The sequence below is a fragment of the Schistocerca gregaria genome, unplaced genomic scaffold (genome assembly GCF_023897955.1).
Source record: "Schistocerca gregaria isolate iqSchGreg1 unplaced genomic scaffold, iqSchGreg1.2 ptg000491l, whole genome shotgun sequence".
In the NCBI taxonomy this organism is placed as follows: Eukaryota; Metazoa; Arthropoda; class Insecta; order Orthoptera; family Acrididae; genus Schistocerca; species Schistocerca gregaria.
Window position 1 is genome coordinate 1,373,108 of NW_026061898.1, and position 72,089 is coordinate 1,445,196.

Consider the following 72,089-nt stretch of genomic DNA (forward strand, 5'->3'; position numbering starts at 1 on the left):
GTGAACGAAAATAAAAACGTGTTTCTTTTCACAGCATTCCATAGGCAGAATACAAAGAGATAGTAGATTTTATCTTGTGCATTCACAAGTGGATACAAGCTGCAGCTCTTTTAAATTTTCATTCAAAAAGTGATAAATTCTGAACATAACGTGAAGTGTATTTAAAAGTGGTTAATACTTCAGGAGAGCTTAGAAATATAAAAAAGAATTCATAAAGTAAAGATAGTCTTATGCTTCAAAGCTAGTCGGGCTATATCCAGTAAACAAAAATCCAGTGCAACGTGAAAATCTTTGCTAAGTTCGATGGAAAATTATATTTTCATTCTTGTACAAACAGCTGTAGTTCTTGAATAAAAATAAAACTTGAATCATTATTTTGGGAACATTCAAAGAAATTCGTTTTTATTAATCTGCAATAGAATATTTCATATGTAAAGTAATAATCATAGATGAAAAATTTATTGCAACCTTTGAAACCTCCCTTTAGAAAAATTTATGAATGATTGTGCTGATAATCTCCTTTACGTTATTTGATTTTCAAACAGCTGAGCAAAACTCAACGTACTCAGACATTTCTCTTTACTTACTCTGATCATCACTAAACGGACTCACAATATTTTAGCGCAACGCAATCTGACTTATATAATCCCCACAAAAGAATGGCCCCGACTAACAATAACCTATACCTTTCACGAATCACTAACCTCATAAAAATCTTCCTTACTCGAACTACTGCAATATAGCGAGCGCCAGTACTGCCAGCTACATAAAAGATTCTCACTATTGAAGGCACTAAGTAGAAATCCAGTCCTACAAATTTACTCTGATGGACACACGTCCAGATCATCCGCTCTCAAAACTCTGTCATCTCTCTCCCCACATCCAACACTGCTGGCGGCTCACCTCCAACTGCGCTACGCTAAGCGCTGTTCACATCCAACTGCCCAACACTACAATAGCGAATATTTCAACAATGCCAACCAGCCACAGACTGCACATAGCACAATCAGTGATTTTCATACAGAGCGCTATGTGGCGTTACCAACATAAAAACCTAAACAGCCTACTTACACCTTTCATTTCTCATGTCCATCCACGTATATGTTAAGTTTAATCTCAACGGTTACCCAACCAAATTAAACTCAGAAAACAAAGTTTAAAACCAAACGGTCAGCTCCCGAATAATTAAATAGACAGAAAGGCATTAAAGTGGTTTCTGATCCCACTGCTTCCAGGGTTTTGTGATTGCGTTCGCGTGTCTCTTCATTCCTGTACTGATTTGCCCTATCTTTTTCTATTCCCCAATTGTTCCCAAATCACCGCCACCCGTTATTGCTATCACCACTCAGCTGATTCCAGCCCCGTAATCGAACTCACTACGACCGCCCGTTGTTGTCGCTACTACATCTACATTTATACTGATCAAGCCACCCAACGGTGTGTGGCGGAGGGCACTTTACGTGCCACTCTCATTACCTCCCTTTTCTGTTCCAGTCACGTATGGTTCGCAGGAAGAACGACTGCCGGAAAGCCTCCGTGCGCGCTCGAATCTCTCTAATTTTACATTCGTGATCTCCTCGGGAGGTATAGGCGGGGGGAAGCAATATATTCGATACCTCATCCAGAAACGCACCCTCTCAAAACCTGGACAGCAAGCTACACCGTGATGCACAGCGCCTCTCTTGCAGAGTCTGCCACTTGAGTTTGCTAAACATCTCCGTAACGCTATCACGCTTAATAACCCTGTGACGAAACGCGCTGCTCTTCTTCGGATCTTCTCTATCTCCTCCGTCAACCCAATCTGGTACGGATCCCACACTGATGAGCAATACTCAAGTATAGGTCGAACGAGTGTTTTGTAAGCCACCTCCTTTGTTGATGGACTACATTTTCTAAGGACTCTCCCAATGAATCTCAACCTGGTGACCGCCTTACCAAAAATTAATTTTATATGATCATTCCACTTCAAATCGTTCCGCACGCACACTCCGATATTTTACAGACAGAAATGCATAAAAATGGTTTTTGATCCCACTGCTTCCAGGGTTCTCGTGACCGCGTACGTGTGCCCCTTCATTCGTGTACTGATTTACCCTACGTTTTTCTATTCCCCAGTTGTTCCCAAAGGAACTAGGGTGGCCGCGTACAGTCAGTCACTCTGGTCTAGGTTTTCGACTGCGCCCGCAACTGGAATCGTGCGTTTGCTCACCGCGTGACTAGATCGTATACTTAGACAGATACTCCCCCAAATCGTACTCGAACTCTTATTGCACCGCTTTAAATGCTTCCACATCATCCTTTCATTTTGCAAAACGATGAGGTATCAGTCCCCTATAACTTAGAACTACTTAAACCTAACTAACCAAATGACATCACACTGAAGCGCCTAGAACCTCATGGCCACACCGGCCGGCTGCATTTGGCAGCTGGGATGATGTGACACATGTGGGTTGGCATTATAGTCAGGCAAATACTGATCAGCTCTGCTGCTCCGAACGTATAAAATAAAAATTGATTAGCCTGTACCATGTGTTCGAGCAAACGGGCGGCGCTCGTAAATCCAGAATATTTAAGGAAGAGTATTACGATAGTGTTGTGTGGGCTTGTGCAGCCTCCGACTAGTAGGCTGAAAGGAATGTGTGTGAGTGAATTCCTAAAGTACCAAACTGCTGAGATCATCACTTACACTAACCCCAACTAAGAACAACACACAACCCATGCAAGAGGCAGGACTCGAACCTCCGGCAGGAAGGGCTCTCAATCCGTGACATGGCGCCTCAAACCTCGTGGCTACTCCGCCCGGCGCTGAAAGGAAAGCCTGCCGAAATTCCCTTACTGTCTCACAACGCCGCGATCTGATCCTCATTGGCATGGCAGGTTCCCTTGCTAAGAAACAACGCACGAATTCAGTTGTGTGTGCTGGGCCACACTGGTTAAAGCACAAATTCGAACAGTTCCGACCAGGCATAGGGTGAATTCAGTTAACCGAGTTCAGGAACAACTCAAACTCACGTAGTGAAAGGAAATGCTTAAAACAGAAGCTTTGCTTTTCTCTCGCGAAGGTCTGTCCTCCGCCGCGAGAACCTCCCGCAACATTGCTTTCCCTGTAATCGCACTTATCCTCGCTTTCCGAGACCCTCTTTGCACTTTATTCCCTGAGGCTCCAACTCGATCAGCCCCTATACATCTACATTTACATGGATACTCTGCAAATTATATTTAAGTGGCTGGCAGAGGGTTCATCGAACACCGCGCGACCGTTACGGTTGCAGGTTCGAATCCTGCCTCGGGCATGGATGTGTGCGATGTCCTTAGGTTAGTTAGGTTTAAGTAGTTCTAAGTTCTAGGGGACTGATGACCTCAGATGTTGAGTCCCATAGTGCTCAGAGCCGTTTGAGCCATTTCATCGGACAACCTTCACAATTCCCTATTATTCCAATCTTGTATACAGCGCAGAAGAAACGAACATATATATCTTTCAATGCTAGGTCTGGTTTCCCTTATTTTATTATGCTGGTCGTTTCTTCCTATGTTGGTCTCCGTCAGCAGAATGTTTTAGCATTCGGAGGAGAAAGTTGGTGATTGAAATTTCGTAGGAAGCTTCCTCTGCAACGAAAAACGCCTTTGTTTTAATGATCTCCATCCCAAAGCCTCCAACATTTCAGTGACACTTTCTCCCCTATATCGTGACAATACACTTTTTCGATGCACCCCGTCAGTCCTATGTGGTAAGGATCCCACACCGAACAGCAGTATTCTAAAAGATAACGGACAAGCATAGTGTAGGCAGTCTCCTTAGCAAATGTATTACACTTCCTAAGTCTCCTGCCAGTAAAATGCAGTCTTGGGTTAGCCTTCCCCAGAACATACTCTGTGTGTTACTTACAATTTAAGTTGTTCGTAATAATAATTCCTAGGTATTTACGGCCTTTAGATTTTTCTGATTTATCGTGTAACTGAAGTTTAACGGATTACGTTTAGCACTCATGTGGATTACCTCACACTTTCCGTTATTTAGGGTCGATTGCCAATTTTCGCACCATCCAGATACCTTTTCTAAATGGCTTTGCAATTTGTTTTGATCTTCTGATGACTTTATTAGCCGATAAACGACAGGGTCATCTGCAAACAATCAAAGACGGATGCTCAGATTGTCTCCAAAATCGTTTATAGAGATGAGGAACAGCAAAGGAACCCTGGAGAACGCCAGGAATCACTTCTGTTTTACTCGATGACTTGCACCACCAAACTCTGATAGGAACCTAATTGGTATACACTCTGGGCCAGAAGACTTGCCTTTATTAAGTAATTCATGTTGCTTCACTACTCCAAGGATATCTACTTCGACGTTACTCATGTTGGCACCTGATCTTGTTTCGAATTCTTGAATATTTACTTCGTGTTCCTTTGTGAAGGCATTTCGGATAACTGTGTTTAGTAGCTCTGTTTTGGCAGCACTGTCTTCGATAGTATCTCCATTGCTATCGCGCAGAGAAGGCATTGATTGTGTCTTGCTGCTAGCATACTTCACATACGAACAGAATCTGTCTGAATTTTCTGCCAGGTTTGGAGATAAAGTTTCGTTGTGAAAACTATTATAAGCATGTCGCATTGAAATCAGCGCTAAATTTCGAGTCTCTTTAAAAGATCGCCAATGTTGGAGATTTTGTTTCCGTTTAAATTTGGCATGTTTGTTTCGTAGTTTCTGCAACAGTGTTTTGACGCGTTTGGCGTACCAATGAGGATGAACTGCGTCGTTTGTTAATTTATTTGGTGTAAATCTCTGAATTGCCGCCGATACTATTTCTTTGCATTCAAGTTACATCTGGTCTGCAGTGACATTATTAATGTGGAAGGAGTGGAGGAAGATGTTATGTGAATTTTTATGTGCTTTTTTGAACAGGTATATATTTCGTTTATTTGTGGAGGACTTGGGGGTCTGGGTACGTTCAATAATACCAGTATACGTTTTAATCCTCGTTACTAGTTCAGGATTATTCCGAGTTAACAGGTAAAGCGCGGTTTTCACAACCTTTTACTATTCATGAAGTAACTGCTCGAAATAGTTGTCGGAGAAAGCGTTTAGCAAAATTTCGGATGATGTTTTATGCGTACCTCCGGAATTAAACATGTATTTTCACTAACATATCGAGGATAGATTAAAGGCACCACGAACTATATCTGTATGAGTCGGGTACGCGTTTGAAATTAAACTCAACTCGTCTTTGAACCTTTCAGCTACTGTATCATCTGAATTGGGAGGTCGGTAAAAGGATCCAGTTATTATTTGATTCCGGTTGCCAAGAATGTCCTCTGTGCATACTAATTCGCAGGAACTGTCTACTTCAATTTCGGGACAACCTGCTTTGAGGTGAGCCACACGTTTCTTCAAGTCACGAGCTACGTATCGTCCCCTCTGGACCAAACCTGGGTGTTGCTCACAATAGCCGGCAGTCTGTTGCTTTATCGCCACCGCCTGCGGCCGAACTGGTGCTCGCTGTCTCTGCGACGTTAACTCCCGGCTCTCGGCAGCTCTTTGGAACAGGAACTCGGGCGCAGCAAAAGACGGAGTACGTATCGCGCTGATTCTCTGCTCTGCCTGACCCTTCGTGGCTTCCAAACGCCCGGCAGCCGCTCTCTCAGCTCGGGACAGTAGCTCTACGCGTTCACTTTGGGACAGCCACGAACGTCGCCATAACCCTGCTCTCCTGTTCTTCGAGCACTCTGTTTAGCGGCAACTGCTCGCTTTCAGCTTCACAGACGCTTCTCGACGACCCTCGACGTTTTCGCTAACTCGATCGCTATTTCATCCCGTAGCATCTTCTAAAGTCATTCGCTTTACTTTCCACGTTCCGTTCGAGCTTAAGATTCGCAGCTTCTAAGTCATCAAATAGCTTTTCATTCACTTTCCTCGGCTCATTAAATTTCTCTTCAGTCCCTTCGTGAGTTCACCAACCGGCACAGAGGTTGTTTGAGCATAGTGGAAAAAAAATTTGCATGCAGTTAATGGAATACTAAATCTAACCATAGTACATAACATCGTTAAATGAACCTGTATAATTAATCAATGGATTGTGAATTTGGCACATTAGTTCTACTCATTCCTCTCTATGGGTACTTCGTTATCACTGTCTTTTTGTGCAGCATATAAAAATCAGGCTAATATTTCAAAGAAAGAAGCCGTTAAGAGCATCGAGTTGCAAGTCTGGCAGCTATTTGGTGCGTTCTGAAGTAGTTAGAGGACACACGATTTGAGTTTTCATGAAACACATTTATTCAAACATAGCCACAAAGAATTATGGGTGGACAATCTGTAGATATACTTAAGTTGTGCCTGAACACGAAATAAACTAATCTGATCTGGCAAGAAGAAATTACATAGCGCAATTTAACTATGCATACGTGAGGGAAAAGAGAGGAAAGGGAACAGAAACATATGACTTCAGTTATCCAATCAAGCTTCACACGAAAACGACGAAATTCAGAGGAACATTACCTGCATTGCCTGCATGCACTAACATCAAAGGGGTTTACACCGATTGAAGCATCTTGTTACAGCAAATACACCACCTGAGAATTCACGCAAGCATCATGGAAAGAAGTCACCTGAGTTGCACATCCAACTGTTTCAAACAGATGTGAGTGAAAATCGCTAAATGTATAAATCAATGAGAGTACACCACTGTATGAACGAATAGATCATGAATCACACCGAATTCATAATAAAACCATCAAGGCGGAAGGCCCCAATGATTCGAGAAACATATAGCCATCATTAAACAAAGGCAGCTGCTACACGTTCCCACAAAACACGGAAATGCAGTAACGCAAATCTTCACCCATCACTTATCAGTTAAAATAACACGGACCAACTATTGAGATTCAGTAATAGAGCGCAACGCTCACAGAATAAAGACAACTCGAGATCACAGCAGAAAATAGAACATGTGATAAACTACAATACATAAAAAGAAATATCGCACATACAGGAAAACACAAGTTCTGTCATATTCACAAAGCTTTAAAGCACATTAACTCAGGCTAACCATATCCCGTAGAGCGCATTGACACCACAATAGTAGAAAGGAACAAAGCAAACTCCGGACACTGACAAAATCATAGACTCAAGCATTGCCTATCAAGAGCAATATAAAGCAAGAAGTAATAGAAACACTTCATTCAGGCCAAGAGCTTTTCCGAACGGCTCCACGCATGAAGACCGCGTTTGAAGCTACGACCTATCTCATCACTGGCAGGAGAGGGCTCACTTAAGAGCACAGCTACATCCACCGAGTTCAGTACGGAACCGCGCGACTGTTACGGTTGCAGGTTCGAATCCTGCCTCGGACATGGATGTGTGTGATGTCCTTAGGTTAGTTAGGTTTAAGTAGTTCTAAGTTCTTGGGGACTGATGACCTCAGATGTTACGTCCCATAGCGCTCAGAGCCATACATCCACCGACAGCCACCGCTCGGCTCGGAGCGCATGGAAAGCCCACACGGGAAACGGACAATACCAACTTGACAACCACGAAGCTGTCGAACAGCACCGATAGACCTCTTTGCCCACGTAAGAGGTACAAAATTGGTTATCCTGTGCTTCTAGCAGACGAAAAGCAGCTCAAGTACCAAACTCAAGACAAACCTGAAAAGACACATAAAAAGACCTGGTCACACAAGGGAGGCTAATGGACGAATACACATGGAATATTAATGGATCACTTAAAGTACTGACATACTGATGCGCAGAACGAGTGGCTTGCACTTAACGTCAGATTATCACTGAAACTTCTCAGTCCTTCTGGGAGAGTTAGTAGAACCAACTGCAGACAAACAGAATCAAACAGGGCAACAGTCTTATGAAGCGACTCTACACAGACATTTCAACATATCATAAACACACTAATTATAATCCTTCATGCAGTGATTTTTGCGTTTTCTCCTGTTGAGTTACGGGGTACTTTTATTGATATGAGCGTCCACTGTCTACATCTATATCTACATGGGTAGACTGCAAATCACACTTAAGTGCCTGGCAGAGGGTTTATCGAACCACCTTCACAATAATTCTCTATTATTCCAATCTCGAACAGCGTGGTGGAATAACTAACACGTATATCTGTCAGTGCGTGCTCTTATTTCCCTTATTTTATTATGATGATCGTTTCTCCCTATGTAGGTCAGCGTTAACAAAATATTTTCACGTTCGGAGAAGAAAGTTAATGACTGAAATTCCGTGAGAAGATTCCGCCGCAACGAAAAACGCCTTCGTTTTGATGACGTCCTCCGCTAACTGTGTATCATGCAGTGACACTCTCTCCCCTATTCCATATTAATACAAAACAAGCAGCGCTTCTTTGAAGTTTCTCGATGTACTCCGTTAATTCCATCTGGTAACAATCCCACACCGCGCAGCAGTACTTCGATAGGAGACGGACAAGCACAGTGTAGCTAGACTCATCAGTAGATCTGTTACATATTCTAACTGTTCCGCCAAAAAAACGCAGTCTTTGGTTTGTCTTCCCCGCATCATTTTCTCTCTCTTCTTTCCACTTAAGTAGTTCGTAACTGTAATTCTTAGGTATTAATTTAAAATTACGGCTTTTAGATTTGATTTATCGTGTAGCCGATATTTAACGGATTCCTAGTAGCACTCTTGCGGATAACCCCACACTTTTCTTAACTTTGCGCTAATTGCCAACTGCCAACTTTCGAACCATACAGATATCTTTACTAAATCGTTTTGCAACCGATTTCGATCTTCTAATGACTTTACTAGACATTACCTATAAACAGTGATCGTAGATGGCAACTACTCATGATCGCAACAGAGTTTCACTGGACACGGGGATAAGAACATTTTTCCATAACACATCCGTCAGTAGTTCTCTTTGATGAACAGGATGTGCTTCACTTCAGCAACTGCTTCATTTCTGCACTACAATAGGGTGTCTCACGGAGACCTAGGAGCTATAAAGAGCTTGGAAAATCTCTGTCGGCTAGTCTCATAGTCTTTAAACCGGAGATGCTTATTTTGCTGTAATTGGTTTTGTGGAACCGAGAATTCATTAAGATCTTCTCTTGCAATGCTGCGTGGTGATTGCCCTTTAATCGCCTTAATGAGCTCCGGTCTTATTGCCAAAGGTAATTCAAACTGAGTTCGTGGATGTTATAAATGCATAAGATCCAAAGATAATGAGATGTAGATTGTTTACATAGGAAAGTATCACTTTGCTTATGTCACCGAGAAATACTGGCAATGAGTGTTGTGTATAGAGTGACTAACTTATACTTCTCCACAGTACTGCTTGTGAGTCAGGTAGATCTGTGGTACATCTACATCTACATCTACATGACTACTCTGCAATTCACATTTAAGTGCTTGGCAGAGGGTTCATCGAACCACAATCATACTATCTCTCTACTATTCCACTCGCGAACAGCGAGCGGGAAAAACAAACACCTAAACCTTTCTGTTCGAGCTCTGATTTCTCTTATTTTATTTTGATGATCATTCCTACCTATGTAGGTTGGGCTCGACAAAATATTTTCGCATTCGGAAGAGAAAGTTGTTGACTGAAATTTCGTAAAAAGGTCTCGCCGCGACGAAAAACGTCTGTGCTGTAATGACTTCCATCCCAACTCGTGTATCATATCTGCCACACTCTCTCCCCTATAACGTGATAATACAAAACGAGCTGCCCTTTTTTGCACCCTTTCGATGTCCTCCGTCAATCCCACCTGGTAAGGATCCCACACCGCGCAGCCATATTCTAACAGATGACGAACGAGTGTAGTGTAAGCTGTCTCTTTAGTGGACTTGTTGCATCTTCTAAGTGTCCTGCCAATGAAACGCAACCTTTGGCTCGCCTTCCCGACAATATTATCTATGTGGTCCTTCCAACTGAAGTTGTTCGTAATTTTAACACCCAGGTACCTAGTAGAATTGACAGCCTTGAGAATTGTACTATTAATCGAGTAATCGAATTCCAACGGATTTCTTTTGGAACTCATGTGGATCATCTCACACTTTTCGTTATTTAGCGTCAACTGCCACCTGACACACCATACAGCAATCTTTTCTAAATCGCTTTGCAACTGATACTGGTCTTCGGATGACCTTACTAGACGGTAAATTACAGCATCATCTGCGAACAGTCTAAGAGGACTGCTCAGATTGTCACCCAGGTCATTTATATAGATCAGGAACAGTAGAGGTCCCAGGACGCTTCCCTGGGGAACACCTGATATCACTTCAGTTTTACTCGATGATTTGCCGTCTATTACTACGAACTGCGACCTTCCTGACAGGAAATCACGAATCCAGTCGCAAAACTGAGACGATACCCCATAGCTCCGCCGCTTGATTAGAAGTCGCTTTTGAGGAACGGTGTCAAAAGCTTTCCGGAAATCTAGAAATACGGAATCAACTTGAGATCCCCTGTCGATAGCGGCCATTACTTCGTGCGAATAAAGAGCTAGCTGCGTTGCACAAGAGCGATGTTTTCTGAAGCCATGCTGATTACGTGTCAATAGATCGTTCCCTTCGAGGTGATTCATAATGTTTGAATACAGTATATGCTCCAAAACTCTACTGCAAACCGACGTCAATGATATAGGTCTGTAGTTAAATGGATTACTCCTACTACCCTTCTTGAACACTGGTGCGACCTGCGCAATTTTCCAATCTGTAGGTACAGATCTATCGGTGAGCGAGCGGTTGTATATGAGTGCTAAGTAGGGAGCTATAGTATCAGCGTAATCTGAAAGGAACCTAATCGGTATACAATCTGGACCTGAAGACTTGCCCGTATCAAGCGATTTGAGTTGCTTCGCAACCCCTAAGGTATCTACTTCTAAGAGACTCATGCTAGCAGATGTTCGTGTTTCAAATTCTGGAATATCCCATTCGTCTTCCTTGGTGAAGGAATTTCGGAAAACTGCGTTCAATAACTCCGCTTTAGCGGCACAGTCGTCGATAACAGTACCATCGGCACTGCGCAGCGAAGGTATTGACTGCGCCTTCGGCTTGTGTACTTTACATCGACCAGAATTTCTTCGGATTTTCTACCAAATTTCGAGACAAAGTTTCGTTGTGGAACCTATTAAAGGCATCTCGCATCGAAGTACGTGCCAAATTTCGCGCGTCTGTAAATATTAGCCCATCTTCAGGATTTCGCGTTCTTCTGAACTTCGCATGCTTTTTCCGTTGCCTCTGCAACAGCGTTCGGACCTTTTTTGTGTACCACGGGGGATCCGTTCCATCTCTTACCAATTTATGAGGTATAAATATCTCAATTGCTGTTGCTACTATATCTTTGAATTTGAGCCACATCTCGTCTACATTCGCATAGTCAGTTCGGAAGGAATGGAAATAGTCTGTTAGGAAGGCTTCTAGTGGCACTTTATCCGCTTTTTTAAATAAAATTATTTTACGTTTGTTTCTGATGGATTTGGAAGAAATGGTATTGAGCCTAGCTACAATGACCTTGTGATCACTAATCCCTGTATCAGTCATGATGTTCTCTATCAGCTCTGGATTGTTTGTGGCTAAGAGGTCAAGTGTGTTTTCGCAACCATTTACAATTCGCGTGGGTTCGTGGACTAACTCCTCGAAATAATTTTCGGAGAAAGCATTTAGGACAATCTCGGCAGACGTTTTCTGCCTACCACCGGTTTTGAACAAGTATTTTAGCCAACATACCGTGGGCAGGTTGAAATCCCCATCAACTATAACCGTATGAGTGGGGTATTTATTTGTTACGAGACTCAAACTTTCTCTTAACTGTTCCGCAACTGTATCATCGGAGTCTGTGGGTCGGTAGAAGGAGCCAGTTATTAACTTAATTCGGCTGTTAAGTGTAACCTCCACAGACACCAATTCGCACGGAGTATCTACTTCGACTTCACTACAAGATAAACCACTACTGACAGACACAAACACTCCACCACCAATTCTGCCTGATCTGTCTTTCCTGAACACCGTCTGAGACTTCGTAAAAGTTTCTGCGGAACTTATTTCAGGCTTTAGCCATCTTTCTGTACCTATAACGATATCAGCTTCTCTGCTTTCTATTAGCGCTTGAAGCTCAGGGACTTTTACAGCGCAACTACAACAATTTACAACTATAATTCCGACTGTTCCTTGATCCAAGCACGTCCTGTATTTGCCAAGCACCCTTTGACATTGCAGCCCATCCCGCACTTTCCCGAGGCCATCTAACCTAAAAAACCGCCCAGTCCACGCCACACAGCCTCTGCTACCCATGTAGCCGCCAGATGAGTGTGGTGAACTCCTGACCTATTCAGCGGAACCCGAAACCCCACCAACCTATGGCCCAAGTCAAGGAATCTGCAGCCAATACGGTCGCCAAACCGTCTGAGCCTTTAATTCAGACCCTCCACCCGGCTCTGCACCAAAGGTTCGCAGTCGGTTCTGTCAACGATGCTGCAGATGGTGAGCTCTGCCTTCATCTCGTAAGCAAGACCGGCAGCCTTCACCAAATCAGATAGCCGCTGGAATCCAGAGAGAATTTCCTCAGATCCAAAGCGACACACGTCATTAGTGCCGACATGTGCCACCACCTGCAGCTGGCTGCACCCTGTACTCTTCATGGCATCCGGAAGGACCCTTTCCACATCAGGAATGACTCCTCCCGGAATGCACACGGAGTGCACACTGGATTTCTTCCCCTCCTTAGCCGCCGTATCCCTAAGGGGCCCCATTACGCGCCTAACATTGGAGCTCCCAACTACCAGTAAGCCCACCCTCTGCGATTGCCCGGACCTTGAAGGCTGACAATGATCCTCTGAAATAGGGCAGGCAGCTGCATCTGGCTCAGCCAGAGACAGTGCCTGAAACCGGTTTGTCAGACACACCGGGGAGGCTTTCTGATCAGCCTCCGGGGACGCCTTTCGCTGCCTGCCAGGCCTTGGAACGACCTCCCAATCAACCACAGGCGAGGGCTCAGCCCCACTGCGGGCGGCAACCGGGGCAACCACAGCGGCAGACCAATAACTTAGGTTATCTGAACATGAGAGAAACTACAGATTAAGAAAGAAAGGTTAAACCTTTGCTAATTATCTGATAACAGAAAACTAATCGCTCAAATTATGTTGATTGTAAGATTTTACATTCTGTAAAGAATATCAAAAGGATGATCCACCTGGAAATACTTGAAATGAAGAAACATATGACTCAGAATGCCATGTTAGTATTAAATGACAAAACTCAGTTTCCTTGGGTCTCTGAGTGGAGGACCATCCTGCAGGTGATGTGCTGTTCATTAGGTAGGTTTGTTGCAGATACTGCTCACCTCTCCAGAGGCATATTTTGTAGTGCTGTTGTACAAACACAGTAGCTTTGATTGGAAGCATCAAAATATCGCTATGACATCACACAATCTGACGATGTATTTGGTATTTATGTATCACAGTGTGGTATTTGTTATACATAGAATATCTTTGGTTAGAAATTCTTTATTATGTATTAGACGAGACGTCACTATTTCTACCAATTTCTTCATTTCTAACACTATGACGTAACACACACACTAGTAATGGAGTGGTGGCTTAGCAGTGATCCGTAAATCAGAACCACGCTGGACTGTGATTGGCAGATAGAGTCACAATGGCGACGTGACGCCGGGAAAAGTGTGGTGGAAAATACGTAAAATTGTGGAAAATCTGGTAGCAATAAGAAAAAGAAAGAAAAATACGTAAAACTGAGGAATACACAAAAAAATATGAAAATGGGTGAAAACTACAAAAAATATGGAATAATGAGAGTACTTCCTGGATGCGGCATCCGCTGGTGCCTCTAATTATATAATACTGGTATTAACAAATATAACTCAAGTGACATGACTTAACGTAATTCGTTACAAACAAATAGCCATTGGCTGATCCCCCCCCCCCAGTGCTTTACAGCTCTGGAGTAACCCCTCGCACTCAAGTTTCCCAGTTATAAAAGAGGGGAGGAGGTAATGCTTGATCCTCATTGCTTAGAGGGGAGAGTAAGTGAGCCGGTTGTCGTCACCTTTGTCACATGACAAAGTTGCCTCGATGACTACTCTGGGGACTTTAATCAATTCTCACTGGTTCTCGGGGAATAGGGAGGGGGGGGGGGTGTTTACCAAGCATTCCCAAGTTGGTGACCTGACACCTAATGTAAGATATTTGCAGATTCAACACACCTATCCTGCAGTCCTCCATTGCGTCAATAGACATCTCTGCTGGCCAACGTCCCGTACTGAACAGAAAGACTTGCTATGTGGGTCCCATTAAATAATGTAGACGGCATTAGCACATCGGCATCTTAGCAGGATGACCAACTGAAAATAGAATGTTTGCAGTGGTGCACATGTACATTTAGATTGGAGATCTGCATCTCAAGATTGCACATAGACCGAGTATTGGGGACTGAAGACGCCAAATAAACTGTTTCAGCGCAGTGGCTCCGGGGTAAACTGACCTTATGGCATCTTCCTCAACCGAATCTATTTATTTATTTATTTATTTATTTATTTATTTATTTATTTATTTATTTAACCTGGCAAGATTAGGGCCATCAGGCCCTCTCTTACATCTAACCAGGCATTCTACTTATTTTACAGTCATATGTTTCAGTAGGCATGTTAAACTACATCTAATACAAAAAGTGAGATAAACAATTAGAAAGGTACACCTCGAAAAATACATTATTGAAGAGAAAGATTTAAGATAGGAGTGCTGGCAGCAGGGAGTATGAGGGGGACTCATGGTGAAGCGAGGAGAAGAATAGAGAGACATGATGAAACATAATTAAGGAAAATATAAAGGAAAAGGAGACTGCGTGTCTAATAGAGATAGATGAAGAGGAAGGCATCTCAGGAGCAAGATAGGAGACACTAGCTTTGCTATTTGACAGATGAGAGGATTTGCCTTGCACATTAATTTTGTGGAGAATTTTATGCGGATGATAGTAGGAAATGTTTCAACTTCTTCTTAAAAGCAACAGGAGATTGAATTTTCCTCAAGGTAAGGGGCAGTTTGTTCCAGAGGCGGACAGCGGCAACTGAGAAGGAGTTTGCAAAAGTTTTTGTTTTGTGAGTGGGCACAGTTAGGATACCAGATAAGAGTGACCTCGTGTTTCGATTATGATGGTATGACAGGATTTTAATCTCTGAAGCTAGGTACTGGGGTGCTTGCGCGATGAGGAGTCGGTGAAGTAGACATAGAGTGTGGTAGTCACGCAGTTTGTCCGGCCGCAGCCACCCTAGCTCGGAGTATGAAGCACTAACATGATCATATCGGCGAATGTTGCAGGTGTAACGCACACAGGCATTCATGGTTAGCTCTAGCCGTCTTTTGTTTTCACTACTCATGCCTTGTTGAATCACATCACAATAGTGGAGGTTCGGTAGAACGAGTGCTTGCACGAGCTGGCGTTTCAAGTCCTGTGGGAATATGTTCCGAAACTTTTTGAGAGCATAGAGACAAGCAGACGTTTTTCGGCACACTGCGACTGTATTCTCCGCCCAGTTGAGATGCTCGTCCAAAGTTACACCCAAGTTCTTCACTGTTTTCTGATATGGTATTGGAGTACCTTCGAGCAGAATAGGAGGTAGCCATTCGCGGAAATCTGAACTTATTAATTTCTGATGGGCTATTAAGATTACTTGCGTCTTTTTTGCATTTAATTTAAGCCCCAGGTTTTTCGCCCATGTCACTACTGAAGACAGATCATCATTCATCAGAGCGATTGCAGTGTTTACGTCTTCAGGTCTGACGCTGAGATAGAGCTGGAGATCGTCGGCATAGAAATGATGTTTACAGGAGGACAAAACCGACGAAATATCGTTGACATATAAAGAAAACAAAAGTGGTCCTAAGACTGATCCTTGTGGCACTCCCGAAGAAACATGTTTCCAGGAAGATTTTTCATTTGCGCAGACAACACATTGCTGTCTGTCTTTTAAGTAGCTTTCAAACCATCTCATTGCACTATCAGAGAAATTAAGCTGTTGCATTTTTCTGAGTAATATGTCAAAGTTAACAGTGTCAAAAGCTTTGCTGAAGTCCAGTAGCGTCAATATTGTTGCCTTTCGATTGTCGATGGCATATTTCAGGTCATCAGTTACTTTAATTAGAGCAGTGTTTGTGCTGTGATGTTTACGGAAACCGGATTGAAATTTGTCATATAGACTGAATTCATGCAAGTGTTCAGTGATTTGGTCATGAACAATATATTCCAGTGCTTTGGAAACAGCAGGCAGTATGCTAATTGGTCGGTAATCACTAGGCAGTTGCGGGTTTTCGACCTTAGGGATGGGTCGAATTTTGCTTCTTTTCCATGCAGTGGGGTATATTCCGTTCACGAGGGAAAAATTAAATATGTCAGTTAAGACAGGTACTAAGATATCGGCAACATTCTTAATCATGGTTATACCGATACTGTCGTTACCTATTGCATCAGAAGAGATTCTCATTATTGCTTTTCTTGCCGTATTTGTTGTTACATGTTTTAGATGAAAGGTATCGTTGTTAGTTATCCTGTTTGGGGATTCTTGTGGACGGAAATCATCAGCCGTGCTGGTATTCAGAGGTGCAGAGAAGAATTCATTTAATTCGTTAGCTGACACATGAAAAGTAGTTTCCGATTTAGTGCATGGCAGCTAGGAGAGAAGGAGCGCAACGTCAAACTGATAAATGGGCTCATACTGTCAAGTTCTTTGTAACTTGACATGATTATGTAATCACTGAAATAGCGTCACACATGCAGTAACCACTCACAGACAGCAAGTGCAGCTCTAGCAGTGGAGGGTGTACGCATAGCGTGTCAGGGGACGCGGAAAACGGTGCAGTCGTTGATAGGAAAAGGAGAAACTGAATTGGCGACCAAAAGGGCACGACAATTGTTTTTCGAGCCAGGGATAGAAAGGGCTAAGTTTAAAAATTGTTCGCTGTCACCGTGGCTGAAGCATGAAGTCAACGGTAAGACGGCGCTAACCAAACATGGCGCCAGTGGAAGTGTAGTGCAGCGCGCCCCACAGATGACAGGAGTGAATGATGGCTGTGGAGACGTGTACGGCCGAAGAGACGAGCAGCTGTTGAGCAGCTGGCCGCCCATCTTAGCCGAGGGGCTGCCGACTGCGTCTCCTCAGCGGCCGTTCACCACACGTTGCTGAGTCTGAACCTCTACAGCAGGCGCCCGCTTCAGGTCAGCATGCTGACCGCTGTTCGTCGTCGACAGAGGCTGGAATTCGCAGCCCAGTACCGTAATTGGACGTCCACCCAGTGGCAACAGATGGCCTCATCACGTGGTTCCCGTTTTTATGGTCCACTAGACTGACGGCTGCTGGCGTTTATGGCTAGAAACATCTAAAAGAAAACACCCGGCAACAGTTGTCAGAAGAGTCCAGGCCAGAGGCGGGAGCGTTGTGGTATTGGGAACGTTTTCATGGCAAACCCTGAACAGTTTTGTGAACGAAACGGCATTCGTCATCTAACAAGTGCTCCGTTTCACCCGCAGACCATCGGACAAGCAGATCGCTTCATACGGACTTGCAAACAACAGTGGCCAGGCTTCTCACCACCTACACATTTACTATAATACAGAATAAAATCTGATTAATAGTTTAAATTAAAAACCTCGGAATGGTGTTTTATTGTAAAATTATTAAGATTCTAATTCGGAACAGGCGCTGCAACTCTTTTCCGCCTCCTATCGCTCACACCCACGAGACGGACCATCACAGCCGGAACTTCTGCACGGCCGCAGCCATAGGTCAGTGCTTCACTTGCTACACCCACCACAGCACCCGGTGCCGCGAATGGGCCTTAGGTACCGCTTCGTGCCGCGTAATCTTGTTTTTTTTTTTGTACTGTTTATGGCAACAGTGAGCGCTGGTGCAAGAGGCGTGGTTCAGGAACGCATTGGCTCTTTACATATTTGATTGCAGCTCCGAATGGTTTGCACCGCCGCCATCAGAACCAAATTCGTGCGTGTCATCTCTCCACGATTCTGCTGCTTTTCTTCCCCCATGTTCACTGCCTCACAGGGGCGCATGGCCTTCGCAGATGCCCGCTGGTGCCACCAAGAAACAGATGGACGATACGCCCTCGCCCTACCGTACCCGCTCGCCGACCCAATGGAGGTGGACATGGCATCAGCATCGCCGTCCCCTCGTCGCCCCAGGACACGCCCTTAGGCCTGGATGTGCGGCCTGGCAGCAGTTTTCTGGAGTGCGTTGCTGTTGCCTCACAAGCCAGAAGGCAGGGTACAGCCAGAAGCACGCCATTCTCCACAGCCACGGCTCCTCGCTCATCTCTACGTCCAGCATCCTGCCTCCCTCCCCATTGTCATTAACTGCCTCACTACACGGCAACGGTGCGCCATTTCGGGGGGAGGGGGGGGGGGGGAGGTAATGTGCTGGCATAAGCTCTCGCCAGCACACCAGGTGACACAGAGGTTGTGAGAAGATTGATTGTAGTCACCGGAGCAAGCGAGCCTATTGGGAGAGAGGCCAAAGATGCACTCGCAAACAATGCGCCTCCAGCGCCCTCTCGACCTCCAGTATTTAGATCGCCGCCGCAGATTTGGGGTGGAGAGGGGGGTAGTCAGCAGGCGTCCAGTGAGTCTACGAACTGAGTCATCAGTCACAGCCTAATGGGAGTCGAAATCGCAGTTAGCTCAGCCTCTAGCTCACAGTCAGTACCTAGCCATCAGAATAGTGTTCATAGTCCAGGTCTTGTGTGAAGTAAAAGTCGGCCATCTTAAGTAACTTCTTGTTCTTATAAGTAAAGAACCCTGTTAATACACCCATGCACTTTTTGTTATAGAAGAGGATACTGGCCACCAAACAACATGCTCTCCTTGCTTCCCACAGTACAAGTCTACAGTGACAACAAGACGACACAAAATTCCTTGAATGATCTTGTCATTCTGGAAGCCACAGTGGATCAACACAAATATGCGTCGATGTCAATCTCTACATGCAGTTTGTTTTTCCTAAGCGCGATGGCATCTACCAGCAGGACAATGCAACGAGTCACACAGCTCACAGTGTACGAGTGGTTTCAAAGAGTGGCTGGATGGGGCTGCTCGTTCCATGCTTGCTCAGCTGAGACAAGTAGCCAGGCTGGCCACGGCTGTAGACTTGGCACGGCTCCACATCCCTGCCGGTACCTTCCACAACCTCAGCGACTCTCTTCCCACGCGTCTCCCAGCACTCTTAGCCGCAAAGTCATCCAACAGAGGGTCACATTAATGTGAGTGCACATTGGAAGTCACAGGCAGCACTGCAGCCCTGCACGCCTTAGAGCTGAAGAGTGGGAAGCAATCAGGGCGCCATGGTTCTCAGACACTTTGTACCTCCTGTAAACCTCCAGAGGCAAAGAAGTAAGGAAGGCTGCATAGCACTGGCGTAACGGGATATTAAGGTTTGTGTTGGGATAGCAACATTCTAACGAAATACGACACAATTAAATAAGAAACACCTCGAATATATCGCTCTTGAATATCATAAGAATTCTCTTCATTATTAAGTACCGTACAAAAAATTTATTACCATTAACGTATTCACTGGCATTGAAATGCATAGTGTAAAGGCCTTGGCCATGTATGTGTGTAATGTCCTTAGAACTACTTAAAACCAACTAACCCAAGTTCTAAGGGACTGATGACATCAGATGTTAAGTCCCACAGTGCTCAGAGCCATTTCGTAGAGGCCTGTAAGCGTAAAATCGTTAGTTCGAATTTCGCTATTAGCATCCACTTTTACTATTATTTAAATACCGAATTTATGATGATATGGGTACGTTTCTTATCAAGTATCGAATCACATTTTTTAATAAAAATAACGTACTTTTTAAAATTTATTGGGTACAAAAATGCGAAACATCAGATACAAAATAAACCCTATTTTCATTTCTAGAGATAGAGCTGCGTTGTTGATGTACAACTTTCTTATTTAATAAACGCATTTCGCCTCTCTATATCAAATTTTTACGCGGTCAGTAATTCGAAATGGAGAGATTTTATTATCATTAAAGACTATGAGATAATGTCAGTTAATAACATTTTCATTTGTTAATAAATGTGAAACATAAATACTAAAAATAGACATTGCTACTAGCAAGATTCGAATCACAGCTACACTCCTTTTTACTTTTCCCATTTAGCTCCGTCTTACGCTCACCATAAAAGAATTCCTAAGTTGATGGAGGCTTGTAGCTCGTAACGGTATTTTCCTCACAGGATTCGACCTGATTCCTCTTCCAGAATGCTTAAGTAACCCTCTCAAAACTATAACCTGATCTTTGTACAAGGTGAGCTGCTTCGTGAAAAGCAGAGAAACAAATTCTTCATGCAAAAGAATGGAATAAACTGTGAAGTAACACTCCTCTTCGCAAAATTGTTAAACATCGTCACGCGAAGAAAGGAAGTTATAAAAAATTACTCTGGAAGACAACAAGAAAAAGGCTCCTCTTCACAGGAAAAACAAGCAATAACAACTCTTCTTAAAAAAACAATCAAAATATCATTCCAACTGCATTGAAATTTGCAGCAATTTTCGGAAGGACTGCACTTCTGTCACATTGAACGATTCTCTTCGGTCGTCGTAGGTCCCGTTCTTGCCGAATATTTTTCCGGCCACAGCGATGTCGGGAATTATATGTTTTGCCGGATTTCTGATATTCACGGTACCCTCGTGAAATCCTCGTACGGGAAAATCCCCAATTCTTCGCTACCTCGGAGATGCTGTGTCCCATCGCTCGTGCGTGGACAGTAACATCCCGTTCAAACTCACAATCATGACCTATTGTAGCAGCCTTGACAGGTCTAACGATTGCGCGAAACACTTGTCTTACGTAGGCGTTGCCGACCGCAGCGCCATATTCTCCCTGTTTACATGCCTCTCTGTTTGAATACGCATGCCTATACCAGTTTCTTTGGTGCTTCAGTCTATTTTCTAGCGGTATGGTTGAAGGCGCCGTGTGCGTGACACGGGCCAATCATTTCGCTGCACACTCACTTGCGGGGGAATATATTAAGAAGATAACTATAAGAGTTCTGTGAAGGTTACAGAACTTCCGAGTATATTAAGCAAAGGCGATATTTCAACCTTTTTTGAGAACTGTGTCGTACTATACGTACGCAAGGAAGTACACGTGCGACACTGACCTTGAACTGCGGTAGGTATGAAGGAAGTGGCAGAGGGCAATTCAGCAAGGTCCTCTCGTCTGCCTCAGAGCAGGTTACAGCAACGGAGCGTATCCGGTATCGGGACATCATTGTCGTTTCTTTCGTGTCAGAAGCGCTACTTGAAATTTCTCTATAGAGCGTAAGAACACGTTTGCAAGAAATTGTTGGTCCACTTTATCAGTTTTGATGCAATTTTTGTGATGGCGTAGTGGCGCTATCGCAGGTCAAAAACGACACACTCAGAAAATGTTAGTTAAAAGAAATCGTTAGTAATGCGAGCAATATCGTTTCTTTTTTGCGAGTTAGTAGTATATCGGTCAAATATAGTAATGGAAATCCTAATCACTTACAGTCTTGACCAGTAACCCTCGCAATACTCGCATTACCAGGGGGGGGACACACGCAGACAGATCCCACCTTTTTTGAAAATATTGAAATCTACTCTGGTACTTTATTTTCTTAAGTTTTGTAAAAAATGTTTGTTGTCTTTGATGAAATCTTCTTACAGATTTTATGATTGTTTTACATTTTTCATTTAAGCTTAATTCGAAATTTTAAGTTGAAGGGAGGTGGTCATAATGTCTTACCCCCTTGGTAGTAGATGAGACTTCCACAATGTTTGTCTTACTCCACAAATAACAGCATTATATGACCTTAGAACACATGGAAATTATATTTCTCTGGACGGATAGCAACAATGGTCCCAACAATGATTCATTTCCCTTTGTTTCTTTATTGTTTCCTGTTCAGTGGCACTTAGTTCAGTCTTAATACAACTGTGCTTCAAAACTTGTCGACATTCACTTACTGATGGAGAAATATCACAGATTTTGGAAGAAGCTACGGCTTCTCAAATGGAATCTGATCAAACTGAAGCTGTAGTGACTGGACCTGAAGAGGATTGTGTTGTGCGCTATGATGTGGACAATGATAGAGCACTTACAGAAGCTGATGATGAACTCTGGGTACCTGAAACTGATGACGTCGCAGTTTGCGAGGTTAGTGACAAGGATATTACAAGCACTGGAAAAATTTATACCTCCAAACCACGTCAAATTAGAAGACGAGTAGCAGAAAACACAGTGAAAGAAAGAGAAGGCATAAGAGGCGAAGGTAAACTAGGAACAATAACAGACATATTTGAAGAGTTTTTGTCTCCAGAAATTGTCAACATCATAATAAAGCATACCAATCAAGAAGCATTGAGGCAGAAAATACCCAAGACAGACAGACAGACAGACAGACCTGCGTTCATGGCGTATATAGGACTATTTATTATAATGGGGAAGGAAAACGACAGTAAGTCATCATTTATAGATTTATGGTTCTATACTTAAGGAACGTTTGTTTATACTGCTACAAGTCGTACCAGATTCGAGCAGCTTACTAAAGTAATAAGATTTGATCACAGAGAGTCACGAAGCGATCGCAATAAACGTGATAAGTTTGCTGCAATACAAGAAGTTTTTGATAAAAAGAATGAATTTTGTCCAAAATATTATTCTGTTGGGATGCACACTGTTATTGATAAAAAGTTTCCATTGTTCCGTGGCAGGTGTCCCGTCAAGGTCTTCGTGAAGGAAAAGCATGGTAAATACGGTGTACTTACACGCATGCTCACAGACGCTAAAACCAGATATGTTATCTGCACGGAGCCTTATGCTGGGAAAAGAAATAATGGTACACAGCACTCAAATTCCGCTGCAGCTGTGGTCAAACGCCTGAAAGTTCCTATACATAATTCAGTGAGAAAGGTCACCACATATAGATATTACACTTCAATTGATTTGGCCGAAGATCTATAGAGGAATCACAAGCTGACTCTCGTGGGAACATTACAAGCTAATTGGAAACACATACCTCAAGAACTGAGAGACATCTCAAGACGAGAATTACATATTAGTGTTGGAAATATTCCAATAACAATTGTATCCCCCGTAAAAAACCCAAAAGAAATCTGCTATTTCTATCATCTGATCATAAATTTATACTATAATGAGACTAAAGGTGGCGTTGACACGATAGATCAAATGGTGAGGAAATATTCAACTAAGAGGGCTACAAGAAGGTGGGCGCTATCTCTTTTCTGTACTCTTGTGTACATAGCAGTGGTGAATAGGTCTACACTATTTTTGTTGAACTTGCCGGACTGGGATAAGAAGAACCTAGTAAGTGACGACTTATTCTTCAAGAACTTGGACTACAGCTCGCGAAACCATACACTGAAGAAAGGGCTAAAAATATTTCTGGACTGCCAAAGCCTGTAGTTTCAAGAATGGAGGGTATTCTCAGAGGAAAATCCAGCAGGACTACGGTGCAAAGGAAGCTCATGGAGGTAAAGGTAGATGTCTTTTGTGTGTTAGTGAAAGCCTTTCAAAAGCAGAAAAGTACAACAAAGTGAACAAAACAATAATAGTCTGCCACAATTGTAAGAGGTACATATGTGCAAAACAGCAAAAAACTGTTGTATGTTCCAAGCCCAAGAAAGTCGTGAATAATTACTCTCACGACACTATGTTATGTACATAACATATATTTCTATATTACGTCAGGTATTTGTAACTATTTTAATTATAGTAAAGTGCACTTCAATAGTATTATAACGACTTTTACTACTAATTTTTCTCAAGATAATTAGACTTACTTAACTTAGAAGTGAAGTAAGTGAAAGGTTAAAACTGTTTTCAAAAATGCATTTTATAAGACATATTGAGGTACTGGATCCTGACTATGTTCAATAGATCTTTCAAAAGTAAGCTATTAACGCAATTTAAAAACAATTAATGAAACGTTTTTATTTTATAAATTCTTTACGGTGGGTACAAAGTAGCCCCCCGCCCCCATCTCTTTGGTAATACACGTTACTGAAAATGGCTTGGTGTTGCGAGTGTTAAAACTGCACTGGAAGGACAGTAAATAACTAAATCTTCTCACTGTGTACTTCACACAAATTATATACATGTTTGTATGTATATGTGTATGTATGTATGTTCGTTAAACACACCTGCCTAAACCACAGGACGAATTTCAACCAAACTTGGTGCGCGTATCATTTACTGAGTGGAAAGGAGCACTGTGGTGGTAAGGACCACAAGGGGTGGGGGTGGGGGGTGGGATTGCAAAACCAGCGCAGCCCACGAGCGAGAACACCCACTCTTCAGTCATCCAGCATTTGTAGCTCAGATCACTTACAGACTTGCAATAAACTTGACACATAATTTCAAATCTTTACGAAACTTTTTCTCTCTCATAACAACAAAAAAGGATGAAAACAAAAAAAAATGTCGCTTACTACAGTGTTGCTCTTCACTTGGCAAGTGACGTTTTAATTAATTGGGTGTTTGTTGCTAACGTTTTCGTGGCAAATTTTTTATGCAGACAGTATTCGCCTATAGCTCTGAATGTAGCAGAAAATTACATCGTGGAACGACATTTACACTCCTGGAAACTGAAATAAGAACACCGTGAATTCATTGTCCCAGGAAGGGGAAACTTTATTGACACATTCCTGGGCTCAGATACATCACATGATCACACTGACAGAACCACAGGCACATCGACACAGGCAACAGAGCATGCACAATGTCGGCACTAGTACAGTGTATATCCACCTTTCGCAGCAATGCAGGCTGCTATTCTCCCATGGAGACGATCGTAGAGATGCTGGATGTAGTCCTGTGGAACGGATTGCCATGCCATTTCCACCTGGCGCCTCAGTTGGACCAGCGTTCGTGCTGGACGTGCAGACCGCGTGAGACGACGCTTAATCCAGTCCCAAACATGCTCAATGGGGAACAGATCCGGAGATCTTGCTGGCCAGGGTAGATCACTTACATCTTCTAGAGTACGTTGGGTCGATCGGGATACATGCGGACGTGCATTGCCCTGTTGGAACAGCAAGTTCCCTTGCTGGTCTAGGAATGGCAGAACGATGGGTTCGATGACGGTTTGGATGTACTGTGCAATATTCAGTGTCCCCTCGACGATCACTAGAGGTGTACGGCCAGTGTAGAAGATCGCTCCCCACACCATGATGCCGGGTGTTGGCCCTGTGTGCCTCGGTCGTATGCAGTTCTGATTGTGGCGCTCACCTGCACGGCACCAAACACGCATACGACCATCATTGGCACCAAGGCAGAAGCGACTCTCATCGCAGAAGACGACACGTCTCCATTCGTCCCTCCATTCACGCCTGTCGTGACACCACTGGAGGCGGGCTGCACGATGTTGGGGCGTGAGCGGAAGACGGCCTAACAGTGTGCGGGACCGTAGCCCAGCTTCGTGGAGACGGTTGCGAATGGTCCTCGCCGATACCCCAGGAGCAACAGTGTCCCTAATTTGCTTGGAAGTGGCGGTGCGGTCCCCTACGGCACTGCGTAAGATCCTACGGTCTTGGCGTGCATCCGTGCGTCGCTGCGGTCCGGTCCCATGTCGACGGGCACGTGCACCTTCCGCCGACCACTGGCAACAACATCGATGTACCGTGGAGACCTCACGCCCCACGTGTTGAGCAATTCGGCGGTACGTCCACCCGGCCTCCCGCATGCGCACTATACGCCCTCGCCCAAAGTCCGTCAACTGCACATACGGTTCACGTCCACGCTGTCGCGGCATGCTACCAGTGTTAAAGACTGCGATGGAGCTCCGTATGCCACGGCAAAATGGCTGACACTGACGGCGGCGGTGCACAAATGCTGCGCAGCTAGCGCCATTCGACGGCCAACACCGCGGTTCCTGGTGTGTCCGCTGTGCCGTGCGTGTGATCATTGCTTGTACAGCCCTCTCGCAGTGTCCGGAGCAAGTATGGTGGGTGTGACACACCGGTGTCAATGTGTTCTTTTTTCCATTTCCAGGAGTGTAGTTTAGGCGACAAGACTTCATAAATACTGACTGCGTGGAAAACTAACATATCATGTAAGACGTTTAAATCTATTACTTAGTTGCTACTTATTCTATTCGCAACATTTTTTACAGACAATATCCACATTTGTCGCTGAATGTACCTACAATATATAATTCTACAACTCATCTCAGTATTTGACATGTCTCCTGAACCATGAGTGAAAAACCTTCAGATTATGCATGACGTTTTAATTTATCACTTATTTGAAACCAACTCTAGTCGCAAACATCATCCATATATGCCGCTCAACGTACCTACAAAAATATATAATTTTATAACAAATAGTTCAAGAGATATTACGTCATAAACAGTGAGATGCGCGAGAAACTGTCAGATGATGTGTGACGTTTTAATTTATTACCTCTTTACTGCCAACTGTGTTCACAACGCATTTCGCAGATAGTGGCCACGTATACTGCTGGATCTACCTGGAAAATTATCTTTTTGTACAACACATATTTCAGGATATACGACGTCATAAACATTTAGCTATATGAAAACACAACAGCAGGGTGAAAATTCGCTAGGCATACAGGTGAAATATGTATACAAATATGATCGAAATTTGTCTGAAATTAGGTGACGTGTACGTATACGAGCAAACTAGCGGTAAAATTCTCATCCTAATCCTTGGAACGACTTCAGTCATATTTGGCACACATATTAGTCGCTGTCTAGAATGAAGAGCTAAAAACCACCAGCTTCCTGCTGGGGTGAGCGTGATAGCGTGGAGAGGGACGAGGGGAGGAGGAGGAGGAGGAGGACATGGACAGCAGAAGAGAGGAAATGGACAGAGAGAGGGGAGAGGACGAGATGGCAAGAGACAGGGGAGGTGTGGAGGCCGTGGATAAAGGAGGGACGGGAGAGAAGAGTGGATAAAGAGAGAGAGAGGATGGCTAGAGAAAGGGGGGAAGTAGGTGGACAGAGTGAAGCGGGAGGAAGAGATGGAATAACGGAAGACTAGAAGAAATAAATACTTGCTCAATGCCTGGTTTCTCTTCTAGTTAGAGTACTTAATTTTTTGTTCATTCAGGCTTCGAAAATTAATAGACAGTGAAGCTACATCAGGCAGTGACAAGCGGCAGCACATCGAGTCGAACTAAGCTCGTGTGACAGACAGGGGTGCCGCGAGGCATTCCACGCTGATACGACTCTGTATCGTACTGAATGGTGGATGGTGATCCGCCACACAGAATACCAAAATATCACAAGAGTAGCGACTATGTTAAGGTACGGTCGCAGAGACCGACACTAGCGCTCCAAATGGCCTGGCGGTGAACTTTGAATTCGGGGAAATATGACGTGATAATCTGTATTCTTGCTCTGCGAAATGCGAGTACTATATGATAATATTTTTCATTTATATGAGTGGGTCTGGTGCCAAAGTGCATTTATTTTAAAACCCAATAATGCAATTTCTACCGTTTGGCTGTAATCGAGTTGAAATTATGTTCCCGATTAAGACATCTCTACCGCGCGACCGCTACGGTGGCAGGTTCGAATCCTGCCTCGGGCATGGATGTGTGTGATGGCCTTAGGTTGGTTAGGATTAAGTAGTTTTAGGAGACTGGTCACCTCAGATGTTAAGTCCCATAGTGCTCACAGCCATTCAAACCACTTGAGGACCTCTCTATGTGTATTGCAGTCTTTGAATTGCATTGCAAATACGTTGCTCGTATTCTGTTTAATTTTTGCTGACATCCGTATTATAGGGTGAACTAAATGCTTCTGTATTTGTTTTTGTTGCATGCTGAAGGACGCTGGTTTTGTCTCGCGGTGTTCTGCAGACTCACGTATTTTTGTTACAGCTTAAGAACCTCGATTGAAATCCATTGTTAGTGTACTCTTCGTATCCTTTGTTATTTTTGTTCCCATTCGTTTTTCGTACTCCACCAAAATTTTCATTGACTTCTGCTAAAATGCACTATCTGCACTGCCTGTTAATAACGTGTGAAAACAAACACAGAACCTAAAGATCATCCAATAAGAAAGCGACATGATGCATTAATAAACTTGCAGCACTGCAAGTGGCCTGACAGTGAACCGAAGTCGTGTTACGTGTAGCCCCTACACGGGTTTCACCCCCTGTTGTGGCTGTCTCTGCACAGTTCGTAGCCAGTGTTTCTGGTGTCTGTTTAAAGCAACAGTCTGGAACGCTCTGTATCGACGCAAAGATGATTATATACTGAGCATGGTGGTGCAGTGGTTACCACACTGGACTCTAGTTAGGGAGAACGACGGTTCAAACCCATTCCGCCATCCTGATTTAGGTTTTCGGTGATTTCCCCAAATCGCTTCAGGCAAATGCCGGGATGGTTCCTCTGAAAGGGCATAGCCACCTTCCTTCCCCATCCTTCCATAATGTGAGGGACCGATGGCCTTGCTGTTTGGTGCCCTCCAACAATTCAACCAACCAACAGTGGATTACATGTACCGAAATCCTGGCCAAAATTATTTTTGATAGTTTCAAACCTTTAAAGCACTCCCTTTCACTACTAGGTTAACTGTAGTTGTGAATACCCCTAAACTACTCCACTGCCGTCCATAGAGATGGGCCTGGGATGACTCGGCATGCATTTGTTAGTTTGTCTGCCTGTCTTTCAGTTTGTACCATGCCACTTTCCACTAGTTCTTAACCTTTTGTACTTGAAAATTTCAAAGTAGATTCGTGTGATACCCTTAATTTGCTGTACCGATTTTACTGGTGACGTGATGACAGGACTGCTTCTACTAGGGCACCGAATTGCTCGTCACGTGTGTGATTGTTCCATATGTAGTTAGTTTGCCATACTTTTCTCGCAATTTTTAAATGCGCCTTCAAACTAATTATAGCTATGTACTGTGTTATATATGTGCGTATTGAGAAGTGTATGTTAGTGTGTGTAATCTAGGTTGGTTCTGCTACGTTCACTTGTCTAATGTTACCGATCACAGCAGGTGATTGTCCCAGGCCTCTCGCAAAGTTCTTTTCAATTGCACGTTGGTTTATTGTCTTACTTCTCGGATTTCACAGCCTGATGCGATAGATGGTGCTGCATGCAGCGCTAGATTGCAAGCAAAATCTATCTACGTAGGGGGGCAACACATCTGTATGCTCCACCGTGACGTAATCCAGCAAATCAGATGCCTTCCTATGAGTATGAAAGAGGGAACCTTGCCAGTTCACGACAGTCAGTTTTAGTCCCTGACGACGATGGTGGAGGGTATCATCGAAAGCGTGAAATTTTCTGAAAATTTGACGAGGCAAGTGAACCGAGAATCTTTCATGTACTTGCTACAATAGTTGACCAAACGTCCATTTTTGCCATTTTGGCGATAATTTCGGTAAATATACTCCGGTGTGCGGCACAGGTCAGCACAGCATGGGAAACATGCGATGTTGGTGTAATGTGTTGAAAGATAATGTCACGAGGATCTCGGAGAAGGGTCATAGCCACCGTCCTTAAGGCGCCAGAAATGTGATAGGTACAGTGCAAATTACCATCTGTGTGGACAAGACGCGATCATCTTATTTACCCAGTGGTACCCCATACCAACAAGTCAGATGATGAGCCCATGAGAAGATGACGAAAGCAGTCTGGCAACGTTCGTCCTCCTCAGAGCTTGCATGTATGGATACGTCCAATGTGATGTTGTACACAGGACTGGGACTCGTCTGCAAAGACGACATAGTGCCACTTTGGTATGTCCAGTCTCCTTGTTGGGAGTTCCGCTGTCGGCAACCTCGGTCTCCTGCCGCGTCGATGTGGGCTTCGACAGCAGTTGTCGCTGGACGTCGCCGCACTGCCCGTGAGGGCGCTCTTCCGGCCACCAGTGAGCTCGCTGCGTTCCATGACACAGGGAACCTGGTGTGTCTGTGTGGTCCTGCACAGCCAACCAAACAGCACGTTGAGCCTCTCAGGCGCTAGTCACGTAGGGCCATTAACAGCCTACGTGACCGTCGCGAACCGATAGGCACCGTATTCACGTGACAGCGCGAGCAGCGTAACGACAAACTGCAGTCTCGGACTTTGGTACGTGCTGGTAGACGTTTCCCCTTCGTACACAAGGTGTCACACAGTCTTCCCACAAACAAACAACACTCGAATGCGATTTCTGAACGACAAACCCGTTGTAAAATCTTTACTTACATACAGAGCATAGTGCCAGCTGTGGAAAATCACTGGTCCACATCTACCCTATACCTTGCAAGCCGTGTAATATGCTGTGGCAGATGGTGGAATCCGTGCTGGATACAGTGGCCGATGCGCAGGGAACAGTTACTGAGCGATTTCATTTGTTTCTTTAGGCGGGGCCGACCTTGTCTGCCTTGTCTGGCCACTTCCAGCCGGCAGGCGACACACTGCGATGGCAGAAGCGAGCCACACGCCCTGCGTTCTTCCTCAAACGATTTTACAGATACTATTCCGTAAAAAAAAAAAAAATCTTTTTTCCCTACTTATAGCTTTATATGCCAGCTTCGTGTCACGTGCCCATCATTTCGTTAATGGTGACAGTTATTATGGTACTTCGATTTAAGTAAGACATTGCATGAAATATGAAAAAGTTTAAAATAGAAAATAGGGGTTGCTAAGATTTTGCGTTTGGTACACATTACATAATATGTTGCCGCGTATAAAATTCAGCTGAGATAATGAATTTTTCTTTAGACTTTGGTGGAAGTCTCAGTCACCAATGACGGAAAAATTAATCTGATGTAGCGCACTCATCTGCAACCGTCCGAGCCAGCGAAAAAGCCAGAATGAGATGTTCTCAACATTCCTCACATCTCAAACGGTTTGAGATATGGAAACAAGATTTTCGCAAATGACAGCACGCAAAGAGAAGAGTGCTTTGCCGTATGGTTAACATGCAAAACTTAATTATTGACCGCATTATACGATGAAACAATGTAATTATTAAGGGGCATCGATAGCTGGTGAAACGAGACATACTGTGGGATATAGTACAACGTAAGTGAAGACATTACAAGCTCATTTTTGAATCGGCGATGTGCTTTTTCATAAACGTTTCCTCCCTATTTTTCCTCAGTTTCTCACTTAAAAAACTTCATAACCACTGTCCATTTTCAATTTCTCGCGGCGTAATGAACAGTCCATTAAATTTTGGGCACGCAGCCGCGCAAATAAAATTTCCTCCGCTGATATTTCGGCCGCGTATCGTCCGGCCATCCTCAGAGTGAGTCATAAGACTGACGACAAGATGCCAAGCGCGGCCTTAGATGCTCCACCGCGGCGGTACTGCGCATGCGAGTGAGAGATGTTGGTCGGCGGCAAAAAAATACGCTTATACATGCACCGCCTGTGGCGAAGGCGTACAGACATTCGATTCGCTTATCGATGTATGATCGGCGGCGGTGACACCGTGACGACTTCTCTGCAGTTAAATTACCCCAAGAGCCGGATTCCATGCTTTGTCCAAATTAAAACAATTATCTCTGTTTATTAAATTATTAGCTACTCTAATCTCTATACCTTGACGGCAGATTCCCAAAAGGAAGACGTGGATGTTAAAATATTCACATCACTGTAATTCATGGAATGGCCTGTACCAAGACAATGTTCGGCCACAGCTGACTTGTCTGGCTGTAATAAGCGTTTGTATCTTCGATGCTCTACACATCTCTCATGAACGGTGCGTGTTGTTTGATCTCTGTACGATTTCTCACAATTTCCGCTATAAATCTGATACACACCCGCTTTACGAAGCTGTAAATCGTCCTTCACAGAGTAAAGCTGCAGCAGTCTTCGTTGGGGGGGATTGGGGGGGGGGGGGGGGGTGAAAGACCACCACAACACAGAATTTCTCAAGAATACACCCACATCGGCAAAAAAGTACTAGATTTGAAAGAATTACTATCTTCTTCCTAGGTTTTACATTGAATGCTCTACAAATTTGTTGCGGAGAAAATCCATTCGATTTAAAAATGCTCTTAAGGTATGTGAGCTCTTGTTGCAAATTGTCTTTATCGGAAATACAGTGTGCCCTATGCACTAAGGTCTTAAGAACACATACGGTCTGTGAAGGGTGATGGCAGCTACTGGCATGAACATATAGATTTGTATACGTTGGTTTCCGGTATACGGCGTGTCCTAATGTGCCATCAACTTTACGGCGAGCGACAACATCCAAAAATGGGAGGTAGACGTTTTTTTATATTTCCATAGTAAATTTGATACTAGAATGGATGGAATTCTAATGCTCAAGAAATCGATGTAATTCATTCATCCCGTGCGGCGATACCACAAATGTGTCGTCCACGTACCTCCAGAAGACCGTTGGTTTAAAACTTGCTGAGTCCAGTGCCTTGTCCTCGAAGTCTTCCATGAATAAATTAGCTACCAGAGGGTAGAGGGGGCGTCCCATGACAACACCATCGATCTTGTATGAATGCATGGTTTCTCGGCGATATGAATTAATAAAATATTCTCAGGCTTCCAGCGGTTAAAATCGCACGAGCTTCCGACCGAGCTCTCCCCGGTCATTGTCAAGTGGTGAGACTGACTGCTGTGTCGACGTGGCCGCGTCGTTATACAGCCGCACTGCTAGCTGTGACGTCACTGGTGCTCTCTTCCTCGACAAACAGGGTGTTGCAAAAAGGTACGGCAAACTTTCAGGAAACATTCCTCACACAAATAAAGAAAAGATGTTATGTGGACATGTGTCCGGAAACGCTTAACTCCATGTTAGAGCTCATTTTATTACTTCTCTTCAAATCACATTAATCATGGAATGGAAACACACATCAACAGAACGTACCAGCGTGACTTCAAAATGTCTTCCGTTAGCGAGGATACATGCATCCACCCTCCGTCGCATGGAATCCCTGATGCGCTGATGCAGCCCTGGAGGATGGTGTATCGTATCACAGCCGTCCACAATACGAGCACGAAGAGTCTCTACGTTTGGTACCGGGGTTGCGTAGACAAGAGCTTCCAAATGCCCCCATAAATGAAAGTCAAGAGGGTTGAGGTCAGTAGAGAGTGGAGGTCATGGAATTGGTCCGCCTCTACCAGTCCATCGGTCACCGAATCTGTTGTTGAGAAGCATACGAACCCTTCGACTGAAATGTATAGGAGCTACATCGTGCATGAACCACATGTTGTGTCGTACTTGTAAAGGCACATGTTCTAGCAGCACAGGTAGGGTATCCCGTATGAAATCATATTTACGTGCTCCATTGAGCGTTGGTGGAAGAACATGGGGCCCAATCAAGACATCACCGACAAATAATGCCTGCCCAAACGTTCACAGAAAATCTGTGGTGATGACGTGATTGCACAAATGCGTGCGGATTCTCGTCAGCCCACACATGTTGATTCTGAAAATTTACAATTTGATCACGTTGGAATGAAGCCTCATCCGTAAAGAGAACATCTGCACTAAAATGAGGATTGACACATTGTTGGATGAACCATTCGCAGAAGTGTACCCGTAGAGGCCAATCAGCTGCTGATAGTGCCTGCACACGCTGTATATGGTACGGAATCAACTGGTTCTCCCGCAGCACCCTCCATACAGTGACGTGGTCAACGTTACCTTGTACAGCAGCAACTTCTCTGACGCTGACATTAGGGTTATCGTCAACTGCACGAAGAATTGTCTAGTCCATTGCAGGTGTCCTCGTCGTTCTCGGTCTTCACCAGTCGCGAGTCATAGGCTGGAATGTTCCGTGCTCCCTAAGACGCCGATCAATTGCTTCGAACGTCATCCTGTCGGGACACCTTCGTTCTGGAAATCTGTCTCGATACAAATATACCTCGCCACGGTTATTACCCCGTGCTAATCCATACATCAAATGGGCATCTGCCAACCCCGCATTTGTAAACATTGCACTGACTGCAAAACCACGTTCGTGATGAACACTAACCTGTTGATGCTACGTACTAATGTGCTTGATGCTAGTACTGTAGAGCAATGAGTCGCATGTCAACACAAACATCGAAGTCAACATTACCTTCCTTCTATTTTGCCAACTGGAGGTGAATAGAGGAAGTACAGTACATACTGACGTAACTAAAATGAGCTCTAACATGGAAATTGAGCGTTTCCGGACACATCTCCACATAACATCTTTTCTTTATTTGTGTGTGAGGAATATTTTCTGAAATTTGGCCGTCCCTTTTTGTAACACACTGTATATAGTCATGTTTTCATTCCGCGTCCGTCGCGCCCGTTTTAACATCGCGATAGTCGGGTTCCGTCCTTGTTGATGGTGTTTTCAGCGGTTTTTATTTCAATAGCTTCTTTTATGACGCTATCGCAAAATCCCTCCTTCATATCCACAAGTTTCGTCGAATAGAATTCGATGTCCACTTTCTAAGGCGTGTTCTTCCGCGGCTGAATTTTCTGGATAGCGTAGGTGTAAGCACCTCTCGTGTTCCTTCCCGACGTTGCTCTACCATGCGTACTGTTTGGCTGACGTAGTAACAGCCACACTGACATGGTATCTTGTACACTCGAAGCGTTCTAAGATCTAGATCGTCCTTCACAGGCCTCATGAGCTGACGAACTTTTGCTGGGGACCTGAACACCGATGAAATGTTATATCTCTTCAGGAACCGGCTAATCTTTCCCGACACTGTACCACAGAAAGGCTAAAACACAAGTTTCTTGTTTGCTTCTTCGGTGGTGTTCTCACCTCTCTTAGTTTGTTTTTTTGCGTGTCGCGCCAGATATAGCCTGTGATACCTGTCCGTGGCTGTAACCGTTTTCCCGGAAGACTTTTCGGAGGTGGCTCAGTTCTAGTGGCAGACTTGCTGCGTCTGGGACGACTTTAGCACAATGAACGAGGGTATTCAGAACGCCACTTTTTGTGCCGGATGGTGGTGGCTGAGTTACCGATCTGTGTGTGTAGGTTTCCTGCGGGCACTGTGGCTGAGGTGCCCGTTGGTTTTCCGTCGAACGAGTACGTCAAGCAAGGGCAGTGCATCATCTGTCTCGACTTCCATCGTAAACTTGATGTGGCCGAGGAGAGCTCGGTCGAAAGTTCGTTGGATTATAACCACCTGACGCGGCTGGAAGCCCGAGAAAATCTTATTAATTCATATCGCCACGAAACCACGCATTCATACATGGCGTACCTCTACGGGGGGGAAACGTGGCGCCTAGGGAACCTGCTTGGGAAGAAGGCTAACCTGTTAAGCTCTCTAGCCTTCCTGCCACGCTGTCGAGATGAGAACGCGATTCCACGATTTACATCGGCAGCCAGGTGAATCTACCGTTCAGCCAGCTCTGCCCTGTTGCGGGAGACGATACACTTCACTAGGAGGCAGCTGGATTTAAAAGGTCGCGAACTGCTGGCTATACATCTGCAGTTGACAGAGGTACTCTCACAATTAGATTTTGAGTGGGTCGACGCGGCCACCACAGCAAAAGAAGGCCACAGAGAAACAGAAAGGGTAGTTCGCGCGGATTTCTTAACAACAACACGGTGCAGAACGGAAATCAACAGAAGGAACTGTCATCAATATGACGGAGAAAGAGGTCGATGCGGGTGCCATTTCGGCGCTTAAGAAAGGTATTAACTTCGCACCAGCGCTTCAGAGCATCCCTGTCTGTGATGATATAAGTGGGGTTGAACAAGCAATCCGTAAGATGCCTAGTGAGAATGCTGACGAAATTCATCGCGAAACGTGTCGCATCATTTCAAAATCTAAACCACCGAGGTCTAACTTGACTAGGGCTAAACGCAATGGTCTTCACGCACTCCGCAACGACGCACTCATCGTGTTTCTGCCAGTCGACAAGGGCAATGCATCCGTCATTGTAAATAAAGCTGACTACGATGCCAAAATTCAGTTAATGCTTGAAGAGGATATATAGCGTTAACTGCCACGGGACCCGACGTCAAGAATAATGAGGAAGACATCAGAGCTTCTAAAACAGTCAATGCTGGAAGAGGGCGTTATTAAGACTCTCCTCCCTCAGGGGCCGAGACCACCTACGCTTTCTGGACTACCAGAAATCCACAACAGGATTCTCCTCTTCGTCCCATTGTGAACACCATTGGGTCACCCACTTATAGACTGTCAGAACACCTGACCAGCCTCCTTGCTCCGCATGTCGGTCGTTGTGTGCATCACATCAAGAACACCGTCGACTTTCTCAACAGAATTAAACAACTGCGTCTTAGTCAAGGAGATATGATGGTTAGTTTTGGTGTGGTCTCCCTGTTTACACGTGTTCCGGTCAAAGACTGTATAGATCTCCTCTCCCAATTATCTGATAGCACAATTGTGGGACTGTTTATGCACACAGTGACATAGTCGTACTTCCTACATGGCGGCCAGTATTTCGACCAGTTGGACGGCGTGGCTATGGGAAGCCCTCTGGCTCCATCCATAGCCAAACTTTTTATGGCAAAATTTGAAGACTTCGCCTTGGACACGGCTCCAGCTAAACCAAGTTGCTTTTAGCGTTACGTCGATGACACTTTCATCATGTAGCCCCATGGTCGTGAATTTTTGGAACACCTGAACAGCATTCACGGCCACATCAAGTGTAAGATGGAAGTCGAGACAGAGGGTACATTGCCCTTGCTTCACGTCCTCATTCGACGGAAAACCAAGGGGCCCCTCAGCCACAGTGTCTACAGAAAACGGAGACACACACACACACACACACACACACACACACACACACACACACACACACACACACACACACACACACAGATCAGTATCTGCACGCTCTCAGCCACAACCATCCGGCACAAAAACGTGGCGTTCTGAATACCCTCGTCCATCGTGCTAAAGTCGTCCCAGGCGCAGCAAGACTGCCACTAGAACTGAGCCACCTCCGAAACGTCTTCCGGGAAAACGGGTACAGCCACGGACAGGTGTCCAGGCTATATCTGGCGTGACACGCAAGAAACACACCAACAGAGAAGAGAACACCACCGAAGAAGAAAGCAAGAAACTTGTGTTTTAGCCTTTCTGTGGTACAGTGTCGGGAAAGATTAGCCGACTCCTGAAGAGATATAACATTTCATCGGTGTTCAGGCCCCCAGCAAAAATTCGTCAGCTCATAAGGCCTGTGAAGGACTACCTAGGGCTAAGAACGCCTGGAGTGTACAAGATACCATGTCAGTGTGGCTGTTACTACGTCGGCCAAACAGTACGCATGGTAGAGCAACGTCGGAAAGGAACACGAGAGGTGCTTACACCTACGCTATCCAGAAAAATCAGCCGTGGAAGAACACGCCTTAGAAAATGGACACCGAATTCTATTCGACGAAACATCTGTCGTTATGAAAGCGGAGGGATGTTGCGATAGCGTCATAAAAGAAGCTACTGAAATAAAAACCGCTGAAAACACCATCAACAAGGGCGGATGTTTGCAACTCAGCACAGCCTGGGACCCGGCTATCGCGATGTTAAAACGGGCGCGATGAACGCGGTATGAAAACATGATCATATATGGCGTGGAAGAGAGCACCAGTGACGTCACAGCCAGCAGTGCGGCTGTATAACGACGCGGCCACGACGACACAGCAGTCAGTCTTACCACTTGAGAATGACCGGGGAGAGCTCGGTCGAAAGCCCGTGGGATTTTAACCACCCGACGCGGCTGGAAACCCGCAAATTTTTATTAACTATCAATCTTCTCATAAAATTCACCATTAAAGTGGAAATAAAATGATAAAAGCACATGTTCAAATAAGGCCGTAATGTTCGTATCAAGATGTTGGCTGATAAGAGAAAGAGTCCTTTAAAGGTACCGGTGCATAATGACAGCAACGTCAGGCTAAATAATAATGATGTGCTAGTTAGTTTTGACGTGTTAAGTCTCAGAATAAAATCCATAGAATTACGAATGTGGTGACTCCATTTTCCTACCAATTGTTTTAATTAGGAAGTCAAGTGTTTGGCAGAAAAATACGTCGGTGAACCAATAGCGCTCGTTATAGGTCTCATAGACCTTTACACTCTCATACTTAGACATTTTGTGAACTTTAGGAAGACCATAATATCTCGGTGGTACTTCTTTTGACTTCCTTTGGTAGTGATGAAGCGTTCAGAAAGGCAGCAGTCCATACTGTCACCTTGATAGTAGGATCTTTGTTAATCTTCCGGTATGCACCAGAACTAAGTAGACCACATAGCTCTTCCTTGTAGACTTTCTGAGGCAAAAGGACCGCAGCATTACCCGCACGCGCTGCAGTCGGAAAACTATAAGCGCGATGCCATTGATAGTACAAGGGTACTAATATCGATACGCGCTGCTGCTGCGACTCACGGAGAGAGAGGATAACAGCATAACCGCGAGAGACTAATCACAGAATATCAACCAAAACCAAGATTTAATGGGAAGCATAACACGAGCCAGTCACGGCTCAACCTCCCGCCCTCAAACAAACACGATGCTGGAAGGGGGGGGGGGTGGCTACTTAACCATCAGACTAACTAACTGGATTTAACCTGGCTAAGGTGAACTCAGTACTGGTTACCGGGATGGTTATCCTTAACCAGCAGATTCACCGGGCCTAAAATGCGCAAATTGGTGCTAGGTCCCAGAAAATGAGGAGTAAATTTACTCATATTTCCGACACGCAGCTGCCTACTGGGGAAACTACGGACATAGACCTGATCTCCTGGCCTCCCTCTAAAGGTTCGCCGATTACGATTGTAACGCTCACCTTGATTATTATGGACCCTGAGTATATTACGTCTGGCACGGTTCCAGTTTTCATTGATGACTTGAGGAACTAGATCTTGAATTCCCCACAAGTTCTAAAAAGGGGAATTAACAGGATAGGAAAGGATCAAAGAGGCGGGAGTAGCTCCCAAGGCTTCATGATTGGTGGTATTAAAAGCAAAACTAAGCCAAGGAAGACTAGAGTCCCACTTACTAGGCGTTTTCTGAAATCAAAGCGGATTTACGGTTTCGGTTAACTCTCTCCGTAAAGCATGCCTGCGGATAATACGACGCAGTCGTGATATGCTTGACACCGTTCTGAAAATAGGACGCCTTGAAAGGAGCCGAAAGGAAGGCCGGCGCATTATCGCTAACAATTTTCTTAGGGGGGCCAAAAACAATGAAAACTTTAGTTAAATGAGAAATAGTGGTGGTAGCAGTGACGTTACGGCTCGGAAGGAGCCAAGTGAATCCGGAGAACGCATCAATAATAACTAACACGTATCGATGACCTTTCTTAGTACGAAGAAAGGGTCCTAGATAATCGATATAGAGCTTGTGCGTAGGACAGGACTCGCGCTCAGAGCTCAGCAAACCCTGTTGAAGAGCATTCTTGGGTTTGACTACATTATACAGCCGATATTGCTATACCATCTCTCTGACATTTCGCTCCATGGAGGGCCAAGAGGCTTTGACTTTTTTCAGAGTCTTGGGAACTTATAAGTGGCTACCTACCAACGAATCATGAAAGTACCGAAAAACCGGGCGCACCAGAGCTACTGGCAAACTTCTTTAACTGCTTCGCATGCCCGACCCTTTTACGCAGAATGCAACTGTTAATAATATACTCATGCGACAGTTCCCCAGCCAAATAGGGTCCTGATCCCGACGCTGAGCGACATCAAACTAAAGAGGAATTTCTCCCAATCCTGCCTCCATCTGTCTCCCGGGTTCCCTCACTAGGTGTAGATTCGGCGAACTACCGGCTGAGGACATCCGCAAGGATATTTTCAGTGTCTCTCACGTGTTTAACTTCAAATTAAATGCGTACCTCTCATCTGGCACTACGGCCAGTTTTACGGCTAAAATACCAGCATTAGATGTGTCATTTTGGACAATAAACCTTTTATTAAAGTATGGTACTCCTAGAAATGGACGATTGGCTACAGCTGCCTTAATATACTCAAACGCGGGCTCCTGGACAGGTCCTTATTCAAAACGCACTCTCTTCCGGCACTGTTCGTTTGAGGTCGCGGCCAACTAAGCCAAATTAGGGACAAAACGCCTAAAATAGTTCAACATGCCTATGAACCTAGCAATTCCGCGTTTATCAGTAGGCGGAGGCAACGCCCGTATGGTCTTAGTTCGCTCTTGTTCGATGCGAATACTCTGACCTGACACTAGGTGACCTAAGAAGAACACCTGCTGCCTTTCTAATGTCATCTTACTGGGTTTAACAGTCAGCCCGGCTCCCTGAAACCTCGAAAGAACTTTCTGGATATGATCCAAATGGACTGAAACGAACAGCTATAGATGACTAAATCGTCCAAATAATTATAGGCAAACACTAATTTCAAGTCCCTAAGGATATTATCCAGCAAACGAGTTGCCAAACCAAAAGGAACTCTGTCAAACAGATTCCAATCAGTACAAAATGCGGTAACATGTTTACATTCTTCAGCTAATGGAATCTGACAACAGGCTTGGTTCAAACCAAGAACAGTAAACCAATTAGTACCGGCAAACCAGGTAAAAGTTATGAGGATCAGAGGCAGAGGCACATTCGAAGACAACCTTAGTGTTCAAGCACCCGGTAGTTAACCACAGGTCTGAAATAGTGCTCCTGATCCTTGGGAACATGGCATATGGGGGAAGCATAAGTAGATGTAGAAGGCGTAATAACTCCTTGTTGGAGCATTTGTGATATTCTCGCCTTCAGTATCTTCACCTTAGGAGGTGAGAGGCGACGTGGGGGCTGCCTGACAGGACTATCGTCGGATAGAAGGATATGGTAATTAAGAACATTAGTGACACTCAAGTTATCACTAAGAAGCTCAGGAAAACTCTGTAACAAATCCCGTAATTGAGAAGCGTGATGCGGCGAGAGATGGGTAAGATCAAACTCATTAGCCACATCCTGAACGGCCAATGCATCTGCATTTCGATGCACAATACGTTTAGCGCACTTATAAAACGAAACATAAGGTGGCTTGCGGAGTATGGATGTAGATGTAGAAACTTCTCCACAGGAGCTAACTTAAAGAAAAAGGTGTGCCCAGAATAATCCAAGAATAACCCAGTATTTACTGAAATCACATCCCAAAATTAGATCGACCGGCAGCTCCTTGACCGAGGCTAATGACAAGGGCCAGGAAAAATCCCACATCGATATACTCCCTCGGACCCAATCATGCAGAGGCAACACCTGGTCATTGGCCACCCGACATCTCTGCACCGGAGAAAGCACCGACCGAAGTTTCGTAAAATGACCAACTTCCAAAAACCACTCGAAGCACAATAATGAAAATGAGCTACCAGAATCGGAAAGAGCACAGATCGGTTCGCCACCTACTCGAGAACCAACGTAAGGCGATGGCGGTGAAGAGGGAGCGACAACACGGGTACGCCAGCGTCTTAAGGCTCGATCACGAGATAGCTGCCCAGTCCGGCGTCATTTATTGGCTCTGAGAGCGCGAGGCTGAATCCAAGAGCGCTCCAAGTGAGCCGTGCTGCCGCACCTGAAACAACCCCGGGGTTCCAGTTTTACGGCTTCAGCGGATGCAGACACTTCGGAATTTCCCTTGCCAGCGCCGGTGGCCTGCCCCTTAACTTCGTGACATACATCGTATCCAAGCGGCAACGCCCATATCGCTGCAACCGCGGCAGTGAGTTCTTCCCAAGCTGAAGGCTGATTACGGAAAACATAGTGCTACTTATCCGCAACGCGCATTCCCCTAAGAACAATAGACACCGGCTGTTGTTCAGGCAAATCGATTAACAAAGCCAAGGACGCCGTCTGAACTCTGTCCACATACTGATGTAACTGCTCTTTATCCCGCTGCATCTCCCAAATGTAACGACATTCAAGCTGTTTTCGAACTCCGGTGGTCAATCTCTGCCTAATGACGAGCTCCCTCAATTGCTGTAAGGAGAACACTTCAGTCATGGCTCGGAAGAGGAGGTTCTGCAACTCACTTCTAGCTAACAGGTACGGCAGTGACAAAATTACTTGGTGTGGAACCACGAAAGGGAGAAGCATAAAGTTCAAGACGAACCGACAACCGTAATAATTTTTCGACCTGTTCAAGCCACTCCACGACTAATTCAGTAATATCACGAGAGGATTAGGCAACTTGGCAAACATTGCGTCTAACTTCACCGAGGACGTAACAGTACCATCCCGGGCAGGCTCTCGCCCTCTCCCGAACACAGCAAGTTCCGCTCCTCAATCCTCTTCTCACCAAATCTAAACACGTAACATTAAACTGCAATGCACTAACCAAAGAGCCCAATTCGGCGGCTAATTTTTTATGGTGATCTTCCAAAGCTAACATGCCCAAATCCGCTTTCCGATTTGTTAAATACATTAACTGGGCCTACACCCTATCCAATAGACTGGCACTAGGTTGAGTGCCTTCCAAAACGCAAATAGTGTCCTCAAGGCCCCTAACAGCCTTCAAAAAAAATTCAGTGGCCGCTCCTGTCTCACCCAACACCGCCGGCGTGACGTCAACCGGCTGAAAAACGGCAGCACCTAAACGGGCCACTAAATCCGGATCACTGCTCTCAGTAGCTTGGCGCCTTATTTCCAACTCGTAAACAAGATGTTCCTGAGCAGGCCGATCCCCGGACTCTGACTGACCGCCATTACAATACACCTGAAACAATCAACACCCAAAACAATGTGGTGTCACAGAACAGAAATATAATTGAAACTAACAGTAACTGAAATGGCAAGAACACAAACGTAACCACGCTCTGCTACCAGTGAAATCCCTGGGCTAGCAGGACGGAGCGGATGCGGTTATATTTGTGGAAAGAGGTCAAAATATGTTACTGTCAGTTGCACACCATCATACAAAATTTATTTCTTAAAACACACAATCAGACAAGCAAGAATCAAAACTCTCAAGGTTTTAACGAAAGACCTCCTTTGATTTAATTTAGATCGGCTGAAGGCCACATCGAAAATCCAAGGCACAAGGCCTAAGCAAGGTACAGGAGTTCTTCTGGCGGTTTCACTTCTTCAGAATTTTTTATCTTCAATATAAATAGGCTGAAAGCCTTAGCTTTAATGTTATCCCATATAACGCGGCTGAAGGCCTCACGTTAATCAAGAATAGTCTCGCGGCTTAAGGCCGAGACAAAGATTTTCAAAGTTTAATTTAAATTGGCTGAAAACTCGGTTGAAGGCCGCATATCAACAAAACAATTTTACGGATTTTGCCTGGGAAGAAGAGCTTTCAATTTGAAAAGGCTGAAGGCCTGATCTCAAAATACTTCGTGTAAAACTCTGCTGCAGGCCTCATATTAAAAAATAACAATCTTATGACTTAAGGGCAAGACAAGGATTTTGAATTTTTAATTTAATAGTGATTAAAACACACATCATGGAGAAAACAATTTTACGACATAAGGCCTAAAGGAAGAGATTCTGAATGTCAACTAAAATAGGCTAAAGTCTTTATCCTAAAATGCTTCACATAACTCTCGGCTGAAGGCCACATACGAAACCCAAATAATCTCACGTCTTAAAATTAAAAATTGGAAATTTCTTTGTCTGGGCTTTAACTGAAAAACTCGGCTGAAGGCCACATAAAAACTACAAAATATTTCTTCCGGCTTAAATCCTAGACAAAATTTTCAACTCTTGATTTGAAAAGGCTGAAAACTCGGCTGAAGGCCACATACCTACTTAAAACCAATTTACGGCTTAATGTCTAGGCACAAGGAATTTGCAATTTTAATTTTGTAAGGCTGAAACTCGGCTGAAGGCCACATACCAGTCAATAAACTTTTTTACGCCTTAAGGCCTAAGAAGAAAAGCCTTGAAATTTCAATAAGCAAAAACTCCGCTGAAGGCCACACACAGTACTTAAGACTAAAAAGGAAATCACTCTGTAAAACACAAGGAGCGGCGCTCAGAAGGTTCCAACCTGGGGAAGTAACTAACGCACTTTTAGGTGAAACAGGCAGCCAGACCGACAACTTCTTAATCAAAAGGCAACCCAACAAAAAGCCAGCCAAGGAACCAACCAACAACATCAGTTCTACTGCACCTGAACAGCAAAACGACAACAAGATGTCAATCGCACAACGTTCCGGATACTGGTGGCCAATCAAGCCAAATGAGAATAAACGCCCAAAACTACCATCACCTCAGCTGTCACACTACACGCTGTGCTGTACAATACCAACACGATGTGGAAAATACACTGCCAGAAACTACGTCAACAACCACTTTAGGTCACTGGAACGTCAACGGCCACAACACAGGAGATACCTCTGGTACACTTAATTTAAGTCATTCCTTCATTAATGAAGTTTAACACCACACAGGAAGACGGCTGCAATTCTAATCGACTTGAACGCACACACGTTGCTGCTCGCGTGGATCTCTCAGAAAGTGACAACCAGGATCAAACCAAGAGATGTGATAGCAGTTGAGGCTTGATAGTAGGTTAAGTGAGCACTCAACTTTAGTGTCCAGTTTCGGTGGCTGACGAACTTCGTAACCCTTGCAAGAAGTGCCTCACAACTACAACCGCACGTACACGCCGCCAGCGGCTCCGGTCTGACCACGCGCCACAGAGACTTCCTCGTTGCTCTGACCCAACGGACCGACTGTCACACACAGCACACCCGGAAAACATATCCGCCACACCAGACATAGTACAGCAGTACTAGTATCGATACACACTGCTACTGCGGCTCACGGAGAGAAGACAGCAACGTTATTGCGGTAACCACTGGGCTACAACAAATGATTAAAAAAAAAAAAAAACAAGGCATCCATCCAGCCAGCCACGGCTCACATACGTTGCAAAGAGCAATGGTGCTGAAAATTCTTTTCAGTATTCAATACTGCCTTCTCACGTTGCCATCCTGATAAGTCAATGTTGACTTTTATAGAAGAGATATTCATTTTCCAAAAACATCGCAGTTCTTCCACATAAAACATGTTCCTTATAATTCTACAACACTTATTCAAAAAATGGCTCTGAGCCCTATGAGACTTAACATCTATGGTCATCAGTCCTCTAGAACTTAGAACTACTTCAACCTAACTAACCTAAGGACAGCATACAACACCCAGCCATCACGAGGCAGAGAAAGTCCCTGACCCCGCCGGGAATCGAACCCGGGAACCCGGGCGTGGGAAGCGAGAACGTACAACAGTTATTGTTTCTATACAGGCTACACTTTAGTTTCTTTTTTTGGCGTGCTTTTGCCTAGAGCGGAATGCTGTCTGTGTATTTCATTGGTCAAATTTTTCAGTGTAACGAAAATATGATTCTCTATAAATTGTTCGAAGCAAAGAGTAGGATATGACCAAATGAGGAAGCAAATAGACCAGCGTGAGGCCTAGTTTTGCGAAAAACGATTTAACTTCTTTAAATAAATCAGGGTAACTGAGAAAAACTTAAATCTTTCGTTGCTGTCATACTAAAGTCATACGCAGTGTTTAGAATTGTCACGTCGATGTCTCATATCTGCCTAGTGTTAGCGAGATGCTTTAGGAGCTTTAAGTAGAATGCTATGGACCACAGGGTGTACTCAAAAAATGTCTGAAGTAACTAATTGTGTTTTCTTATACATCATAGTTATTGTTTTGCAACACTACTATAAATCTCAGAAATTCTGCTGGTTTGTACATAATGCGGATGTAGTGGAACATAGATGCTCCAGAAAATGGCGCAAAATGTGCAAAATATTGATTTGTGTTATGTCAAAGTCATGTGTAAATATTATGTCGATATTTTGTGACCATACTTTGTCCATAATTAGCGTCCTGATACAATCGCTCTAAAACAAAAAAATTAAGTCTGAAATCCTAGGTTCACTTGAAAATATGTATCTATTAGGCTGGTGCAGAAGTTCACAGCTTTTTTTTTTTTTTGTCAGCTGGTATTCAGGTTGCTATGGGTTTATTTAACGATTGTCAGTTTTTATTGTTAGTTCACTGTTGCTATTTGAGTTTACATGTTGAAATTTTGTGTCTGAAGATAGTGAGTGGAGCTGTCGACGCTTCAAAATGGAGTACAAACAGGATAAATCGGAACATTTCCGACATTTTACACGGTCTGAGTTCATTCGAGGAGCTACAGCAGCGGAGGCACCCAGAAACATTTGCACCGTGTGTGGGGATAATACTATTGGACAGAGAACTCTAAGGAAGTGGTTTTCTCTTGTTAAGGAGGATCGTTTTGACGTTAATGATTTCGCTGTTTAATGGAAGTCGTTCACACTCATGAACCCACAATGATCCACGCGAGTGTACTCGAGAGCTGGTAAATGTGGTAAACTGCAATTATTTCACCACCGTACGAATTTAAGTGCAATGGGAAAGGCTCAAACATCAAGAGTACGGGTGCCGCATGCCCTAAGCCAAAATCACAAAATCAGCAGGTGACCACATGTGCATCATTGCTTGGCTCGTGAACAACACCGGCGATGACTACTCCGTACCGCTATTGGGGTGCAAAATAACTGATGATGGTCGAAGTACAGAGGATATAGAATATACACTGGCAATGGCAGGGAAAGCGTTTCTGAAGAAGAAAAATTTGTTAACATCGAGTATAGATTTCAGTGTGAGGAAGTCGTTTCTGAAAGTATTTGTATGGAGTGTAGTCATGTATGGTTCAAATGGTTCAAATGGCTCTGAGCACTATGGGACTTAACATCTATGGTCATCAGTCCCCTAGAACTTAGAACTACTTAAACCGAACTAGCCTAAGGACAGCACACAACACGCAGTCATCACGAGGCAGAGAAAATCCCTGACCCCGCCGGGAATCGTACCCGGGAACCCGGGCGTGGGTAGCGAGAACGCTACCGCACGACAGCCGTGTATGGAAGTGAAACATTACGATAAATAGTTTGAACAAGAAGAGAATAGAAGCTTTCGAAATGTGGTGCTACAGAAGTATGCTAAAGATTAGATGGGTAGATCACATAACTAATGATGAAGTATTGAATAGAATTCGGGAGAAGAGGAATTTGTGGCACAACTTGACAAGAAGAAGGGAGCGGTTGGTAGGACATGTTCTGAGGCATCAAGGGATCACAAATTTAGCACTGGAGGACAGCGTGGAGGGTAAAAATCGTAGACGGAGACCAAGAGATTAGACGGAGACCAAGAGATGAATACACTACGCAGATTCAAAAGGATGAAGGTTGCAGTAGGTACTGGGAGATGAAGAAGCTTGCACAGGATAGAGTAGCATGGAGAGTTGCATCAAGCCAGTCTCAGAACTGAAGACAGCAAACAACAACAATGCTAACACAGGGAAACGAAAGGAATGGTTGAGCCCAGCAAAGCAGCAACTCCCCGAACAACGACCTGTAATCATCTACAAAAGATGATGTTATGCATCTGGTGCGCTACGAATTGCTTCCCCGAAGTGTAACCATCACTACTGACGTTTATTCTCAGCAACCGAGACGTTTTGCAGACGCAATCCAAGAACGACAAGGAGGAAGACCGCGTGAAGTGATGCTACTCCACGATAATGACCACCCGCATTTTGCTAGGCTGAGGGAAGACACTATACGGGAGTTGTGTTGGGGAGTCCTTCCGCAACCACGTTATTCAGCTGATCTGGTGTCCTCAAACACAGATACAACCTTGAAGGAACTTCCCTTTCCAATGAAGATGCTCTATGAACATGGCTCGACGAGTTCTTCGCCTCAAAACCACGTGATTTCCACAGTCGCGGAATATAAAACGTACTCCAGCGTTGACAGATTGTTTTAAATAGAGAAGGAGAATGTATTACTGATAAACGTCTGTGTTACGTTAGAACTTATGCACCAGACAAATACCTTTTCTGCATGAGACACGGCAGTCCGCAGAGCTTACCGGTGTGACGGGATGCCGCAGCGTGAGGGGAACGTGCATCCAGCCATGAGGTTGCCCCGCTGAACTGCAGGCGTTCATGAACAGTACAAGGCGTAGGGTAGTATCTGACAACTTCTCGGGCTTCAAACTACCCATTTCAGCGATAGTATTGCTCGTAACGGGAATATTTTTCAATCTCTGAGTTTTGACGTTATAACAACAGCAGCTGCCGAAGAGCACTGAAACACATAAATCAAAAGAAGGCAGCTGTAGTAGACGAAATTCCTTCAGAATTCTTGAAACTTTGGGTGAACTTACCTTCGTAGCACCATTCCACTTAGTAAGCGAGATATATGTATCGAGTAACACATACTCTGACATCAATAAAAAATATAAAACAGCAATTCGGAAGATGCTGACATCTGTGAAGAATATTACGGCTACGAAGAAGTCTCGGACGAAATATCAGCACAAGTCAGTTACTGGATGCAGCAGTATTCCGAGCACTTTATACACCGTGGTCGTTTCTTTACGTTTGATTAGCCAGATAGGATTCTACAAGCAGTCAGCTGAATTACTTCTTAGCAGCTTCCCTTACGGTTGGGCAATGCCTTTGCCACACACATAAAAAAAGACGTATTTCACAAAAAGATTGTCAATGTAAAAGGATTCCTTTCCTGGTTAATGGTTGGTTTACGATATATCTCAGCATTCGCAACCACTGTATCCTGATGATTAGTAAATCTTCTTGGCCGCAGTATCATCCACGGGCAATTATCGTCCTAACTTACAGGCAAAGCAAGTGGATGTCCTTTCTGTGCATACAAAAGCTTGGTGAATGTTGGGCGGTCACATCATTGTCCGGCGAGTTGCCATACCTACCTGTCACTCTGGGAATGATGGGATTCCCTCAAACATATATACATGAGATAGTCCTTCAGATGTACGCGTGAGACTCCTAGCAGTTGACGTCTAAATGTGGTTTTTTATGTATTTATTTGCAATGGATTTCGGTGTCTCTCCATTTTCTGGCATGTCTACGGTACCACGTGATCAGGCGTGTACCGGGTAATCATCAATATACACATGTCTCATAGAGGGTATAACACCAAAAATGCAGACAAAGTACCGTCTGCAACATCCAAAATTTTCGCCGTTTAATTTTCGTTGATATCTTGCACTATACTCTTGATTCTGATGCTATATGCTGTACTACAGAAACTAAATACATCAATACTTCGATTACGTATTAAATAAAAATTTGACGGTATATAATTGATTGTAATTATAATAGAAATATTATAAATTGCCGGGTAATAGCCAAGGGAACTTTATTGAGATGTATCAATAGCAAAGACGAAATGATAATAGCTGTACCGATGTTTATCTTTGCGCATGGAGAGCCTCTGTCGCGTGGCGTGCAGATGGGAGGCAGAGCAGTTTGTGTCATGAAAGAGTGCGGAAGTTTTTGTTGAACGACCCGGTGTGTACCTATACTCGCGCCAGTGTAGACATCCCTCACTCGTTAACCTGCGATTACTGAGAGCACGGTAGGAGTGGACCGGCGGGGGAAGCTGCAGTTTCAACTGTTGCCTGTCCCGTAAGTATCCGTGGCTCTGGAGACGACTCGGGGTTCCTCTCATCAAGCAGCAGCAGCAACAGCAGCTCCGCATTGTCGTCGGCTACATACTTGTCATCCGCACAGCTACAATATCGAAGGACTGTTAATTGACAAACATTGTAGTGTAGAGAGGCTTCAACCAGCAACATTCACAGAGTGTGAATAACTTGAATAATAACTTGCAAAAGTTAAAATTTCTAGGACACCTGTGTTGCATTGTCCTCATACATTATTACCATGCAGGGTCCCTTTCCTTTCCATGCAATCGTCGAGTGTCATAAGAATATCAAAACTGATTAAATATTTACTGCTAGTTTCGTGTACTTCATACTGACCAGTTTCAGTCTAAATTTTCTGCCTTAGTAACTACATAGTTGTATTGCTTAACAGAAGCTACTTACAGCAAAATAAGTTTCGCTGGCAAAACAAATAACTACAGATACAATATAAATCTCCCACATGAACCATGGACCTTGCCGTTGGTAGGGAGGCTTGCGTGCCTCAGCGATGCAGATAGCCGTTCCGTTTGTGCAACCACTATGGAGGGGTATCAGTAGAGAGACCAGGCAAATGTGTGGTCCGTGAAGAGATGCAGCAGCCTCTTCAGTAGTTGCAGGGGCAACAGTCTGGATGATTGACTGATCTAACCCTGTAACACTAATCAAAACGGCGTTGCTGTGCTGGTACTGCGAACGGTTGAAAGCAAGGGGAAACTACAGCCGTAATTTTTCCCGAGGGCATACACCTTTACTGTATGCTTAATGATGATGGCGTCCTCTTGGGTAAAATATTCCGGTGGAAAAATAGTCCCCCATTTGGATCTCCGGGCGGGGCTACTCAAGGGGATATCGTTATCAGGAGAAAGAAAACTGGCATTCTACGAATCGGAGCGTGGAATGTCAGACCCATTAATCGCGCAGGTAGGTTAGAAAATTGAAGAAGGGAAATTGATAGGTTACAAATAGATATAGTGGGAATTAGAGAAGTTCAGTGGCAGGAGGAACAAGACTTCTGGTCAGGTGAATACAGGGTTATAAATACAAAATCAAATAGGGGTAATGCAGGAGTAGGTTTAATAATGAATAAAAAGTAGGAGTTCGGGTAAGCTACTACAAACAGCATAGTGAACGCATTATTGTGGCCAAGATAGACACGAAGCCCACGCCTACTACAGTAGTACAAGTTTATATGCCAACTAGCTCTGCAGATGACGAAGAAATTGAATAATTTCTTTTATTTCATCATAAATTTCTTCAGATGGTGAAGGAAGACGAAAATTAAATAGTCATGGGTGACTGGAATTCGGTAGTAAGAAAAGGGAGAGAATAAACATAGTAGCTGAATATGGATTGGCCTTCAGTTGCTTCAATTTCTTCATCTGCAGAGCTAATTGGCATATAAACTTATACTACTGTAGTAGACGTGGGCTTCGTGTCTATCTTGGCCACAAAATGCGTTCACTATGTTGTTTGTAGTAGCGCGTAATGGGGCCCCTTAGGGATATGGCGGCTAAGAAGGGGAAGAAATCCAGTGTGCACTCCATGTGCATTTCCGGAGGAGTCATTCCTGATGTGGAAATGGTACTTCCGGATGCCATGAAGAACACAGGGAGCAGACAGCAACAGGTGGTGGCACATGTCGCCACTAATGACGCGTGTCGCTTTGGATCTGATGAAATTCTCTCTGGATTCCAGCGGCTATCTGATTTGGTGAAGGTTGCCGGTCTTGCTTACGAGATGAAGGCAGAGCTCTCCATCTGCAGCATCGTTGACAGAACCGACTGCGGACCTTTGATGCAGAGCCGGGTGGAGGGTCTGAGGGTCAGAGGCTCAGACGGTTTTGCGACCGTGTTGGCTGCAGATTCCTTGACTTGCGTCAGAGGATGGTGGGGTTTCGGGTTCCGCTGAATAGGTCAGGAGTTCACTACACTAAGCTGGCGGCTACACGGGTAGCGGAGTCTGTGTGGCATGGACTGGGCGGTTTTTTAGGTTAGAAGGCCTCGGGAAAGTACGGGGTGGGCTGCAATCTCAAAGGGTTCATAGCACGTACAGGACGTGCTTGGATCAAGGAACAGTCGGAATTGCAGTTGTAAATTGTTGTAGTTGTGCTGGGAAAGTCCCTGAGCTTCAAGCGCTAATAGAAAGCACAGAAGCTGAAATCGTTATAGGTACAGAAAGCTGGCTAAAGCCTGAAATAAGTTCTGCAGAAACCTTTACAAAGTCTCAGACGGTGTTCAGGAAAGATAGATTAGGCAGAATTGGTGGTGGAGTGTTTGTGTCTGTCAGTAGTGGTTTATCTTGTAGTGAAGCCGAAGTAGGTACTCAGTGCGAATTCGTATGTGTGGTGGTTATACTTAACAACTGAATTGGCTCCTCCTACAGACCCCCAGACTCCGATGATATAGCTGCTGAACAGTTCAGAGAAAATTTGAGTCTCGTAACAAATAAATACCCTCACTCTAACGGTTATAGTTGGTGGGGACTTCAACCTTCCCTCGTTATGTTGGCAAAAATACTTGTTCAAAACCGGTGGTAGGCGAAAACATATTCCGAGATAGTCCTAAATGCTTTCTCCGAAAATTGTTTCGAGCAGTTAGTCCACGAACCCACATGAATTGTAAATGGTTGCGAAAACACACTTGACCTCTTAGTCATGATGCTATTAGCTCTGGACTGTTTGTGGCTGATACAGGGATTAGTGATCACAAGGTCGTTGTAGCTAGGCTCAATGCCATTTCTTCCAAATCCACCAGAAACAAACGCAAAATAAAAGCGGATGAAGTGTCACTAGAAGCCTTCCTAAGAGACAGTCTCCATTCCTTCCGAACTGACTACGGAAATGTAGACGAGATGTGGCTCAAATTCAAAGATATAGTAGCAACAGCAATTGAGAGGTTCATACATCATGAATTGGTAAGAGATGGAACTGATCCCCCATGGTACACAAAACAGGGCCGAACGCTATTGCAGAGGCAACTGAAAAAGCATGCGAAGTTCAGAAGAATGCGAAATCCCGAAGATTGCCTAAAATTTACAGACATGCGAAATTTGGCACGTACTTCGATGCGAGATGCTTTTAATAGGTTCCACAACAAAACATTGTCTCGAAATTTGGTAGAAAATCCGAAGAAATTCTGGTCGTATCTAAAGTACACAAGCGGCAAGACGCAGTCAATACTTTCGTCGCGCAGTGCCGATGGTACTGTTACCGACGACTGTGAAGGTAAAGCGAATTTACTGAACCCAGTTTTCCGAAATTACTTTACCAGGGAAGACGAACAGAACATTCCAGAATTTGAAACACTAACAGCTGCTAGCATGAGTTTCTTAGAAGTAGATACCTTCGGGGTTGCGAAGCAACTCTAATCGCTTGATAAGGGCAAGTCTTCAGGTCTAGATTATATACCGATTAGGTTCCTTTCAGATTACGTTGGTACAATAGCTCCCTACGTAGCAACCATTTACAACCACTCGCTCACCGATAGATCTGTACCTACAGATTGGAAAATTGCGCAGGTCGCACCAGTGTTCAAGAAGGGTAGTAGGAGTAATCCATTTAACTACAGACCTATATCATTGACGTCGGTTTGCAGTAGGGTTTTGGAGCATATACTGTATTCAAACATTATGAGTCAACTCGAAGGGAACGATCTATTGATACGTAATCAGTATGGTTTCAGAAAACATCGTTCTTGTGCAACGCAACTAGCTCTTTATTCGTACGAAGCAATGGCCGCTATCGACAGGGGATCTCAAGTTGATTCAGTATTTCTAGATTTCCGGAAAACTTTTGATACCATTCCTCAAAAGCGCCTTCTAATCAAGCTGCGCGCCTATGGGGTATCGTCTCAGTTGTGTGACTGGATTCGTGATTTCCTGTCAGGAAGGTCGCAGTTCGTAGTAATAGACGGCAAATCATTGAGTAAAACTGAAGTGATATCAGGTGATCCCCAGGGAAGCGCCCTGGGACCTCTGCTGTTCCTGATCTATATAAATGACCTGGGTTCTCTTAGGTCGTTCGCAGATGATGCTGTAATTTACCGTCTAGTAAGGTCATCCGAAGACCAGTATCAGTTGCAAAGCAATTTAGAAAAGATTGCTGTATGGTGCGGCAGATGGCAGTTGGTAAATAACGAAAAGTCTGAGGTGATCCACATGAGTTCCAAAAGAAATCCGCTGGAGTTCGATTACTCGATAAATAGTACAATTCTCAAGGCTGTCAATTCAACTAAGTACCTGGGTGTTAAAATTACGAACAACTTCAGTTGGAAAGAGCACATAGATAATATTGTGGGTAAGGCGAGCCAAAGGTTGCGTTTCATTGGCGGGACACTTAGAAGATGTAGCAAGTCCACTGAAGAGACAGCTTACACTACACTCGTTCGTCCTCTGTTAGAATATTGCTGCGCCTTGTGGGATCCTTACCAGGTGGGATAGGCGGAGGACATTGAAAGGGTGCAAAAAATGGCAGCTCCTTTTGTATCATCGCGTAATAGGGGAGAGAGTGTGGCAGATATGATACGCGAGTTGGGGTGGAAGTCATTAAAGCAAAGACGTGTTCCTACATAGGAAGGAATGATCATCAAAATAAATTAAGAGAAATTAGAGCTCGAACAGAAAGAATTAGGTGTTCGTTTTTCCCACGCGCTGATCGGGAGTGGAATGGTAGAGAGATAGAATGAATGTGGTTCGATGAACCCTCTGCCAAGCACTTAAATTTGAATTGCAGAGTAGTCATGTAGATGTAGATGGGGGGTAAGATATGAAAGAGGAAGCAGCCTGGTAGAATTTTGCACAGAGCCCAACTTAATCAAAGCCAACACTTGGTTCAAGAATCGTAAGAGAAGGTTGTATACATGGAAGAATCCTGGTGATACTAGCAGGTATCCGATAGATATTTAGGAACCAGGTTTTAAGTTGTATCTTACCGTTGTATAGTCTAAGAGGTTTCCAGGGGCAGATGTGGACTCTTACCACAATCTATTGGTTATGAACAGTAGATTAAAACTGAAGAAACTGCAAAAAGGTGGAAATTTAAGTACATGGGACCTGGATAAACTGACTAAACCAGAGGTTGTACAGAATTTCAGGGGGAGCATAAGGGAACAATTGAAAGAATGAGGGAAAGGAATACAGTAGATGAAGAATGGGTAGCTTTGAGGGATGAAATAGTGAATGCAGCAGAGGACAAGTAGGTAAAAAGACAAGTGCTAGCAGAAATCCTTGGGTAACAGAAGATATATTGAATTTAATTGATGAACGGAGAAAATATAAAAATGCAGAAAATGAAGCAGGCAAAAATGAGAACCACACGAAGTGCAAAATGGCTAAGCAGGGTTGCCTACAGGACAAATGTAAGGATGAGGAGGCTTATCTCACTTGGGGGAAGATAGATACTGCCTACAGGAAAATTAAAGAGACCGTTTGAGAAAAGAGAACCAACTGCATGAATATCAAGAGCTCCGATGGAAACCCAGTTCTAAGCAAAGAAGGGAAAGCAGAAAGGTGGAAGGAGTATATAGAGGTTCTATGCAAGGGCGATGTACTTGAGGACAATTTTATGGAAATGGAAGAGTATGTAGATGAAGATGAAATGGGAGATACGATACTGCGTGAAGAGTTTGAGAGAGCACTGAAAGACCTGAGTCGAAACAGGGCCCCGGGAGTATATAACATTCCATTAGAACTACTGACAGCCTTGGGAAAGCCAGTCGTGACAAAACTCTACCATCTGCAGACGAAATACCCACAGACTTCAAGAAGAATATAATAATTTCAATCCCAAAGAAAGCAGGAATTGACAGATGCGAAAATTACCGATCTGTCAGTTTAATAAGTCACGGCTGCCAAACACTAACGCGAAATCTTTACAGACGATTGGAAAAACTAGTAGAAGCCGACGTCAGGGCAGATCAGTTTCGATTCCGTAGAAATATTGGAATACGTGAGGCAATACTAACCCTACGACTTATCTTAGAAAATAGATTAAGTCTACAAATGCTAGAAACGTATGTTTGCCTTTCCTTAGAGTATTCCAGTCAACACTGTCAAAAGTTTTCTCTCTTTCAATTTCTGAAGGTGGCAGAGGTAATATACAGGGAGCGAAAGGCTATTTACAATTTGTACAGAAACCAGATGGCAGTTATAAGAGTCGAGGGGCATGAAAGGGAATCAGTGGTTGGGAAGGGAGTGAGACAGGTTTGTAGCTTCGCCCCGATGTTATTCAATCTGTATATTGAGGAAGCAGTGAAGGAAACAGAAGAAAAATTCGGAGTAGGTATTAAAATCTATTGTAATACTATCAAAGTTTTTATTTCATCACAATGTCATCGGCAAACCTCACAGACAGCAAAGGACTACGAACAGCAGTTATGCGGAATGGATAGTGTCTTGAATGAAGGATAAAAGATGATATCAACAAAAGCCAAACGAGGATAATAGAATGTTGTCGAATTAAGTCGGGTGATGCTGAAGGTATTAGATTAGGAAATGTGACACTTAAAGTTGTAAAGGAGTTTTGCTATTTGGGGAGAAAAATAACTGATGTTGGTCGAAGTAGAGAGGATATAAAATGTAGACTGGCAACGGCAAGGAAAGCTTATCTGAGGAAGAGAAATCTGTTAACATTGAGTATAGATGTAGGTGTCAGGAAGTCGTTTCTGAAAGTATTTGTATGGAGTGTAGCCATGTATGGAAGTGTAACATGGGCGATAAATAGTTTAGACAAGAAGAGAATAGAAGCTTTCGAAATGTGGTGCTACAGAAGAATGCTGAAGATTAGATGGGTAGATGACATAACTAATGAGGAGGTACTTAATAGGATTGGGGAGAAGAGAAGTTTGTGGCACAACTTGACTGGAAGAAGGGATCGATTTCTAGAACATGTTCTGAGACATCAATAGATCACCAGTGTAGTGTTGGAGGGGAGCGTGGAGGGTAAAAATCGTAGAGGGAGACCAATAGATGAATACACCAAGCAGATTCAGAAGAATGTAGGTTGCAGTAGGTACTGGGAGATGAAGAAGCTTGCACAGGATAGAGTAGCATGGAGAGCTGCATCAAACCAGTCTCAGGACTGTAGGCTACAACAATATAAATTAAGATAGCGCTATTTCATTTACTCTGTATCAACCTTAGAGAGTGACTTCTGCTACCTTGGTATTTATTTGATTGTTGTTATTTTAAAAGTGAAACCGATTTCTCATATGCTCAAAGGTAATTCAGTTCAATCTTTCAATAGTAAAAAATAAATGCTTCCCGTTTTCTAAATTTTGCATTAAGTTACACTGAGGTTACTGAACGTCTTTTTTTGCATAACATTTAACGTTACTTTCAAAATTTAGTGTTTCAGAATGAGTAACTTCAAGTAGTGGGGCAACTGATGACGCGATTGATGTTAGCTGATGACACGATTACCGTTATCCAAGATGGTGGCTTTTGGAGGGAAGATAGCTCAATTGCGCTACCTCTACTAACCTAAAAAAATGGCGGGAAAGAATTGGCTATTTCCACTAACCTAAGTCAACTCTTCCTAGGAAGTAGGCATAAGTCTTTATTTAAACCATTAGAGGTAGTACCACTATCAAGTGTTTTCGCCATGCTCTTGTCAAATGTTCACGAATTTTCCTCTAAGAGCTTACTCCTGCAGCTGATGCAAGTTATTATGATATTGTCACTCAATTCGAATATAATTTTTATAAATTTGTTTAAATAAGTTTAAATTTGATTAGATTTCTTTAAATTTAATATCTACCTACGGCATTAGTGTGTTACCACCACGAGGCTGAGATATAGGTTGTCGGTATGTTACATGAAATCATTCAACTCTACACATAAGTCCTTATTAAGCAGTTAGAGTGAAATTAACGTGCATTTTCCAAGAGGATTGTGGTACTGCCTCTAAGAGCTTATTCCCAGAAATCATGGGAGTTAGTGTTGTGTTGCCTCCACTAGAGCCTGCTCATTCAATTCGGATATAATTTGTTTAAATTTATTATCTACCTACAGCATTAGTGTCGTGTTACCGCCATAAGAGGCTAAGATATCGATAGCTCTATTACTTGCACTGGACATAAGTCCTTATTTAAACAATTAGAACCTCTACAACCATCAAGTGTGTTCGCCACCGTCTTTGACAATGTTCACGAAATTTGCTCTAACAGTTTATTCTTGCAGCTGATGAGAGTTAGTATGGTGTTTCCTTTAAATTCGAATATAATTTGTTCAAATTTTTATAAATTTATTGCCTATCTACAGCATTAGTTTCATGCTACCGCCATAACAGGCTGAGATATGAATAACTGTATTACATGAACTAGACATAAATCTTTATTTAAACGATTATAGCACTACAACCATCCACTCTGTTCACGAAATTTGCTCTAGCACCCGATGGGAGTTAGTAGCGTGTTTCCAATTCACTTCGAATATAATCTCTATAAATTTGTATTAATTTCTTTAAATTTGTTTAAATTTATTATCTACCTACAGCATTAGTGTTGTATTACCGCCACAAGAGGCTTAGATATCGATGTTTTAATAGCTGTAGTACATGCACTGTATCGACGTGACAGCGTTGTGTTTCGTCCTCGGATAATAAACATCGTCCGGGTAGAGTAGAGTGCGGGAATCGGCATAAGAGGGCGACATACGTAAAACGAGAGCCAGACTTTGACGCTCAAAACACCATATCTCTTCCACTGGCCCACAACGGAGCCGGTGTTGGTCTGTATTCTAGACGTTACAGTTCACACATAAGGCGAATCTGCAAGATGGGTCCTATGGAGAGTCCCTCGAATACCAGGTCGAACGTACACCAGGATCGAGCGTCACCGCGTTGACAGAGCACCATACTACGTTCCAGTGCACGGTAGGACACGTCAATTCGACGACATTAAACGACCGGCGGCGAAGTAGTGTGCGGCAGGTGACTGGCTGTTGGTAAGCGAGAGACGGGGAGGTTGCCGTACTCCAGGTAAAGACTGCCAAAGCAGGAAAAGGGCACCCGTGTCTGACCTGAGGGTCAAGGGAACACGGTGCCAGGCCATCCGTCAGTAGGCCGGTGAGGCTGGTCGGTCATCGTCGCCAAAGCCTGCGGTGCAAACTAACAAAGAGAAATACTTCTCGATAGTGAACACTGACAAGGCCAAGACCGGCCCGTTCTTTTGGAAGGGTGACGGAGTAATATCGAACCTTTAATATCATTCCAACGCTGGCAAAGGAACCGAATGCGGCCACGATGCTCCGAGCTATGTGTTTAGGCATCGGTAGTGTTTGCGCTACGTGCGGAATTCGTGATGCCCGATAGACGTTAACATATTCGGTCCGTTGATGTAGGTCCTACACACGAAGACGAAGATCCACAAGCCCAGCACTTGCAAGAGACTCCGATAATTGATGGTGGTCGTGCGTGAGATGTAGTCCGTGAAGTCGATACCGAGACAACGGATTTTATCGAGCAGTGCCACCCTCGCAGGTGTCATCCCACGCCAGTGTTCAAAGCCATTGATTTATGTACATTTACACGGCATCTCGAAGCTTCGAAGTGGCTAACCAATCCAATGCTTTGCGAACATCACGTTCGTCACGAAGAGGTAACATCAGATCATCTGCATACGCAGTGCACCTAAAAAAGAAGCCACCAAGAGAAAAACCCGTGAGGCGGTGTCGCAGCCCGCACAACAAAGGTTCTAATGCTAAGGCGTACAGTATTGTCCATAATAGGCGTACCTGTGTAACACAGCGACGAATTTACAAGGTGTTCGACAGTCTAACGTTGACAAGCGCTTTCCCTGTTGCGCCACGTAGGACACGAGTAACACCTCGGAGGAAGCGTCGGGGTAATGCTTATTCTGAAGAACAGCAGTTTAGTACGTATGACTGACGTAATCAAATGCTTGACGAATATCGCAGCCAGAGCTCCCGATACGCGACGCACCTTAGCGAGGGCAATCAGCGGCACAGGGCGGAGCGGATATTATGCGTCCCACTTATCGATGACTCATCCATTGATAGGACACGGGATGTCGTACGCAGAATTCGAGCTGCCACTCGACGCGTGAAGTTTTTCGTATCACGGTTCAACCAAGTCAATGGTCGGTAGGCTGTAGTACGTGAACCTCCGTGAGGTTTACGGATTGGGATGGTGGTACCTTCCACAAATGCAGCGGGATGTTGCGCCTCTATTGTCATGAGCTCTTGACATATAGTAGTCCAATAGGGCACCAGTAGTCTCTGGAACGTCCTATAAATCTCCAGAGGTAACCCATCCGGTCCTAGTAGCTCATTGGGTGGCCCTTTTCCTATGGCATCCAACATTTCTCCTTCAGTCACCGGTTCTAGCAGTTCCTGTTGGAGTTCCGGAGTAACCGCTGCGTGTGTCAAACCAGCGACAACACTAATGATCTCTTGATCAGATCTCGTCCTCGTGTACAGGTGAGAATAAGGGGTAAAGTATGCATTGCTTATGTCTCTTTGCGTGGCGTGACGGACGCCGTTTTCTGTAGTCACTTCATAGATCAATGTCCCGTGTATCTGCTCTCATTCCATGGCTATATGGTACATGCCCCCCCCCCCCCCCCCCATGAACCTTGGAACTTGAAATTCGTGGGGACCCTTGCGTGCCTCAGCGATAAAGATAGCCGTACAGTAGGTGCAACAAGAACGGAGGGGTATCTGTTGAGAGGCCAGACAAACGTGTGTTCCTGAAGAGGGGCAGCAGCCTTTTCAGTAGTTGCAGGGGTAACTGTCTGGATGATTGACTGATCTGGCCTTGTAACACTAACCAAAACGGCCTTGCTGTGCTGGTACTGCGAACGGCTGAAAGTAAGGGGAAACTACAGTCGTAATTTTTCCCGAGGGCATGCAGCTTTACTGTATGGTTAAATGATGATGGCGTCCTCTTGGGTAAAATATTCCTGTGGTAAAATAGTCCCCCATTCGGGTCTCCGGGCGGGGACTACTCAAGGAGACGTCGTTATCAGGAGAAAGAAAACTGGCATTCTACGAATCGGAGCGTGGAATGTCGGACCCATTAATCGCGCAGGTAGGTTAGAAAATTTAAAAAAGGGAAATGGATAGGTTAAAGTTAGAGATAGTGGGAATTAGTGAAGTTCGGTGGCAGGAGGAACAAGATTTCTGGTCAGGTGAATACAGGGTTATAAACACAAAATCAAATAGGGATAAAGCAAGAGTACGCTTAATAATGATTAAAAAAAATAGGAGTTCGGGTAAGCTACTACAAACAGCATAGTGAACGCATTATTGTGGCCAAGATAGATTCGAAGCCCACGCCTATTACAGTAGTACAAGTTTATATGCCAACCAGCTCTGCAGATGACGAAGAAATTGATGAAATAAAAGAAATTATTCAGATAGTGAAGAGAGACTAAAATTTAATAGTCATGGGTGACAGGAATTCGACAGTAGGAAAAGGGAGAGAAGGTAACGTAGTAGGTGAAGATGGATTGGGGGTAATAAATGAAAGAGGAAGCCGCCTGGTAGAATTTTGTACAGAGCACAACTTAATCATAGCTAACACATGGTTCAAGAATCATAAAAGAAGGTTGTATACATGGAAGAGGCCTGGAGATACTGACAGGTTTCAGATAGATTATATAATTATAAGACAGAGATTTAGGAACCAGGTTTTAAATTGTATGACATTTCCAGGGGCAGATGTGGACTGTGACCACAATCTATTGGTTATGAACTGTAGATTAAAACTCAATAAACTGCAAAAAGGTGGGAATTTAAGGAGATGGGATCTGGATGTACTGAAAGAACCAGAGGTTGTAAGGAGTTTCAAGGAGAGCATAAGAGAACAATTGAGAGGAATAGGGCAAACAAATACAGTAGAAGAAGAATGAGTAGGTTTGAGGGATGAAGTAGTGAAGGCAGCAGTGGATCAAGTAAGTAAAAAGACGAGGGCTAGTAAAAGTCCTTGGGTAACAGAAGATATATTGAATTTAATTGATGAAAGGAGAAAATATAAAAATGCAGTAAATGAAGCGGGCAAAAAGGAATATAACCGTCTCAAAAATGAGATCGACAGGAAGTGCAAAATGGCTAAGCAGGGATGGCTATAGGACAAATGAAAGGATGTAGAGGCTTATTACAAAAAACTCGATGGTTTGTCACCTCATGGTTCCATGTCACAGACATCAGCGAAAGTTCTTCACCAAGTGTTATGCACAGATCACATCTGGATCACCAGTGACGACGGAACAGGCTAATATTGTTGCTCACATGCCAGTTGCGCAGTGAACTAGCTTTATTGCTGTACACTTGTACTGTGTTAAGGGACAAGGATAAAGTGATGGCATGGCGATGGAACTTGATGAGGTTTGTTTGCCATAGATACATTGACTCTGCACAAAAGAGTAAACAAGTAATCGGCAAATGAAATCTATTTATAATGTCCAGTAGCTGGTGAATGCGGTAAATGATGTTCTCACAGGAGTGCACCTTGAGGGCATACAGGCCTCAGTGATATGAGCATGTCGTCCGATCACGTGACCACGGAATAACAATGGACGTAAGTCTGGAGTGAAGCAAACTTTCTTTATGAACCACCAGGCACACTGTACTTAGGAACGAAAGCGAAACATGTGGACAGCCCTAAATAAAGCCAAACACATCAGTAGCTCACGTTAAACTCAACCCAAGTAGTCCATGGCTTGTGCACCTGACCCAGAATACGTGTATACACGGTACTATAGCCCATCTCAAACTGGTTTGTTTTTTACTCCTGTGTGCATCATACCATTGCCATAATTTGGCCTAACAGAATATTTGCTTGTGAGTGGACACCACGTGCCACACGCTTTGCGCTGATTGCCGTCCACATATTTCTGCGGGACAGCTGTCGTGATAGTCACTAGGGGAAAGACAGACTCTGCGTACAGGAAAATTAAGGAGACCTTTGGAGAAAAGAGAACCACTTGCATGGATTTCAAGATTTGAGATGGAAACGCAGATCTAAGCAAAGAAGGGAAACCAGAAAGGTGGGAGGAGTATATAGAGGATCTATACAAGGGCGGTGTTCTTGAGGACAATATCATACAACCGGAGGAAAATGTAGATGAAGTTGATATAGGAGATATGATACTGCATCAAGAGTTTGACAAAGCACTGAAAGACCTAAGTCGAAATAAGGCCCCGGGAGTAGACACCATTCAATTAGAACTACTGACAGCCTTGGATGAGCCACGCCTAACAAAACTACCATCTGGTGACCAAAATGCATGAGACAGAAAAATTACCCTCAGACTTCAAGAAGAATATAATAATTCCAATCCCAAAGGAAGCAGGTGTTGGCAGATGTGAAAATTACCGAACTATCAGTTTAGTAAGTCATGGCTGCAAAATACTAACGCGAATTCTTTACAGACGAATGGAAAAACTGGTAGAAGCCGACCTCAGGGAAGATCAGTTAGGAAATATTGGAATACGTGAGGCAATACTGACCCTACGACTTATCTTAGAAAATAGATTATGTCTACAAAAGCTAGAAACGTAGGTTTGCCTTTCCTTAGAGTATTCCAGTCAACACTGTCAAAAGTTTTCTCTCTTTGACTTTCTGAAGGTGGCATGGGTAATATACAGGGAGCGAAAGTCTATTTACAATTTGTACAGAAACAAGATGGCATTTATAAGAGTCGAGGGGCATGAAAGGGAATCAGTGGTTGGGAAAGGAGTGAGACAGGTTTGTAGCCTCTCCCCGATGTTATTCAATCTGTATATTGAGTAAGCAGTGAAGTAAACAAAGTTTTTATTTCTTCTCCATGGATTTTAATACCTACTCCGAATTTTTCTTTTGAGGTTCGGCGATGACATTGTAATTCTGTCAGAGAGGGCAAAGGACTTGGAAGAGCAATTGAAAGGAATGGATAGTGTCTTGAAAGGAAGATATAAGATGAACACCAACAAAAGCAAAACGATGATAATGGAATGTAGTCGAATTACGTCGGGTAACGCTGAGGGAATTAAAATAGGAAATGAGACACTTAAAGTAGTAAAGGAGTTTTGCTATTTGGGGAGCGAAATAACTGATGATGGTCCAAGTAGAGAGGATATAAGATGTAGACTGGCAATTGCAAGGAAAGCGTTTTTGAAGAAGAGAAATTTGTTAACATCAAATATAGATTTAAGTGTCAGGAAGTCTTTTCTGAAAGTATTTGTACGGAGTGTAGCCATGTATGGAAGTGAGACATGGACGATAAATAGTTTGGGCAAGAAGAGAATAGAAGCTTTCGAAATATGGTGCTATAGAAGATTAGATGGGTAGATCACATAACTAATTAGGAGGTATTGAATAGAATTGGGGAGAAGTTTGTGGCACAACTTGGCTAGAAGAAGGGATCGGTTGGTAGGATCAAGGGATCACCAATTTAGTATTGGAGGGCAGCGTGGAAAGTAAAAATCGTAGAGGGAGACCAAGAGATGAATACACTGAGCAGATTCAGAGGGATAGAGAAGCATAAGGAGCTGCTTCAAACCAGTCTCAAGACTGAAGACTCCAACAACAACAACGTGGGATATGGAGGGCAGTCGTTGATGATTCCCACCATTTGACGAGTACAAATGATGGTCCCTTCACAGAGTTGAGGTGCTCGGTTGACAGTCATCTGTGGAGCCCGTGTTTGTGGCATAACGGAACACTACCTGAGGATGGCGTAGTAAAACTCTGTGATTCCCGGGGGGGGGGGGGGGGGTCAGGGATTTTCTCTGCGACGTGATGACCGAGTGTTGTGTAATGTCCTTAGGTCCTTAGGTTAGTTAGGTTTAAGTAGGCACAGTCTACACGTGTCTCCAACTGACATTCCGGTGAGATCAGGTAAGCGGGCAGCGGCTACGCCACAGTAGTTGTCGTCGAAGCTTGATGGTACAGGCGTAAGCAGTGTGATCAGTAAATGCAGCTGGCCACAACTCGGCTGCCTTGACTGCATCCTCGAGAGAGCGGGATGTATACATCCTATTAATGTAGACTGGCAATGGAAAGGTAACCATTTCTGAAGAAGAGAAATTTGTTAACATCGAGTATAGATTTATGTATCAGTAAATCGTTTCTGAAAGTATGGAGTGTAGTCATGTATGGAAGTGAAACATGTACGATAAATAGTTTGGACAAGAATAGAATAGAAGCTTTCGAAATGTGGTGCTACAGAAGAATGCTGAAAATAAGGTGGATAGATCACGTAACTAATGAGGAGGTATTGAATAGAATTGGGGAGAAGAGCAATTTGTAGCACAACTTGACTAGAAGAAGGGATCCGTTGGTAGGACATGTTTTGAGGCATCAAGGGATCACAAATTTAGCATTGGAGGGCAGCGTGGAGGGTAAAAATCGTAGAGGGAGACCAAGAGCTGAATACACTAAGCAGATTCAGAAGGATGTAGGTTGCAGTAGGATCTGGGAGATGAAGAAGCTTGCACAGGACAGAGTAGCATGGAGAGCTGCAGCAAACCAATCTCAGGACTGAAGACCACAACAACAACAACAACAACAACAACAAAACATTTTTGCAGGCTCGGACCTTCTGGTCCGTCAGAAACTATCACATTCATTTTTCCATAAATACAGTCTACAAATCTCACAAAATTTAACAAGACAACCGTCTGGACCTTACAAAAGTAAGAGAAAGAATGAATAAGTAATTGTTCCTTCTCTTTCAACAACATTCCAATATTCACAAATAATGTTTGACGTCGCACTGAAACGGCGCGTTTGTTCCTTGAGCTTGACATGTAACTCCTTACAAATGGAAGGCCTCAGACACGGCCAACCGATTCGGCTCAAATTTGGCAGGTCGCTTGTGTACAACCTAAAACGGAGGAATCTAAGATATTTTAGGTTACTGGCTGGGAATCTGAGAACCCGGGTTCGAATCGCGAGGAAACCCAGTGGATGTTATTATTTTCGTTTGTATTTTTCCATATCTCAATTCATAGGAATAGGAGGGTTAATAAGGTAAGTAAATCTATAAGGAACGATAAAAATAAGGTAGGCAAATAAATTTCTGAAACTTCTTGGGGTAGTAAACAACTAAAATGTTACTCCAGGTCACTTTAGAATGGCTCTTCCAGTCACTGTTACGTGTCCTCATTTTTCGTCGAACAACTAGATGGGTGGTACTTGTCACATAAAAATTTGAAACAAATATACTCACGGCACCAAGAACACCTAATGAATGCAATCTTTCGAAAGCTACACTGTTCCTTCCCAAGAGTAGGCGGAAAACAAACTTGGTTTACATTTCAAAATGTCTTTTTCGGGAATTAATTTTGATGCGTACCACGCATACGATATCATTGCGTGAAAAATCGGTGCTGAAAGTTGGTTATGAATTATGTTGTAAATAGTTATTGTATCCGTGCGGTTGTCCAATTCCCGCTGGGTTTCCAGAAGCACACTGCAATCCTGAAGCCTGGAAATAAAGTTTTTAACCTGGCGATAGAAATCAACATCACACGGCTGGTACACAGGTGTACAGTTGGGCGGTATTACTTTTACCGTGCACGTCGGCTGACCCTCGCCATCTATAATCATTGTGTCATATAATAAAGCATTACTTTGTCCACTCCAGGAATCCACTACTAGAAAAAACTTGCTATCGGGAACGTATGGTTTTAAAACATTCTCAAGAAATGTTCTGTAAATCGCATTCGTCAGTTTGGAGAAGGTAATGTAAACATTTTTCAACGAGTCGGTTAAACGGTTGACCTCTTCTATAACCTGAGGACCAAATGTAACATTCGTTTCTTGTAAACATAGGAAAACCTTACGTAATAGTTTTCCAGAGGCTGTAGTGGCATGTTGCACCGTGTACGAATGTGGTAGTAGGTTTTTACTACCAACTGCGACAAGGATTCGTTTTTCTCCCTTATGCGATAACGTGCGTCGAATGTTCACCCAATACTCGCATCCTGTATGCCGGTGTTGATCACGTAATCACTATTAAAACCGGTCATAAGTGACGCCGTTTGCCTGTTGAAAAGAGCTCCCACTTTCTGTATATCTTCTATATTTTGTACCTCCTTATGAGAGACGTATTTAGTGACGCGCCGTTGACGAATTTTATACCCCGATCTGAAATTTTTTGCCCAAGATAATAATGCAGCAGACGTAGAATCCTTGTTGGCAGTATATTGAAGCGCTGCACCTGCTGCCCACTCCTGAAGTATTCTCGCTGTTACATTCTAGTTACGTCAACAAGATTCGACAAATCGGTCGTATGTCCACATATTTATCGCCTGGTATTTGTCGTATCTTGTCCCTCCTTTAACGATATCACTTTCACACAATTTAAGTCCTTCTTCTGCTCCAGGGCTGTTGTTGCTCCATTCTTTTGCAGTGTTTGTAAGTTCAAATTTGGATGATTCCTGGCTAGCGCTACCGCCTTAACTTTTACTTCAAGGGGTATAGAGCTGTAGTTAAGTCGTTTAGTAACCGGTTCGTGATACTCATCGGGAACGGATGAAGCACATATTCCCAGTGACGTGGAGATTTCTGAAATGTTATGACAATTTAGCGATTCACTAGTCGGGATATCTTCCACTGAATCACCTTCTGCTTCGTCTTCATGGTATAGTACCTCAGTATCAAGAAAAGTTATTTCGTTCGTCACCACAAAAATCTCTCGACCATAGCCGTTCCTATCAACCTGGATCGCCGAGAAACAGACCTGGCTGCTTCCAGTAGTGCGTTGATAATGCATCTGTATTTGGCAAACCAAAACACAGCGACGGTAACTTCCCGCTTGCCATCGTCTGTGACATGCTCCCAACTATATATTACAACGCTAGTCGAAGGGTGTACATCCTCCGTTACTCAGATTATGCACCTGAAAGATATGACAACAAATAATAACTAGTTACTACGGCATAAACAGACGAGCTAATTTCTACAAACTACATACAGCACTCGTCATATGTTACTTACAGAATAACACTGTATTCATTCACGAAACTTATTTCATTCGGCACATTAATGATGGAAAAATCACTACTGTATCCGCCAGGATCGCGGCAGCCTAATGACGGAAAACAACTCTTTCCGATTTACGTCTATAAGGCTCGTGCTGGACACCTTCTCTCTTCCAGATTCACAACTATAACATGACGAACAGGCAACCGGGACAACATAACTCTCCCCGCGTGCATTCTGTCCCGTGCCTCGCTGTAGCCGGCCGCGGTGGTCTCGCGGTTCTAGGCGCGCAGTCCGGAACCGTGCGACTGCTACGGTCGCAGGTTCGAATCCTGCCTCGGGCATGGATGTGTGTGATGTCCTTAGGTTAGTTAGGTTTAAGTAGTTCTAAGTTCTAGGGGACTGATGACCACAGCTGTTGAGTCCCGTAGTGCTCAGAGAGCCTCGCTGTAAACAAGCGTCGCGCGGTTGGCTGTCTGTGATCCCTCGTGAGGAATTCGAAGCACTATTACATCGGATGTGTGTGATGTCCTTAGGTTAGTTAGGTTTAAGTAGTTCTAAGTTCTAGGGGACTGATGACCACAGCTGTTGAGTCCCATAGTGCTCAGAGAGCCTCGCTGTAAACAAGCGTCGCGCGGTTGGCTGTCTGTGATCCCTCGTGAGGAATTCGAAGCACTATTACAAGGGGAGGCCGCCAATTGTGAAATTCAGATTCAATTCATACTGCGCATAATAAAAGCTCATGGCCAGAGGTGCTATGTGGGAAAGCACCAAGATGTACTTCTCAGCCGTTGTCGAGAAAATCGACAGTTAAAAGAAACCGTTGCGGTGAAATACTCACTACGATTGATAGTATTCTACAGCGTCGTGGCGCAGCGGTAAGCTCTCGGGTTCGGGTTCGTAATTCCGAAGTTCGCCGGATCGAATCTCGCGCCACGCAACCATTTTTTTTAGTATTTGTTTTTTGTAATTCAAATTTGTGTACATACACACAATATATATATACACTCCTGGAAATGGAAAAAAGAACACATTGACACCGGTGTGTCAGACCCACCATACTTGCTCCGGACACTGCGAGAGGGCTGTACAAGCAATGATCACACGCACGGCACAGCGGACACACCAGGAACCGCGGTGTTGGCCGTCGAATGGCGCTAGATGCGCAGCATTTGTGCACCGCCGCCGTCAGTGTCAGCCAGTTTGCCGTGGCATACGGAGCTCCATCGCAGTCTTTAACACTGGTAGCATGCCGCGACAGCGTGGACGTGAACCGTATGTGCAGTTGACGGACTTTGAGCGAGGGCGTATAGTGGGCATGCGGGAGGCCGGGTGGACGTACCGCCGAATTACTCAACACGTGGGGCGTGAGGTCTCCACAGTACATCGATGTTGTCGCCAGTGGTCGGCGGAAGGTGCACGTACCCGTCGACCTGGGACCGGACCGCAGCGACGCACGGATGCACGCCAAGACCGTAGGATCCTACGCAGTGCCGTAGGGGACCGCACCGCCACTTCCCAGCAAATTAGGGACTCTGTTGCTCCTGGGGTATCGGCGAGGACCATTCTCAACCGTCTTCATGAAGCTGGGCTATGGTCCCACACACCGTTAGGCCGTCTTCCGCTCACGCCCCAACATCGTGCAGCCCGCCTCCAGTGGTGTCACGACAGGCGTGAATGGAGGGACGAATGGAGACGTGTCGTCTTCAGCGATGAGAGTCGCTTCTGCCTTGGTGCCAATGATGGTCGTATGCGTGTTTGGCGCCGTGCAGGTGAGCGCCACAATCAGGACTGCATACGACCGAGGCACACAGGGCCAACACCCGGCATCATGGTGTGGGGAGCGATCTCCTACACTGGCCGTATACCTCTGGTGATCGTCGAGGGGACATTGAATAGTGCACGGTACATCCAAACCGTCATCGAACCCATCGTTCTACCATTCCTAGACCGGCAAGGGAACTTGCTGTTCCAACAGGACAATGCACGTCCGCATCTATCCCGTGCCACCCAACGTGCTCTAGAAGGTGTAAGTCAACTACCCTGGCGAGCAAGATCTCCGGATCTGTCCCCCATTGAGCATGTTTGGGACTGGATGAAGCGTCGTCTCACGCGGTCTGCACGTCCAGCACGAACGCTGGTCCAACTGAGGCGCCAGGTGGAAATGGCGTGGCAAGCCGTTCCACAGGACAACATCCAGCATCTCTACGATCGTCTCCATGGGAGAATAGCAGCCTGCATTGCTGCGAAAGGTGGATATACACTGTACTAGTGCCGACATTGTGCATGCTCTGTTGCCTGTGTCTATGTGCCTGTGGTTCTGTCAGTGTGATCATGTGATGTATCTGACCCCAGGAATGTGCCAATAAAGTTTCCCCTTCCTGGGACAATGAATTCACGGTGTTCTTATTTCAATTTCCAGGAGTGTATATATAATTCCCAGCAATCAGTTGCAACAATTATGCATATAATAAGTTGTTGAAAGTCGTTTGTCGTGGAAAAACTGGCAACTTCGAACATGATTATGTTTTCCGCAAACAAAGTTGTATTTCATTAATGTTATTAATTGTCTTCATAATGTTAACCAAGTATAGTTAACGGAGGACGTAAAAACGATATTCCGAAACGAATACGTATAGCGTAAATCAAACGTTCGAATTAGAATAGAAACCCCACGTACACAAATTTTCTGTGGCAGGTATGAAATACACTCCTGGAAATTGAAATAAGAACACCGTGAATTCATTGTCCAAGGAAGGGGAAACTTTATTGACACATTCATGGGCTCAGATACATCACATGATCACACTGACAGAACCACAGGCACATAGACACAGGCAACAGAGCATGCACAATGTCGGCACTAGTACAGTGTATATCCACCTTTCACAGCAATGCAGGCTGCTATTCTCCCATGGAGACGATCGTAGAGATGCTGGATGTAGTCCTGTGGAACGGCTTGCCATGCCATTTCCACCTGGCGCCTCAGTTGGACCAGCGTTCGTGCTGGACGTGCAGACCGCGTGAGACGACGCTTCATCCAGTCCCAAACATGCTCAGTGGGGGACAGATCCGGAGATCTTGCTGGCCAGGGTAGTTGACTTACACCTTCTAGAGCACGTTGGGTGGCACGGGATAGATGCGGACGTGCATTGTCCTGTTGGAACAGCAAGTTCCCTTGCCGTTCTAGGAATGGTAGAACGGTGGGTTCGATGACGGTTTGGATGTACCGTGCACTATTCAGTGTCCCCTCGACAATCACCAGAGGTATACGGCCAGTGTAGGAGATCGCTCCCCACACCATGATGCTGGGTGTTGGCCCTGTGTGCCTCGGTCTTATGCAGTCCTGATTGTGGCGCTCACCTGCACGGTGCCAAACACGCATACGATCATCATTGGCACCAAGGCAGAAGCGAATCTCATCGCTGAAGACGACACGTCTCCATTCGACCCTCTATTCACGCCTGTCGCGACACCACTGGAGGCGGGCTCCCCGATGTTGGGGCGTGAGCGGAAGACGGCCTAACGGTGTGCGGGACCGTAGACCAGCTTCATGGAGACGGTTGCGAATGGTCCTCGCCGATACCCCAGGAGCAACAGTGTCCCTAATTTGCTGGAAAGTGGCGGTGTGGTCCCCTACGGCACTGCGTTAGATCCTATGGTCTTGGCGTGCATCCGTGCGTCGCTGCGGTCCAGTCCCAGTTCGACGGGCACGTGTACCTTCCGCCGACCACTGGCGACAACATCGATGTACTGTGGAGACCTCACGCCCCACGTGTTGAGCAATTCGGCGGTACGTCCACCCGACCTCCCGCATGCCCACTATACGCCCTCGCTTAAAGTCCGTCAACTGCACATACGGTTCACGTCCACGCTGTCGCGGCATGCTACCAGCGTTAAAGACTGCGATGGAGCTCCGTATGCCACGGCAAACTGGCTGACACTGACGGCGGCGGTGCACAAATGCTGCGCAGCCAGCTCCATTCGACGGCCAACACCGCGGTTCCTGGTGTGTCCGCTGTGCCGTGCGTGTGATCATTGCTTGTACAGCCCTCTCGCAGTGTCCGGAGCAAGTATGGTGGGTCTGACACACCGGTGTCAATGTGTTCTTTTTTCCATTTCCAGGAGTGTATAAACTCCGTTACTCGCTCGTTACACTCGAAGGACAGATGTTGAATGGGCCGAAACGAGCTGCCGCATAACAGCGTAGTTGCCTGCCAACTTCGAAAGAAGGTAGGTGCGGTCCCTAGCGCAACTTATAACATCGTCGAAAATCAGTGCGGACGTGAGAGCTTTGGTACACCCTGTTAAACAAACGGAAAAATGGAGGCGGTACAATTGGAGAGCGATCCACCTTCACCAACATGTGTAAGCAATTCATATATGAATTACAAAACACTAATAATAAAAAATGTTGCATGGCGCGAGATTTTTTTTTATTTTTCCGCCTCTCCCGACACGCTTCATATACCCTGCGCTGCTTGTGCTGCTAGTTAGTTGGTTAGGCATTCCATAGATTTTTTTATTTTGTTTATTTTTTATTTAATTTTTGTTCATTGTATCTGCTCGGGGCGGACGTCGCAAGACACCCGTTTCAGTTCGTCGTTGATCCATTAACTCAGTTTTTTTATTACAGACGGCAGCTAACACATTCCTCCCCCCATGAACCATGGACCTTGCCGTTGGTGGGGAGGCTTGCGTGCCTCAGCGATACAGATGGCCGTACCGTAGGTGCAACCACAACGGAGGGG